Source organism: Ambystoma mexicanum, chromosome 4p, assembly GCF_040938575.1.
Source record: "Ambystoma mexicanum isolate Mex_15411 chromosome 4p, UKY_AmexF1_1, whole genome shotgun sequence".
Classification (NCBI taxonomy): Eukaryota; Metazoa; Chordata; class Amphibia; order Caudata; family Ambystomatidae; genus Ambystoma; species Ambystoma mexicanum.
Genome location: NC_090927.1, coordinates 135684538 through 135756626, shown reverse-complemented (window position 1 = coordinate 135756626; position 72089 = coordinate 135684538). Strand labels below are relative to the sequence as shown.

General features: G+C 46.5%; 1 non-coding gene across 1 annotated transcript; it reads left to right on the top strand.

Moving 5' to 3' along the window:
• Nucleotides 1-52751: 52751 nt before the first annotated feature.
• Nucleotides 52752-52913, top strand: LOC138459990 (U1 spliceosomal RNA). Its single transcript, XR_011262761.1, has one exon. It is a non-coding gene; the product is annotated as a U1 spliceosomal RNA (small nuclear RNA).
• Nucleotides 52914-72089: the final 19176 nt, after the last annotated feature.

Sequence of the window (72089 nt, the reverse complement as noted above, 5' to 3'; positions counted from 1 at the left end):
GCTGACGCTCTCCTCCCTTTCTCTGGGTGACCTCGATTTCCTAGGCATGAGCCGCTCTTTGTTGAGTCTCGATTCCGCTCCTTCTCTTGCCTTTGGCTGGGTTTCTAAACTTGGCCTGTCAGGGCTCTGGCCGCCTGTGTACATTTCTGCTTTTACAAAATGGAGTCGCACTTGTATAATGTGCCTTATTGAGGTAGATATATGGTTGGCGCTTGCCACTCTATCTTCTACTAATTATTGCAAGCAGTATCGATTTCTTAGCATCTTGCGTTTCAAGCCTATTTACACACGTTTAACAGGTCGGTTGCTTCCATCTTGTCACGTAGCACAGTTTCCTCACATTTTAACATTGTCTCTTATCTGTGTCCATTACATTTATTTCGTAGTTACTCGCACTAGCTTGCTTGTCTTCGATAGCTGCTTTTGTTAATTCACAAGTCTGTTCAGGCCCTTGTGTTATTTCCACTGGCCTTCCATTAAGGCTTTTGGGGTCTCTTCGTGGACCATGTGTAAGTGCTCCTCATTTCGTATCAGCGGCTGGTATGGCTGTCTGATAGGGTACCGTGCTGCCCAGGGTTGTCTGGTTACGGGTGCTTCAACCGGTATGGATCTTCTGATGTATACTGGGCAGAGTCCCAGTGCAGCTCTTTGTAAGTTCATTTGCTCTTCATACGTCACATACCTTGGCGAGTATGCTCCTGGTACCTCGAAATGAGGGGAAGGGGTGCAGGCCATGTCTGGGACCTCCTCTACACTCCCCCCTCTGGTCAGTTCATCGACCACTTCTGCAACCTCCTTTGCATTCATTTCTTTTGATTCTTCTGTGTCTTGCTCATCGTCCTCTGTGTTGGTACATGATGGTGTGAATGTGTGAGCCTTTGGAGTCCATATTTTTATCACTCCCTTCAAACTCCCTGCTGTTTTCACATGTTCGTCTTTGTTCCATATCATTAGCTGACATTGTCCATTTGGGCTGCAGTAGTTCTATGTTCCTTCATACCTTCTTCGTTTCTTATGGTATGTGAACTTTTTTCCCTCTGGCGCAAATTTGCTGGCTTTCACAAAGTCTCTTATTTCTTCATCAGTCAGGTCTCTAGGCTTCTACCCTGGCTCAACATCAACCGTTATTTTCATCCCTATGGCTTTCTTTGCAGTCTTCTGGCACTGTGTAATGATTATCTTGATAACACAGAATCCTAGCAATACCATTGCTAGTAGAGCTCCCAGAAACTTGAATATATCTGCCATCCATTGTGCGACCCACGAGAATAGGTCTCCAAACCAGCTGTCATCGTCCACTTCATCACTTTCATCGATCATCTGGTTTTTCAGGCTTGTCAACATGCTTATGGCCTCTGCTAGGGTTCTGTTTTCTTCATCGTCTGATGGTGCAAATGTGCATCATGATTCCCTGATTTTTGCACAAACACCTCCATCCATTGCAGTGATCATGTCAAGCACATATCTGTTCTGGAGGGTCATCAGTCTGATTGCTCTCAGCTCTTCTTTGATCGCGTTGACTCCTTTTATAGTGGTATTGATGGTCTGCAATAACTCCCACCTGGGTATCTGCAACCATTTAGCATTCACTCCAACTTGGATGTGGGGCAAGAGTAGTGTTGTGAATACTGTTGAGGTGAGGCTGAAAAGTCTGTGTTCGTACATGATTGCATGGAATCCTTCTTCTGATTTGGGAGAAAAGTAATTTTCCCTCTTCATCCTGGATACCAGTTCCACAGGTCTCCTTCTTCTTGGATGAGCATCTGCTTTCGGGAAACTGTCCAACTTCTGGTCATTCTTAGGGATCACTAGCACGGGAACGTGGACGTTCACTAGTGTGCATATGCCTCCCCAGTTTTTCGGCAGCCTTATGTATGCCTTGGATCCGCACGCCCAGTAATGGTCCATAATAACTGCGGTTCCTTGTATCATTCCTGGAGCTTCAAAGAGTCGTCCGCAGTTTTGATTCTCTCCCATCTTCCTTGTGCCATTGTTTCTGAAACATAGTTTCAGGTTCTCCAGTGGCACTATCTGCAGGGGCCCCCCTCTATCTTAGACCCATGTTAGTAGCTTTACTAGCTTTGGCCACAGGGGTTTGCATAACCTCTGCAAATTCTCTATTGCTTCCTTGCAGGCTCCAAGGGCCATCCATGCTCGGCAGATTACTACTCCGTCCTCCCATCCATCTGGGGAGACCACTGTCCCCCAGATCTGCATTTGGCCTCTGTTCTTCCAGATTTGAGCCTCTTCTGCAGTCTTCCTTGAACGGTCAGTCTCAGGTTAACTTCCCATCTTATTCCTGATCCTTTGATGCCAGGGTTCTCGTACCTGATCACATGATTTCAGGTGTGCGCTCAGTTTCTTGTTTTAATGTCCTGGACGTAGCCTTCTTCATCCAGGTAATCCTTTTTGTTGGCCCATATCAAGGAGTTGTCTTTTCCCATAAACTGTCCTCTGGTGTTACACATTGCTACATGTGACATACAGTGTGCTGTAGGGACATCAATTTCTACAGCCACGAAGATCTTAGATTTTCCCATGCTGTATGGTAGGAGAGCACAGAAGAAGCATTCTCCTTCCGACTGCCTTCGTCCTACTTCCTTCATGTGCTGGTACCATATGTTGTTTGCGTAATGGGCTGTGCTGTCCAGGTAATCATTAAGTTCATTGTTATCTTCGTGTGGGCTTCTCTTGATTCTCAGCGTTCTTCTGTAGTTGGCTATGACTATGTCTCTAAATGCGTCTGTGCTGCTTTTCCTCTCTGGGTGTCTTGGTGGAGCAGGCTGCCTCGACTGCATTGCTGTGGTAGGGGAAAGGTTTGTGTTTCTCTTCCTCTCCTCTTGTTGTTTTTCATTGTGGTTCTCTGGCCGCCATTGGCTCACCATCTCCTCAGCGTGAGGCTGAGTTATAGATCTGGTGCTTGTTTGCAGTGCTCGAGCTGACGTGTTTGTCGTTGTAGTCTCTGCAGTTCTATGTTCCAGCTCCTCATGCAGTTTCTTTGCTCTGACTATGAAAGGGAACAAATAGTCTATCAGTATTTGTGTTTTCTTTGTGAATTCCTTTGTGGTTACTTCTGTTCTTTTGAGGGATTTTGCTATGCCCTCTCTCTCTAGTGGTTCACTTGGCTCCTCTTGGGTACGTCCACTGTTTTCGGGACCTGATTGTTCGGCAGGCAGTCTCCTCTTCTCTGCTGCCTTCGTTGGAGGTCCTGTAGCCATTGACACTTGCCCTTGTCTGTGTGCATCCTGTGTGTGGGTGCGTGCAGTGGTCAGTGCAGTGTTTTCAGTCATTCCGTACTGACCCTGTCTCCAGCTTTTCTCTTCATTTATTACCTCAAATGTGTCTAAATCATTGCTTATTACATTTAAATTCAGTTCGTTAGTTTTAACATCAGGTTTTCTTGGGACTGGAATGACTATATAGGGCCTGGGTGCTTTCATAGGCCCCAGATGTTTATTATCTGGTGGGTGCACTGAGATTGGGGCACTTCGTGCACCAATAAAGAAAGCAGTTCTGATTGTTAATGACAGAAAAACAATAATAATAACTATACATATACACATAATCGTTCGGAACAACAATTTGCAGCATTTTCTTCCAGGGAAGTGGGGGCGCCCTTCTGTTGGGGGTAAAACCAAGTTACTGTTCTGGGCCCCCATTTCGAATGAGTTCATAGTCAATTATTTTTTCCGTCTTTTGCTCTGGTCTCGTATGTCGAGAGTTTGTTACTATTAGAGGGACAAGTGCTTCTCCAAATGTCCCCCCTCATGTGAGGGACGAAGGTAGTCTCTGGGTACTCAGTACAGTTCCTGTGCTAGACTATGGAAAAGGGTCAGGCTAGCAACTTTGGTACATCACATTAATTATACATATCTATGATAGGTGAGGTCCCAATGCACGCCTCGAATTTGCCTTGGTCCTGAGGTCATGCTGGAACTTGCTCAATGCGAAAGGATGAAAAGATGGAACTGCTAAAAATCACACAAAAATAAAATGTTGTAAAAACAAAAATAAAAATAAGAGTGAACATATGAAATAATAGGAAAAAATGAGAAAAATGAAGGAAAAGGAAAATAAGATGGTGAAGTTCTTGTGTCTTCTCCTTTCACTCTGTCTCTCGGCGACAAGTTGAAGAACAGTGTCTCTCCCCTCGATCTGCTCCACGGCGGAAGGTTTATTGGGATCTTCCTTCTCACAAGGCTCTCCTCAGCAGTTGATGAACATAATTACTTCTCAGTTGCGCTATGATGGCTCTCAGGAGCTTGTTTAATTGTCTGTTCTTTACTGGGTCTCTGAGGAATGTGGGTACATCAACATTGCTGGGTCTACCCACTAGTTCTGGAAAGTTCTCAATGAGGTGAAAGAAAACATGGTAAGCACATCTGCTGTCTTCTGGTGACAACGACATTCATTCTGACTTTCTGGTCTCTAGATCATAGGCCTTTCTTGTGACGTGAACAGTCTTTACTCTTTCTTGCTGCGTGGATTGCGACCACGTAGTTCAGTTTGTACCACACTCGGTTTAGGAATTTGTTGTTTCTTGGATCTCTGATAAAGGTTAAGGTATCTCCAAACGAGTCCTGGGCATTCCGCTATGATGCGGAAGAAGAGCGTGTATGTCAGTTCATCAATGATCACTTGTGGTGGAAGCATCTGTACCCTTATCACTGTACTCGGGCAGTGCAGTGAAGGCTTCCATGATGACAGTCAGTAGTTGCCAGATTATTTTCTTGTTGGCCGGATCTTGAATAATACTGGTAACTCTCCCTACAATTGATGGATATGTCTCTAATACTAGCCGGAAACAGGAAAGTACATCCTCCGTGATGTTTCTACTGGGGGATACCATAAGTTCTGTGAACAAAGTCTCAAGACTGATTGCTTCAGGATACTTTGTTACACTCTCAGGCAATGTCTTATTTGCTGTCTATCAGAGTCTTGATTCTTTGTACTAATTGAGTATGTCGTGCTTTCGAAAGTTCATTTTATCAATGTTGTTGTGTCTTTGGATGTGCTTCTCTTTACCCTGCAACTGGGATGTACAGAGTGTCCATTATGTCCTTATTTCCCCTTGCTTGGAGAACCTGTCCAGTTATATGCCACACCTTGCATCCGGGTTCTTTGTCTTGGTTTTCTGCTAATGCGTCCTTCTTCCTCGCCATGGATCTTGTCTGCACGTGCTGAGGTTCTTCCCCGTTGTCTGTGGTTTCTTTACAGTTGGATGCAGCAGGAGGGCTCTCTCCTATATAGGGTTTAATGTCATTCAGCTAGATCCATGCCCTTCTGCCCTGGAGCTTGACGGCGGAGGGGGTGCAGTCCTCTACGATGAAAGGGCCATTAAATCTTGGCTCGTCCCACCTTTTCCTGGTAAAGTTCTTCACAAGCATGCTGTCACCAGGGAAGACGAGGGGCGCATGTACACCTTGCTCGATGTCTGCTTCAGCACTTCCTGCAGTGTTTCGTGCTGTGCCGCCCCCTTTTCGCCATTGCTGCGGCTGGCCTGTAATGACAGAGGCGCTGGATGTCATACAGTTAAGCTACTTTTGCATCTCTGTTCCCAGGACGTCTCTAGTCGGCTGGGCATCACAACTAGCTCTATCTCGGGGGTAAGAGGGGTCCTCATCCTTTTGCCTGTAACTATCTCGTGTGGCGCAAGATGTAGGGATGTAACGGTATAACGGTATACCGTTATTGATACCGTGAACCGCTCAATTGAACAATAATAACCGTCACATTGTTCATACCGGTATACCATGTATACCGTTAAGTGTGCTTTTCAATCTGATTTGGAAAGCTGCAGTAAGCAAGTGCTGCGCAGTCTTGGTCTTGCACTGTTGGATGTGCCATCTGCCAAGTAGTTTCAGTTGGAACAGTTTTTAATGCCATTCCATAAACTACACATGCCTGACACAAAATCAATATGTTAGCAATAGGAGGAATAATTACAGTGCCAAGAAGGAAAAGGGTTTACTTTGGGTTGGCAGCTCAGGGGTTTATATATTTATAATGTATGTTTGCTAAACATATGGGGGATGTCCCTGGTTCTATCATTGAATTAACATATAATAAGTCACACTGTGAAATTCACTCATCTCCGTGGGTATTCCCTGCTGCCATACCAAAGGGTGACATGTCCTTGATTACTGAACACCTTTTGGCCCACAAGTAAACTAAAGGCTGGAACGTAAAGAGAGCGTGTGTGTGCGTGTGTGAGTATGCGCACAAGCTTATACTACCATCAGCCTCCATTGATCGGGGGCATGCATGTTATAAATATGGCAACATGTTCATCTTCACCAGTAGCCAGTGGGGGAGCTAAAAGCCTAAATGACCACTTAAGAAAAGCTATTCAGTTTGCTTTGCCAGTCGCAGCAGGGCTCTCCCCCTCCTCCACATGTTTGTGTTTGGTGGAAGCAAGGGGTGGCATTTCAGTGAAAAGTATGTTGAAAAGCCCAATTCTGACTCTGGGTGCCTGGTTTTGTTTGTGATGATAAATCTGACAATTTATGACCTTTTAGAAAATATTAGTTAAGATTGATTAACTCCACCTGCTATACCGTGATAACCATGATATACCGTCATTTTGCAAGAAGGTTATCGTACCGTCATAAAACTAATACCGTGACACCCCTAGTAAGATGATGGTCAGAGCCGGGTTGGTTCCGAAGTGCATACAATGCCAATGGTAGACAGTGCAGCCATCCCTTCTTTAATGTGAGCTTCAACTTGGCTATCCTCTCCTTAAGCAAGCCGTTGATCCGTTCACATATCCCGTTCCCCTCAGGATGATACGCCAACGAGAACTTGTGCTTTATACCAAGCAACAAGCTAATCTGAATTTACAAAGTGAGCCCCATTATCTGATCTCATTACTTCGCACACCCCCCACCTAGGGAACACCTCCCTCACTAGGAACTTGGCAGCACAGGTAGCATCTGGGTGTGTACAGGGACCTGCTTCTATCCATCTAGAGAATGGAAACACCACCACAATCAAATACCTGTACCCGTTGCACATTTGGATCATGTCGACGTAGTCGATATGCAAGTGCTGGAATGGTCCATTTGGTCTGGGAATGATTCCTCTCACTACTTTTAATGTGTGCCCAGCGAGTGAATTGCTGGCAGATAATGCAGTTCACCATGAAAAATGCAACATGCCCTCCTAAATTCGGTGTGAACCAGTCTTCTGCGAGCTCTGCAGCAAGACTTTCTTTTGTCATATGGATGGGGTAGTGTAGTTGTTCTAATGCTACTTTTAGAAGGGCAACAGGCATTACTGGTTTACCAGTGCTGTCTTGTCTCCACAACCCGTCAGAGGGGTTTAAAGAACACCCTCGACTCTTCCACACATTTTACTCCTCCTGAGGTACCTCCCCCTGGAGCTTCATTAGCTGAGTCTGCCCCATATTGCTATAGGCTTCTGGTGTGGCTCACACTACCCTCATCTTCTCATGGGTACGTGCCACCTCCACGTCCATGATTGTTTCAGTTTTGGATGCCATGCGCTTGGCTTCCGTGTCCGCTTCATGATTTCCACGTGACACGAAATCCGTCCCCTTGGTATGTGTGGCGCATTTCACGACCGCTATGCCCACTGGAAGCTGTAATGCTTTTATCAGCCTGTCCAATAAGGCTGCATGTTGCACTGGCGTGCCGTCTGCTCAGAGGTAGACCCTCCTTTTCCAGCGCGCTAGACCTGCATGTACTGTGGACGTCACATAGGCTGAGTCACTGTACATAGTTACTTCCTGGTCTGCATGATTCTCAGTGGCGAGTATCAGTGCCAGCAGTTCTGCAGCTTGCGCAGAATAGTGAGAGGGTATTCGCGCACTGATGAGCCCTCGAAACACTCCATTCGCTAGGTGTTTTACCACGGCCACGCTTGTATACCTTTGCCCGTCTTCTTGGTCGATTCTCGAAGAACCGTCAATAAAGACGATCTCTCCACTTGCCAGGGCGTTTTCCTTTACCCTGGGGATCTCATCATAGAATTCCTCATAGTTCGCACAGTCGTGTATAGGTTCTCCCTCTGTGACTGGCTCAGCTATGAAGGTAGCAGGGTTCACAGTTTTACATCAAACTATTTTGATCAATGGGTTAGAGATAATCACCTCATAGGTGGATGCTCTCTGAAACATCAGTGTGCCCTTTGGCTTCTCTAGTATGGCGAACAGCGAATGTTCAACATACAATGTCATGGAGCACCCCATCACGATGGATGATGCCTTTTCGATAGCAAATGCGGCAGCAGCTAGATTGTGTTCGCATGGGAAGTGGCCCTTCATAACCGGGTCCAGACTCCCGCTGTAATATGCTAGGGGCTTGTACCCCAGCGAGGTTCGCTGCGCGAGCACTGCTGTCATAAAATTACCATCGGAGTGTGAGAACAGGTAGAATTCCTGAGCATAATTAGGAATCCCGAGAACTGGGGCCTTACAAATTGCCCCCTTGAGTTCTTCAAACCCTTTCTCCATTGCCTCATTCCATTCAATTTCTCCTTTTGTTGCCTGGGCTTTCTTCAAAGCCTGAAGCAAGGGCTTGGTATACGAGCTGTAGTCGAAGACCCATGCTCTGACATAATTGCACAGGCCTAAGAAGCTCTGCATTTGTTTGATCGTGCACGGCTTGGCCATGTTCATGATGGCTTCAGCCCTTTCTGGGGTTACCTTTTTCCCCTCATGAGAGATTAGTTGCCCTATGTACAACACCTCCTGTTGACAGTACTGCAACTTTTCCTTATCAACTTTGTATCCCTTTTCAGCCAGTATAGTCAATAGCTGGACTGAGTCGCGCCTGCATTGCTCTTCAGTGGTGCTGCAAATCAGAATGTCATCTACATACTGCAAAACAATACTGTCCACCGCAATATTGCTTAGGTCCATTTGCAGGACTCAGTTGAAAATAGACGGGGACTTGCAATACCCCTGTGGCAACCTTTTCAGGCGCATTTGTCTGAAGGTGAATGATGTCAGGTCTTGAGTCATGGTGCAACGGGATTGAGAAAAACGCATTTTTAAAATCGATCACTGTGAAATATTTTACCTCAGTGGGTATATTACACAGTATTGTGGATGGATTAGGGACTAGAGGGAACTCGGCTTCAACTATATCGTTTAATGCTCATAAATCTTGGATTAAACGCCAAGACCCTCCCTTTGATTTTTTGACAGGGTAAATCACCGTGTTGCAAGGTGATTCTGACGTCACTAAGATGCCCTGCTCCATCATGGCGGAAATTGTCTTCGCGATCCCTTCATCCGCTTCTCTGGACATGGGATATTGTCGCGCTCGTGGTAAAATTGCTCCTGGTTTCAGTTTAATTTTCACTTCACCTGCCCCCTTCAGGAGACCTACGTCATAGGGCCCTGTAGTCCATACTACGGCAGGCACTTGGGCCATGTCGTCATCAAAGTATTCTGGACGTACCAGCGCCAGCATCATTCTCTGTGGAACCTTCTGTCTGATCATTTTGACCCAAAATGTGAGACTTACTTCCACTCTTGTCTCCTCTAGGTCAGGGTGCTCTTCAAACAGATCATCATCGGTGACGTCAGTCGCTCGATACCCTTCTTCGATGGCGATAATCGCACACCATTGTCTGCCTTCGTCATCATATCCTTCAACCAATACCACTTTCACTCGCACTGCGGCAGATTGTCTCATTAAGTGAAATACTTGTCCCACCTCTTCGTGCATGGGTATTCTTGGTCTGAACAGAAACTCATCAGGGGTTCTCATAGTTTTGTCTGCGAGGCCTGGCAGTCCCGCCATAAGCACCCGCACGCCATATGCAAAGACTTCTGGCTCTAACAGTACAGCTCTCATGGCTATACGTCCTGAGTATGATCTGATCATTTCGCACACATTTGAATAATGCGTTCCTGGAGTGGAGCACACTATACCATTCTCGGTTTAATTTAGGCATCAGGCCTCGGCCCAGAATATTTACTGGGGTCTGACGTGAATATAATAGGGGTACATTCATTTCGCGCTCTCCCACTGAGACTGGGAGTGCGTCTGTAAAGGGAACTCTACTATGAGCTCCAGTGAAACTCTGAGTATCTATAGCCTCGCCAGACAAGGAAAATTTACCCTCTCGTATGCGCGAGCGCATAGCACCCGTGCCATCTAAGAAGGAATATTCCTTACCCCCTATGGTGCCATTCACCCTTGGTTCCGTGTTAGGGTCTGGTGTCACTGATAGGATAAAGCACATCAGAGTCCTCCGTGAGCTGTCCTATTTCATATATAAGTTCGGCCCACTGTATACCTGTTGAATTCCCCCAGCCCCAGGGTTAACTCCCCCTCCGGAGCTAGAGCCATGTGACATTTGCGGTGGTGCCTGCTGGGATTGTCCCTGCGGCAAGTTCCCCATGTTCGGTGGTTGACCCACTTGCTGCGCACCTTGCTGCACGCCTGACGCCTGTGGCTGCACTGTGTAATTTTGTGCACCACCCTGTTGCGGGACGGCAGGCTGATTCACCATGCCTGACCCCATCCCTCGGCTGTTTTGCCAAATGCCTTGGCTTCTGCACATGCGCGCCACATGTCCTGTCATTCCACACAACCAACATACTGGCGGTGGTCGGGCCATCTGTCCATCTGGCATAGCTGGACCGCCCATCTGCGCGTTCTGAAAGCCATTTTGATTATTCTGAAAGCCTCCCTGGTTACCTCGAAACCCTCCTTGATTACTCTGCCATCCTCTTCCTCCAAAACCCCTTCCTCTTGGGTAAAATCCTGAGTTACCCTGATTATTCTGTGATGGGTTGGTCGCTTGTTGTGCGCTTGGTTCGGCTCTGCTGGTGAGCATGGCTCCCTCGAGAGCATACTTCGAGAACTTCTTTTGTACAACCTTCACCTCCTCACCCTAACGAGTTGCCTCCTTTTTCCGGTTCTTTTCTTGCAACAATCTACAGTAGTGTGCAATTGTCAACTGTATTTTTGCCCATGGTTTTGCTTCGACTCCTACCAATTTTTTGAGCTGCTTTTGCACCGGTTCAGGCAACCCCTGGCATAGTATGTGGTAGAATACAGGGATAGATTTCATCCAAGACTCATGCGTTTCGAGCACCCACGCGTCCTGAAAATTCTGGATATAAATCAATGGGTCCTCTGACTCTTTCATTTTCCGAGTCATTATAGACCCCATATCAGAAGTGTCTGGATATAGCGTTTGCAGTGCTTTCCACATTGCTGCCCTACAGTTATTAAATGGCGCTCCGTCATGGGAGGTGTTAGTTAGGGTTACCCTAGGATAGCCTGCCCGTTTCCATACATCATCTGCTCTTTCACCAAGTATTGCAATTAGGAGGTCCTCAATGTCCCCTATAGCTAAGGTGACACCCCCCGTCATTTTCTCTAACTCGTGTATCCACTTTCCGGCTCCCGATGTCAGCATTGGAAGCTTTTTCTCAAGGTTCTCTCGGTCCATGTGTGGCCATGGAATATACTGTGCTCTTGCTCCCCCCTTTTCTAGAAACGTGAATTGGAATGCACAGTCCTCCTTCTCTTTCCCCATAGCTCTCCGGTCTATCGCCGGGGTGGCATTCCCACCTTGCCGTCTACCTGACAATGCCCTTAATCTGTCTGCATAGGCAGGTGCTGACTCCCCCCTCTGACCGTGACGTGTTCCTTCATGTCGGCCGGACTGCGCGGCAGACTTCGGTGCCCTACTTGTGGACCCGCTAGCGTCTGACCATCATACCCCTCGGTCCCCTGGGAGCCGTTTTTCGCACTGCCTCCCTTCTTCATGTGCCACATCCTCCGTTTCCCCACCAGAGTCAGATCCTGAATACTCCCAGTTTACGCAACTCCTTGCATCTTCTTCATTCTGCCCAATCTCCAGCCTGTCTAGGGACAGTCCCCTGCTCCCACTACTTCGGGTGACATCCTCGGTGTCATATAGCTGAGTGCTTTCTAAGTGCTCATCTTCCCTTCCCCCATTGGATATCTGCTCTAGCCCCATCTCATCGTATATCTTATCAATCGTTTCCCCGATGCTTCTGGTGTCGAAGTCATCTTCAATATTTGTCCCGCTTGTACCTGGTACCGCATCGCTTGCAGGAAAGAATTCTTCTATGTCTTCCCATTCTAATGTAGGATTGGGTTTAATCACTTCCGCTCCAAATATTCAAGATCCCGTGCCCGCTGTCTGTGCTTACGTTCTATTTCCTTGTCTATTTCCTTTCGCTTCTTTGCTTCTTCTCTAGCCTTATCTATTTCCCTCATCCGTTCATTTCTACGTTCTTTTGCCCTTCTACATTCCTTTCGTGCACTCTCCTTTCTTCCTCTAACCTTAACATGTGCTGCCTGTACTTTTTATAGGTTGCGTACTGTGTGCGACTGAGCGGTATTCCTTGCTCTTCGCGATATAGTTATTCTCGCCTTAGCCTATCTTTCTTTCTTGTCCTTTCATCCCTTTCTTCCATCCCTTTCTCTCTCTCTCTCCTTTGCGTCTCATCAGACCTCTCCTTTGGCCTCAAATCATCACTTCCTTTTCCATCCAACTTCAGTAATATTTGACCTCCCATCCATTCGTCTTTCACGAATGCTATTTCATCACCTCTACCCTCATTTCCTTTATTTCCCTCTTTTTGCTTTTCTGGAGGTGCCCAACTCCGTGCCCAATCTTTCCCTTCATCTTCGCATCTCTCTTTGTCCCTTGAGACCACGGAGGCGATGTTGTTTTCCTGTTCCTTTCACTTATTATCGTCACTACTGTAGGTAGGCGATTGATATGCGGGGTTGCTATACCCCGTGGCTGCCTTAAGTTCTCTTAGTGGGTAAATACCCTCTGACTTGCTTCCTTCAATGACTGGCTCAGGCGGGGTTGGTGGCGTGGTAGGCGTCTCACCCCCCTCCGTACATACATTTAGTATCCAGTCTGTGGGTGGTTCTTCCACCTTCATTTCTTCAAACATTTTCCACAATTCTAGAACAGCATGACGTTTCTCTAGCTTCTTGCCTGTATATGTGGCATGTAGGAAGGTAGTCATATGCTGTAAAACAGCCTTAGAGAGTGACCCATTCTGGGGTCACAGCATAAACATCTTATTGGCGGTACCCTTGACCCACTCCGTGCTGTATTTCTTTAGTTTTGGTGCATGCTTGGGTGGCTGCTTGCACAAATGCGCAAGCGGGGTAACTTCCACCATTTTTAATTTCGTCACTAACAGTATTTATGCAATTCTTTAACCTTTCAATGGTATAAGCGAGCACCACATACGCAAGCTCCAATCCAATCTTTTCCCGCCAAAATTTATACCAACAATTTACTCAAAGCCCATCAATTCAGTGGCGATTCCCTCTTAGTTACAGAATCGCTTAAAGCCAAAATGCATTTCAACTAATCATTAATACAATTATTTTACATTTGACATACAACAAGACACATATGACAGACACTCAACGGACTAGATGAACACCAGCTGGACACCCGTATACCTGCCTTCTGATCAATACCCCGACATGGGGTGTAAACGAACCCCTTTGATGCTGTCTTTAATCGTCACCTTAGCCTAAATTGTCCCCTCACTGTGGGCTATGAGTTCACGTTTCTTCTGACCACTCTAAAGCGCAGGAATAGGGAGAATCCTTACGTTTTTATCTCAGGTGCCCCCCTGGTAATCCTTACATTTTATCTCGGGTGTCCCCCCGGTATCCACTCTTTGTTTCTTATGCTCGAGTCATTACCCCCTATATATGTATATACAGTCTTCTCTACTTCTAACTACTTTATTTTTTTTCCACCACCCTCCGTTACCTTTCCATTACTTACTGTAATGCCTACAAGACATTTGCCAAAGTAACAAGTTTGTTGTTTCACTCACTGATCGCATCTTTTCCTCTCTGGAACTTCGGGATCACCGCCCCTTCCTCTTCCCGCTTTTAAGGTTTTCGTACGATCCACTGCCCGTGGGAATGAGAAGGGTTATGCTTGGAAAGGCGGGTTCCTTCAGACCCAGTGCAGATTTTCAAAATGTTTACTCTATCATTGTCCACGGGGAGCGTCTCAGTCTACTCAGCCGGAATGGCGAAAGGACTCGTGATCTTACCGAAGGCCTAGAGTTACTTCGTGCCGTCGGTCTAAAGGTGTCTTAGTATTAATAATCAATAATTAATGGCCGAAACCATCCTCACGCTACCAAGTGTTCTAAGGGAGAGGAAATCGCTGACGGGCCCATAGGTCAGCGCTCACCCTGTAGAACATGTAAGACAGGATAGCTGCACCATGTGAGGACAGGGGGTGCAGGATCCACTTACTCCAACACGACTCAATAATGAGGACTCAGTCAGTTGGCAAAGGGAAGTCTGTTTAATGACAAGTACATCAAACAGAGCAACAAATGGAAATCAGCAGCATTGCGATCACCTGTCTCGCTCCGACTTCCTCGAACCTCAGTCGAACAGCAATTCTTATAGGCAAAAATCGTCATCACTGACATCTAATTTCTATAAAAAATCATCATGCTATATAATTGGTTAGGAAAGGTAACTTAAGTATAGGTGTTATATCTGTATATGATAATAGGGCATGCAGATTGGATACCTCTTATCGGGTGGGCGTCTACGCCCATCCCTCTACATCACGCGTGATAGACGTCACTACAACTACAACGTCCTATTGGTTACAATATCTATAGGACTCCAGATAACTTGGTTCATTGTGATTGGGCAGGTTATACCCCTAGACATAAATTTCAACTTTTAATTAGCAGCATGCAGAATGGACACCCCTGTGGCTGGTGTCCCAAGTTGCACCCTGCCTCCCTTCCATCAATCAGCGGTTTAGGGTGATGTGTTAGTTAGTTGGCTAAGGATGGCCCGAAACTGTAGTCTTTTATCTGGAAAAGTTATGGCATCCTCGGGTCCTGGATGACATCAGGCGATGGTACTTCTTCGTGCCTGGCCGGTCACGTGTTAGTTCACCGTGAATCTGCTTTAGTTTCCAGTTTTTAGTGCATTTAATTCTGTGTCAGCCTCGCAGCCTGCATAGGCCCGCCTTATCTTGACCTTCATGAGGCAGGCTGGTATGCTCTGAAGTTTGAGTCTTGTTAGCTGATGCTCTCCTCCCTTTCTCTGGGTGACCTCGATTTCCTAGGCATGAGCCGCTCTTTGTTGAGTTTCGATTCCGCTCCTTCTCTTGTTTTTGGCTGGGTTTTGAAACTTGGCCTGTCATGCCTCTGGCCACCTGGGTTCCTTTTCTGCTTTTACAAAATGGAGTCGCACTTGTATAATGTGCCTTATTGAGGTAGATATATGGTTGGCGCTTGCTGCTCTATCTTCTACTAAGCATTGCAAGCAGTATCGATTTCTTAGCATCTTGCGTTTCAAGCCTATTTACACACATTTAATAGGTCGGTTGCTTCCTTCTTGTCACGTAGCACAGTTTCCTCACATTTTAACATTGTCTCTTCTCTGTGTCCATTACATTTATTTCGTAGTTACTCGCACTAGCATGCTTGTCTTCGATAGCCGCTTTTGTTCATTCACGAGTCTGTTCAGGCCCTTGTGTTATTTCCACTGGCCTTCCATTAAGGTTTTTGGGGTCTCTTTGTGGACCGTGTGTAAGTACTCCTCATTTCGTATCAGCGGCTGGTATGGCTGTCTGATAGGGTACCGTGCTGCCCAGGGTTGTCTGGTTATGGGTGCTTCAACCGGTATGGATCTTCTGATGTATACTGGGCAGAGTCCCAGTGCAACTCTTTGTAAATTCATTTGCTCTTCATACCTCACATACCTTGGCGAGTATGCTCCTGGTACATCGAAATGAGGGGAAGGGGTGCAGGCTATGTCTGGGACCTCCTCTACAATCTTACATATATGTAAACATTGGCGCTTGCCGCAATCTATTCACTATAAAGCTAGCCTCATGATTACTTTGTCTGCCTGCGTTTCTTGCATCTTTACACGTGTAAAATGACTTGATATCTTCATCGTTTCTGTGGCATAAGCCTCTTCACCTTGATCCCAAGCTGTCACTTATCCTCAATACTTTCTTGATGCCTTATAGAATATCTTCATTCCCTTATATCTCTGCATCCTCTGTGTACGTCATCTCGACTCAGTGTGATGTCGCCATTCGTCTTTACCGTTTATTTGCTCTGCTTCTTCAGGAATCTCATTTAACCGACTATCATACTTCCTCGAATGCAGGTATGGTTTCCTCAATGGGAATCTTGCTTCTAGAATTCTCTTAGGTATTGGTATCCTTAAAGACACTGCACAGCTTTCATACTTTGGCCTTTGTCATTTTAACTGTTCCTTGTATGTCATATAGTCTGGTTCCCAACATATAGGCAATATAGGCGAAGTGGTTGAGGTGGGGTACTGGGCTCCTCCTCTACACTCCCCCCTCTGGGTGATTCATCGACCACTCTCACATTATCTTTCACATCTAGACATCCTCTTCTGAAAAAGAGCTTCTTAGGGATCCATATTTGTATGACTCCCTTCAGGCAACCTGCTGATTTGACATGCTTGTCTTTGTTCCATGTCATGAGTCTGCATTGACCACTTGGACTGCAATAGATCCATCTTCCCACATATTTCTTATGATTCCTCAGATACAGGAACTTCGTTCTCTCAGGTGCTTGGATACTGGCCTTCACAAAGTCTCTGATTTCTTCATCTGTCAGGTCTTTGGCCTTCCATCCCTGCTCAACATCGATCATGATCTTCATCCCTATTGCTTTCCTTGCTGTCTTCTTGCATTGCGAGATTATCAACTTGATCACACAGAATCCAAGCAATATCATCATTATCAGGGCTCCAAGGAACTTGAAAATGTCTGCCACCCATTGTGGAATCCAAGAGAAGAGTGATCCAAACCAGCTGTCATCAGCAATGTCTTGAACTTCGTCTATCATCTGACCATGTAGCGTAGTCAGCATTTCTACGGCCTCTGTCAAAGTTCCATTCTCGTCATCGTGAGAAGGTATGAACGTGCAACATGATTCTCAGATTTCTTGCACAAACACCTCCATCCATTGCTGTGATCATATCCAAGACATATCTATTCTGGAGAGTCATCAGTCTTATGGCTCTCATTTCCTCTTTGATTGCATTGAATCCTTTGATAGTCGTGTTGATCGTCTGTAGCAATTCCCATCTGGTAATCTGCAGCCATTTGGTATTTGCTCCAACCTGGATTCTCGGCATTAAGATCATTGTGAACACTGATGAGGTCTGGCTGAACAGCCTGTGTTCATATGGAATAGCATCAAAGGCTTCTATTGATTTTGCTGAGAAATAGTTCTCTCTCTTCTTTCTCTTCATCAGTTCCACAGATCTCTTTTTCCTCAGGTGAGTATCTGCTTTTGGAAAACTGTCAAGATTCAGATCACTTTTTGGAATCACCAAAGCTGGAACAAGAACATTTACTATTGAACAAAGTCCTCCCCAATTCTCTGGCAGCTATATAGAAGCTTTGGATCCGTAGGCCCACTAGTGATCCATTGTCACTGCTGTCCCAATCTTAATTCCTGGTACATCAAAGATTCATCCACAGTTCTGATTTTCTCCCATCTTTCTTGTGCCATTATTTCTGAAGCACAATTTTGCGTTCTCCAACGGGACAATCTGAATGGGTCCATGCTGTGCAGATAACTACTCCTTCTTCCCATCCGTCTGGAGACAACACAGATCCCAAGATCTACATATGTCCTCTGTATTTCCAATGTCGAATGTCTTCTTCAGATTTTCCTGGACTGCCAAGTTTTTTGTTCACTTCCCATCTGATTCCTGCTCCTTTCTCTCCAGGCTTTTCATATCTGATCACATGATTCCTTGTATGTTCTCTGTCTCTTGTCTTTGAATCTTGCACATAATCATCTTCATCTGGATCTGTCCATTCAGTTGCCCATTTGGCATCTCGGCCCATGAACTTGCCTCTTGTTCTGCACAATCCTATGTGCGACAGGCAATGTTCTGCCTGGACATCAATTTCAATGGCTGGGAAAATCTTGGACTTCCCCATACTGTAAGGCAGGAGTGCACACACAAAGCATCCCTTCTTTGAGTTACTTCTTCCTACTTCCTTCATATGCTGGTACCATATGTTGTTTCCCAAGTGAGCTGTACTGTCCAGGTAATCATTCAGCTCGAAATCATCCTCCTTGGTGTTTCTCTTAGGTCTCATTCTTCTCTCGTGACCTTCTATAAATATTTCATGAAGTATGTCAGCATAACTCTTGCTTACTGGATCAATCATAGGAACATTTATCAGTGGTCTGAGTACGTTCATATGTGCTACTTCAGTAGAAGAAAGTTCAACAGGCTTCATTCTCTCAGCATATCTTTTAGGCATGAACCATTTTTCTGTCTCTCTTGCAAAGCCTGTTTCTGATGTCCAAAAATAATTTCTACAACACTTCTTGCATGTGAATGACTGTTAGTGACATTTATCTCAGACTCAGGCAATTGTCATCTTTCTTTGGAACAGGAATAACTACATAGGGTCTCGGCTGCCTAGTAGTTGCCATGATTATACCTCCCTTCTGCTCCAGAAGATTCACAGTCTTGGCTCCATTTACGTCTATGTAGTACGACGTGCATACTGTGACTGAAAACAGTACAATTATGAAAAAAATGCAAAAGTAGATTATGCATAGGTATGAGATCTTACAGCATCTACTTTGTGGACAACGTGGGTGTCTCTCAGCATCCGGCATAATGATGCTACTACTAACAATTCCCATTTTTATTGCTTGAGGAAGGAAAAAACCAAACTTTAATGCTGCAACATTATGTACTGCTTCTGGAAACTGTTGGTTTGACTCTGCACCTTGTCCTCGATCAGCTGTCTGCTTACTGGGTGATAAGAACAAGACTCTCAATGATCTCCTTGTATCAGCCTTTAGCAGACGAAATACAAATGTGTCCTCAACATGAAGAAAAACGATTTCACCAAATGTACTCTAGACGTTTTCCCCAGAAAGTCTCCTTTTAGAATGTTCTCATCTGCTTCAACTGTCTAGATAAGTTCAACAACATATACCAGTTCCCAGTCTATGCCTCGAATCTGCTTCAGACCAGACGACATGATGAATTTCTTTCAGCATGAAACAAGAGTCTTTCTTTACCAGCAGCCTCTCGATCTGTCCCTCGAAGGAAAGTTTTACTTTGACCTCAGAGTTCGCTCGGAATAAGTATTCACTTGAATGATAATGTCCCTCAAGATTTCGTTCAAGGTGGAATTATTTCTAGGATCCCTTAAGAATGATGTAACATCTATATGTCCATTAACTAGATGTGGGCATTCTTCAATGAAGTAGTAGAAAACAAAACCAACTAGTCTGTGTTCATTATCAGCTGATAGGGGCATTTGCACTATCCCCACTATAATCTGGAAGCTGTAAAACCTGCTCAATGATTGCTGTGAGTAGTCTCTTTACAATGGGACCATTCTTAGTATCTTGCAAGAAAATATGAAAATTAGAAGTTCTCCCAACGATAGCCGGATAAGAGCACACAATAAAGATAAAAACTTCAAATATGATCCTTGAAATGTTGTCATTGGGTAACACCATGGACAAATCCAAACAGGAACTCAGTGCAAAATGAATCAGGGTACTGCACCCTCTTCCAATTATTGAAAATATAGTCAGAATTTGGCATATCTTTCTTATCAAGGCATAGGCATGCCTCAGTCCAAAGTCAATAAAACTCATGTGGCTTAAGAACAAAGATTTTTCCTTAACCCTGCAATGATTGCACAGAGTATTCAAAACAAGCCACAGTCCAATGAACTCTTTATCTTTTACTTGACAGCTTCTGCGTCCTTCTTCCTCGTCATAGATCTTGTTTGCACATGCTGAGATTCTTCCCCGATGCTTGCTTCTGGTGGGGCTGGGGGCAGAGGGGTTTCTCCAGTATAAACATTGACGTCACCTAGGAAAGTCGAAGCACGCCTGCCCAGCACTTTGACAACGGATGGCATGACGTCTTCCACAATGAAAGGACCATTGAAGCAGGGTTCGTGCTACTTCCTCGTGAAGTTGCCGATCAGGACTGCATCTCCGGGAATAGTTGGGGAACACGCAATTCTTGAGATTCACTTGTTGGAGCATCTCCTTCTGTGTTCTGTACTGCCCCACACCCTTTTCGAAGTAGCTGACCTGAAAAGACAGAGATACTTGAAGTCATACAATTCAGATAGTCACGTGGCTCTATTCCTAACAGTTTTGCTGTCGGCTGAGCATCACTTCTAACTCTGGATGAAGGTTTGAGCAGTGTCCTCATTCGTCTCCCTGTCACTATTTCATGGGGGGTGAGATGGTGGTCAGAACCTGGTTGGTTCCTCAATACATATAATACCAGTGGTAGGCAATGCAACCACCCTTTCTTCAAGGTAAGCTTCAACTTAGCTATTCTTTCTTTAAGCAAACCGTTCAGCTGTTTGCAAATTACATTTCCTTGTGGATGATATGCTGAAGAAAACTTATGCTTTATACCAAGCAACAAGCTTATCTGTTCATATGTCTGATTCATAAAATGAGGACCATTGTCTGACCTCATTACTTCACATATTCCCCATCTAGGAAATACTTCCCACACTAAGAATCTTGCTGCACAGGTAGAATCTGGGTGTGTACACAGACCTGCTCCAATCCATCTTGAAAAGGGTCTAACTACTACAATCATATATCTATATCCATTACATACTTGCAACATGTCCACATAGTCAACATGTAAATGCTGAAAAGGGCCATTGGGTCTTGGAATAACTCCCCTACCTGTACGCAGTGTATGCCCAGCTGTGACTTTTTGACACACAATGCAATTCACTACATAGAATGCAACATGCTCTAACAGATGTGGTACGAACCAATCGTCAGCAATGGTTGCAGCGAGATTCCCCCTAGTTGTGTGCGTGGTGTAGTGTAGCTGTTCCAGCGCCACCCTTAATAAGGCTACAGGCATCACTGGTTTATCAGTGCTGTCTTGTCACCACAATACTTCAGAGGGGTTTAAAGAACACCCTCTTCGCGTCCATTAATTCTTCTCATCTTGAGGTGCTTCCCCCTGAACCTCTTTTAGCTGTGTCTTTGACTGGTTATTGTAACTTTCAGATACACTCATCATAACAACCATTTTTTCATTTACATCAGGCATCTCAACATTCATCATTATTTTATCTGCAATTGCTACGTGCTTGGCTTCATCGTCTGCTGCTTGATTTTGACGTGAGATAAAATCTGCCCTTTTAGTATGAGCTGCGCATTTAACAACTGCAATGCCTACTGGGAACTGTAGTGCCTTAATGAGCCTGTCCAATAAGGCGGTGTGCTGCACTCCAGCGGAGTGCAGTTCGCTCAGAGGTAGCCCCTCCTTTTCCAACATGCTAATTCTGCCTGCACCGTTGACATTACATAGGCGGAGTCACTGTACACTGTTACATACTGGTCTGCGTGATTCTCGAGTGCGAGTATCACTGCCAATATTTCTGCAGGCTGTGCTTTATGATGAGATGGCAATCAAGTACTTACAAGCACCCAAAATTCCCCCTCAGTCGTGTACTTTACCACAGCGGCACCTGCATATCTCTGTCCATCATTTTGATCGATCCTTGAAGAACCGTCAATGAAAACAATCTCTCCCCTTGCTAAAGCATTCTCTTTTATCCTAGAAATGTCATCATAGAACTCATAGTTTGCACAATTGTGTACAGGCTCTCCTTCTGTCGTTGGCTCGGCTACGAACATGGCAGAATTCACTATCTTGCATCAGACTATTTTAATTGCTGGATTCAATATGACTACCTCATAGGCAGAAGCCCTTTGAGATGTCAACGTGCCTTTTGGTTTCTCTAGAATAGTAAACCGTGCATGCTGAACAAATAACGTCATGGAGCATCCCATCACTATGCTTGCAGCTTTCTCTATGGCGAATGCGGCGCCCGCCAAAGATTGTTCGCACAGAAAATGACCTCTCATTACTGGGTCTAAAATCCCACTGTAATATGCAAGGGGCTTGTACCCCAGCGTGGTTCTCTGCGTGAGAACTGCTGTCATAACAGTGCCATCTGTATGCGAAAATAAAAAGAATTCATTGGCATCATTAGGAATCCCTAAAACTGGAGCTGTGCAAATTGCTTTTTTTCAATTCATCATACCCTTCTTCCATTTCCTCAGTCCACATGATTTTTTCTTGTGTTGCCTGTGCTTTCGTTAAAGCCTGTAATAAAGGCCTACATATGAGCTATAGTCAAAGACCCATGTTCTGATGCAATTACATAATCTCAAAAACCTCTGCATGTGCTTCATCGTCTGTGGCTTTACTGTTTTTAAAATAGCCTCAGCTCTTTCAGGAGTAACCTTTTTTCCTTCATGTGAAATCAACTGGCCTACATACAACATTTCTTGTTGACAATACTGTAACTTCTCTTTGCCAACTTTATATCCTTTTTCAGCAAGTGTAACCATCAGCTGAACAGAATCGCGTCTGCACCCTTCCTCTGTGGTGCTGCAAACTAAAATGTCATCTACATATTGCAACACAACGCTTTCTAAATCAACATTGCATAAGTCCATCTGGAGGACTCTATTGAAAATCGATGGAGACTCACAATACCCTTGTGGTAAACAAGTGCTTTTCAGACGTGTTTGTCTGAACGTAAATGATGTCAGATTCTGTGAGTCTTTGTACAATGGGATTGAGAAAAACGCATTTTTCAAATAAATCACAGTGAAATATCGTGCCTCAACAGGTATATTACATAAGATTGTAGCCGGATTAGGAACTAGAGGGAACTCGGCCTCTACAATCTGGTTTATCGGGGCAGAGAACTTGAATTAAATGGCACAACCCCCTCTTAGATTTTTTGATAGGGTACACTGCGGTATTGCATGGTGACTCTGACATCACTAAGATACCCTGATCCATCATTGCGAAAATCGTCTTAAAAATACCTTCATCTGCCTCTCAAGACATAGGATACTGTCGTACTTGAGGTAAAATTGCTCCTGGTTTCAATTTAATCTTCACTTCTCCAACCCCCTTCCGCAGGCCTACGTCATATGGGCCTGTAGTCCATAATGAAACTGTCACCTTTGCCATATCCTCTTCAAAATACTTGGGATGCTTTTGTGCTATCATCATTTTCTGAGGAACTTCTCTTTTGATTACCCAATAAGTAATGCTCATTTCAAATATTACTTCGTCATCAGATGGATGATCTCTGAACAGATCCTCATCAGTGACGTCAGTCAATCTGTAACCTTCCCCTATGCCGATTACTGCACACCACCGTCTGCCTTCATTGTCATTTCCATCAAGCAAAGCCATTTCTCCTCTCACTATGGCTGCTTGTAGATCTAAGGAAAATACTTGTCCCTCTTCTTCAAGCATGAGTATTCTTGGTCTGAATAAAAATGCATCGGGTATTCTCATGTTTCTACCTACTGGGTCTAGTAGCCATGTCAATAGGATGCGTACTCCATAATGAAAAACCTGTGTTTCTAAAGGTCTCGCTCTCATGGCCAATTGTCCTGCAAATGCCATGATAAATTACCTCACATTTAAATAGTGCATTCCTGGCATTGAACACACTATGCCTTCATCAGTAAACAAAATTGTCATGTTCAACTGTGTCATTAAATCTCGACCCAATATATTGACAGGTGCCTGCCTCGAATATAGCAATGGCACTGACATGTCACACTCTCCCATAGAGACTGGTAATTGTTCAGTAATATGAACTCTGCTTGTAGCTCCTGTGAAGCCTTAAGTATTCATGGCATTGCCAGGCATTGAAAATGTCCCCTCTCGTACACTCAATCACATTGCACCCGTTTCCACTCAAAACGAAAAACCTTTGCCTCCTACAGTGACGTCTACCCTCAGTTCCTCATGAATATTTGGCGTCACGGATAGTATTGAACACATCAAGTCTCCCAGTGAGCTGTCCTATTACGGGTACAGCCTCATTCCATTAGCTGTAAAAGAATTCCCTCCATTGTCAGTGACACCCCCTATTCTAGGAGTCATCAACTGTCCTGTGCTTGTGCTCTGCTGAATTTGCATAGGTGACTGCTGTGACTGCCTTTGTGGTGGATTAACTGCTACCTGCTGTATTTGCAAGCCTTGCTGCACTCTCGGCGCTTCTTTTTGTTGCAGCGTTTGATTCTGAGCAAATCCGTCTCCACTTTGCTGGGAATACGCATGCAGGTATGACATCCCCTTCTTGAAAACTGGCCGTTCTGCATGACTCCTTGACTTCTACACATGCGAGCAAAGTGCACTGTCATTCCACACGTCCAACATATAGGCGGAGGTCTCCTAAACTGCCCATCCTGCATATTTTGGTTATCGTTCCACCTATTCTGAAACCCACCCTGGTTATTTTGGAAGCTTCCCTGATTATTCTGCCAGTTCCATGGTTATTTTGCCAACCTCTTCCTCGAAATCCCCTCTTCCCCGTGGAGTAAATCCATTATTACCTTTAATCGAACTGCCTTTGATTATTCATCTGCAGCATGTTCGTTGTCTGCTGTGAATTCGATCCGTCTACACTAGTCATCATTGCCCCTTCAACGGCATACTTGGACAATTTTTTCTGCACTAGCTTTGCCTCTTCGCCTTTCCTAACATCGTCTTTTTTGCGATTCTTTTCCTGCTGGAGTCTGCAATAATGTGCAATGGTCAGCTGAACCTCCGACCACAGTTTTGCTTCCATACCCACTAACATTTTGAGCAGCTTCTGCATGGGGTCTGGCAGCTGTTGGCATAATATGTGATAGAATACGGTATAGATTTTCCCCAAGCTTCAGGTGTCTCCAAGGCCCATGCCTCCTGAAAATTTGAATGTAAACAAGCGGATCATCCACTTCCTGCATCTTTTTTGTCATTGTAGCTCCCATATCGGATGTTTCCGGATAAGGCACTGTAAGCGCTTTCCATACTGCCGCTCTGCAGTTATTAAATGGTGCTCCATCATCAGCAGTGTTAACTGTAGTAACACCAGCATATCCTGCCCTTGATGAAACGTCATCAGCTCTCTCTCCAAGAATGGCGATTAGGAGACCTTTAATCTCCCGTCATCTTTTCTAATTCATGTGCACAATTTCCAGCTCCAGAAGTTAGACTCAGGAGTTTACACCTTAAATTATCTTTGTCCATCTGGGCCATGGTATATACTGAGGTCTGGCTCCCCCTTTCTCTAGTAAGGGAAACTGTGAAGCTCCAAACTCGCTCTCATTTCTCATCATTTGTCTATCCACTGCAGGGACGATATTCCCGCACCGCCTTCTACCTGGCAATGACCGCAATCTGCTCACATATGGTGGCGATTCCCCCCTCTCACCATGGAGTTGCTCTCTAGGTCGGTCTGACTGTGTCAGTGGTTCTGACGCCCTAGGTATCGGTGTGTTTAAAACTGACCATCTTACTTCCTTATCCATTGAAAAGCATCCCTCAGGACCACATACATCACCTCTCTCTTCCCCACGGAAGGTGTCTCTGTCTTCGTCTGACATTTCCTGTGCCCAGCTCGTGCAACCTCTCTACTCTTCATCTCTGTTCAGAGTCAGCCTATTTAAAGACAGCTCCTTAGGCCTCATGCTACGTGAGGCTCCCTATGTTTCGTACAACTGTATATTCTCAATTCGATCATTTTTTCCCTTCCCCCTTAATTCTTTCTGGGCTCTCATTTCATGATAAACCACATCGATTGCTTCCCCAATGCTTCTAGAGTCAAACTCGTCTTCTAGATTTGCTCTAGACAGGCCTGCTAATGACTCGTATTCTGGGAAGAATTCCTCTATGTCCTCCCATGCTACTTCTGGATTGGGATTTCTTACTTCCTTCTGCAGGCGATCAAGATTGCGTGCTCTCTGCCTTCGTTTGCATTCTATATCATCAGTAAATTCTCCTCTTTTCCTTGATCCCTCTCTCACCCTGTCTTCTTTTTTCTTTGTAGCCCTTCTTTCGTTTGCCCTTCATATCGCCTCATCTCTTCTTCTTTGTATTCTCTTATATCTTAGCTTTTGTTCCTCCTCTTCTATTTGTTTTCTTTCTAGCCTTTCCTGCTCATCAATTGCTCTCTGTCTGTTATCATATTTTCTTTGCTCCTTTGCTCTTTCTTGTTTTTTCAGTTGCTGAACTTGGAACAACTGCTCTCGTCTCTGTCTATCTTTCCTTTTCGTCCCTTCGTAATGTTATGTTATGTCACCACTTCTTATAAAGCGCACGGTCGCCCGAAGGCATCATGTCGCTGAGGCGAAAGAGAGACAAATGCCTCGAAGGATCAGAATAACTGGGTTTTAGCCCACCTTCAAAACTACAAGTTATTAGGGGTTTTCTTGATGAGAAGTGGGAGATTGTTCTACAAAGCTGCTGCAGCGATAGAGAAAGTCTGTCCGCCAATCCAGTCCCTATTGTGTCTTGGCACAACAAGTTGTTCGGCAGTGGCTAAGCGGAGGTTGCAGGCAGGGTGGTATCAAGTAAACTTGGCTTGGAGGTATTGCCCTCCCTGATTATGGAGGGCACAATGAACAATACACTGAGCCTTAAACTCCACCTGCTGACCCACCAGAAGCCAGTGGAGAGTCCGGAGCACGGGGGAGATGTGGGCTCCAAAAGGTGTGCCCGTGGCTACCCGAGCGGCCAGATTCTGCAGCCGCTGCAGCTGTTTAATCAAACCCTTGGGTTGGGCCAGATGAAAGGAGTTACACTAGTCTATCCGTGATAAAACCATGGCTGCTACCACCAGAGAGTGCAATGGGGTTGGGATCAGCGGTGGTACCTTCCTCAAAGTTGTTTGCTGGAAATGGCCAGCCTGACATACGGCAGTGACCTGTTGGTCCATGGACAGTGATGCAGATAACACCACGCCCAGGTTTTTCACTTTCTTAACCGGGATTGGCAGAGGTCCCATGGAGGAGGGCCAGAAGGAGGACACCCAGAGAGAACTATTAGGGGGATAGCCCACCACCATCACCTCAGTCTTGTCACCATTCAGTTTGAGCCAATTGTGGTTCATCCAGTCTCCAACGGCAGTCAGGTACCTCTGCAGGCTAGACGACACCTCAGACTGATCAAGATCTAGTCGGATCAGTATCTGGTTGTCGTCGGCGTATGAGTAGCAGCTGATGCCGAAGGAGCGGATGAGACACACAAGGGCCCAAATGTAGATGTTAAACAAGACAGGTGACAGGGAGGAGCCCTGCGGCACTGCACAACTGAGGTGACAAGGAGCAGAGAGAAAAGGAGGCATTGAGAGAGTCTGTGTGCGATCCACAAGATATGACCTGAACCAGGCTAGTACCTGCCCTGATACACCAAACTGGGCAAGAAGGGATAGCAGGATGGAGTGGTCGACCGTATCGCAGACCGCTGACAGATCTAATAGGATAAGGGCCCCCATTCCACTTGCATCGACCAGCCTGGTCATGTCGTCCAAAACGGCGACAAGAACGCTCTCCGTGCCTTGACCAGGACAGAACCCAGACTGAACCGGGTCCAGAAGATTGGTAGATTCCAAAAAAGTACAGAGTAAGGGAAGGGGAGAAGAGAAATAGGGTGAAAGTTTGATGGGGTCACAGGATCCAAGGTAGGTTTCTTCAAATGGGGAATCACCCTGGCTGACTTCAATTCCCGTGGGATGGATCCCGTTAGAAAAGAATGATTGATAGCATTAGTAATCTCTGATAGCAACTTCAGAGCAATATCTTTCATAACCTGTAGAAGGATAGCATCCGAGGGAGAGCAAGACTTAATCTTTTCAATAGCCATCAGGACAGTTTCCTCTGTGAAAGTCGGAAAGGTGGACCAGGTGTTAACTGTAGTGGGAACAGCAGTAGCGAGAGAAGAGGCAAAGTTATATATAGGTGCAGCCCGTCACTATAGAGGAGATGCTTTGTCTAATAGTATCAATTTTTCAAAATAAAAAAATGGGATTGAGCATCAAAGAGTTATTGCATAGGCGTGACAGTAGGGGTGAGTCTTCTAGCAGAATATGTAGCTCATCAGCATGAGCCTGGAGCGAACGAGTATTTAGCAGTAATACTGAGAATTGATTAGGTACTTTACTGGTTGGGGGTGTAGGGCCAGCAGTATCAGAGTCAGTGGAGTTACCTACCCATCCAGAAGGACAAATAGTGCCCACCGGAGCAAGACCAGTTAGATATGCTCTCGGTAGAGTGATGCGATTGTAAACCTACCCAGCCGCGACACGGACGGGCACAGATGAGCTTGCCTTCATCTTTCAATCGTTCCTCCCTTTCTTTGTCCTTTTCATTTTGCTCATCTCGATCTTCCCTTTGCCTTACGTCTTCGATGCCTTTACCATCGAGTTTGAGCAAAATCTGACCACCCATCCTTTCTTTCTGTAGAAGTGCTAAATCGTCAGTTTTATCTCTTTCTCCCTTCCATCTCTTTATTTCTCTTCCTATATCTAGAGATGTGCTTGCACGATCACTTCTCTCATTATCGCATCTCTCTTTGTCCCTCGGGACCTTAGAGATTACATCTTTCTCAGTATTTTTCTCTGGGCTCTCATCACTGCTTTGCGCAGGCGTCTCATACGCTGGGTTGCTATTCCCTGCCGCTGCTTTAAGCTGTATATCCCATTGTCTTTCTTATTCTCGCTTTCTATTTCAGACGGGGCGGGTGGAGCAGAGGGCTCTTCGCCCCCTCTTTCTATACATTAAGTATTCAATCTAAAGGAGGCAGCTCATCTCGTTCCTCCTGGTACATTTTCCAAAGCTCTAAGCTTGCTAGTCGCTTGCCTAGCTTCTTCCCAGTATACGCTGCATGCAAATATGTCGTCATAGGCTGTGGGACGGCCTTCGATAGTGACCCTCCTTGCGGCCATGGCATAAACATTTTGTCTGCGGTTCCTTTAACCCATTCCACGCTATACTGTCTAAGCTTAGGTGCATGTTTCGGCAACTGCTTTCAGAGATGCACAAGTGGAGTAACATCCTCCATTCTTAATTCATCACCTTTTAACTTCTAACACTTGTTTGCTTCTAACACAGATTAAAAATATGTTTCAGAAAAATAACATGATATGAGCGCGCACCACTCGTTGCAGGCTCCAATCCCTTTGATCACAGTTTTTACTTTAATCTTGCTAAAGAACAACCATCAAGTTCAATTAAAACCAATTCTTTTCTTTTTCAACTTAGCGCTTCTCTATTTGTCACCAATCTTATTCAATTATGATGTCATCATTAATACATGAATACATAAAACAAACAGACAAACAAACATACTCGACCGGTCACATATATTCTTCTCTACAGCCCTTCTCTGAGACCTGTCTTACCCCCTAAAATACTACTTCAGAGTTCAAATCAATTAGATTCGCCTTTAATGGAATCCGTCTCCTAGGTTATCCACTATGGTACTATAAATTAAGATTTCTTCTAACGTTCTTTAAAACGTAGGCACGGGGTGTATCCTTTTTATCATGGCATCTCTCATGATACTTCTTATTGCTCGGCCACACTCAAGTCAAGATCTATTCAATACTTAACACTCTTATTCTCACGTTATGTTTATCCTGCCTGCCTCCGTTACTCTTTTTTCTCTTATCTTACTTTTTCATTCACTGCCCATACATCGTTTTGCCACTCTCCTTAGTTTTTACTCACCATTCGATCGTACACCTCTTTTACCGCCTCCTCAAACATCTGTCCAATCAGCTTCTCCTAGATCTGGGAGGGGATTCTGTATGAAACCAGGGGACCCGTCACACCCAACCTGCAGGTTTTGGTAATTACACTAACCACTCTCTACGGGGAGCTTCACATCCTGTCAGCCGAATGGCAAAGGTTGTGCGATATTTCCGGGACTGCAACATTTACTTATGTCGATGGGTCTTTAATAAAACCATCATCTCTCTGCTACCATGTGAACTGGATATCCCATCAATAATTGAAACGCCTCAGGTAGTTTGGCAAAAGGATAACTTTTTTAATATCAAGTGTTTAAACAGGGAGTACAACGAACATCAACAAACTCACTCGATCCTCTCACTCAACGCATTTCATAAAAAACGGAGTTCTTATACAGAAAACTCGTCATTGATAACGTTAACCTACGTGTTACTAACATCACCCTATGTGGCAAACTACAAAAACCTAGTGGCAAATGTAATAGGTTCTCAGTGAATCATCTAAGTATATAATCCAGGCTAGTATGGGACAATGAATGAATGTAACTGGTTACTTAACATCAGATGGGGCAACTAAGCCCTTTCCGAAAAATGACCACTATGAACATTACTAAATGTACAACGTCCCATTGGTTACACAACCTATAGGATGCGTAATCACGCGGTCCTCTACAATTGGTTGGCTTCTAATCTCTGTCAGTACTTTTCCATCTACGTCTAGCAGCATGCAGGCTGGCCGTCCAGGTGCTGGTGAGCTCGCCTGTCATGATTCATGCCCCTGGTCATCATGGCCGAACCAGCCTTTTGGCTGGGGCCAGGTTACAGGTTTCCATGGTGACCTCAAGGACCACAAAACACCATCAGGGACTCTCTTGGAGCCAGGCTCATACTGTTATGTGAAGGACAACATTTGGATTTGGACTTCAGTTAACATGGAGGCCCTCACATAGCTCAGTTCTAAAGAACTGAGCTATGCGGTCAAGTGTTTCTGGTGTGGCCGGGCCTGGGAGTACTTTACCTGGAGCTACTTCACTTGGGCTATATAAGCCACACCCAAACAGCAGCACATGCTTCGCGTTATTCTGCAGTTATCAGCGTAATGCTCACCGAGTCCAGTTCTGATCTAACACTGTTGGTTTATTTTTTTAAAGATTTTTTTGTGTTTCTTGCATCCTGCCACGTGCTGAATCCTGTATCTGGAAGAAGAACAACACCATTATTCAGTGCTTACCTGTAAGTAGCAGCCTGGCTTTGGTCTTGAATCTTCCATCTTCAAACTACCACCAGCTGCTCACCTGAATACACGCGATCTGGGGATTCTTCATCAGGACGCCGCATCCATCTCCAGAACTCTGCAGCAACCTGAAAGAGATAACAGACATTATTAGTGAGCACTCGCTCACGGCCACGCAAGGACAACAAAAACCACTTACCAGGTGCAGTCTCTCCTTGATCTCGGAACATCACAGCGGCCCGGAACATCATAACGACCTGCAAAGGAAGCGGCGCAGGCACAGCTTAACAAAAAGAAAAGGCAAGAAGGCGCCGCTCAGTGCACATTTACTTACCTTGCTGGGAATCTCATCCTATACAGCATGGCAACGCCAAAACTCTCCAACTCATCTGAGGGAAAGAAACTAGAGACATTAATAACAACAAAAAACTGTACAACAGTACTACCTACCTCATCAAGCAAATCAGTCACAGCAGGCCTGGACCTGAACATGGGGCATCGCACCAGTGAAGCAACTAGGACGCAGAACGCCCACACCTCTAACGCGCCCCTGCTGAGAGACGCAGGATGGAGAGCACACCATACCTAATATTAAGGTGAGGAGAGAGACTAGACTTAAGGGAGGAATTTGAGGGAGGTGGGAATCAATCCAAGAGAGACGTTAAGCCATATATCCAGTTCTCCTGTATTGCTGGCGCTCTCCACGTTCAACACATTATCAAGGGAGAGGGTTTGAGAATGCTAATCTTCCAGCCAGGGCTGAGTGGCGTCCCCGTGTATATCAGGTGTGCGTAACATCACCTTACCCATAGCTTCCCACCAATTAGCATATAAATCGATCATCACCTCGGTGGTCTACTGTCAATTAGGGCTTTGAAGCTCGGCCTTGAGAGTGTTCTTAGCTCTGAGAAATTCAGGGAGTGAAGGCACGGTCTGCGTAGGTGTGACAATCACGTTCGTCCAGCTTCATCCTTCCACGTGACTAGAGACCATGAAATCGAGTCTTTCATGTATTTAAATACTATTTTCTAATAGACCTCTGACGTCTTTGTTGTTTTGTTCATGCCTTCCGAACAGGAGTTCTGTTCTTTCACACGATTTGTATCCAATGTCAGTTTGCTCCGGTTTGATAAGACCTTGGCTTCTTTGGCTCATCCAACTTTGCTTTCTGAGATTCATTTTGTAGCTCAAGCTGCCTTTTACCTGTGACAGACTGAACATGAGGCCTTCTTATTTTTTTAAAATTATTTATTTAATGTGATTATATGGTTATACATTTGGCAACCTCTAATCACACAGTACCACTTAAAAAACAAGAAAAGTTAAAAATGACTACATCATGAATAAAATACAGATACAAAAAAGTGATAGTTTCGTCTAATTTGCCACTGAGAGCTGTCCCTTGATGATAATTAACAATTTAATGAGAGCCAGAGTTACAGGTGTCCTTTCATTAGCTAATAGCATTTTCCCCCATAGGTCCTTTGATCTGTGGCCATGCTTTTTGATGACATCATGCATTATGACTGATCTCTGCCTCTCAAACACTGAACAATCCATCATCAAATGCTGTGTGTCTTCAGTAGAATTTTCTTCATGGCACAGGCGACGTCTGTGGGCCTGCTTTTATAGTTTTATACCAGCTAGTCTCTTTGGTCTTGATCAAGTTTGGTCTGAATCAAAGAAACTGGTCCCGAAGAGACCAATGTGGGAATATGTTCAGATAGTTAGAGATGGAGTACGGTCTTTGACTGAGTTCCAATAATTTGCCATATCACTTGTATTTGCGTCTTTCACCTTCATTGTTGAACTAGTCTAGAAAATAGAGTTTCCTTTTGATTTTATCAGGATTATTCATTAGGGTATCACAAGTTTCTTGCAGGCGATGTAGAATAATCAGACACTTATCTTCCAATTTAGTCAGTGTCATCTCTGACTGCTTCAATAGGGCTTCTTTCAAACATACAAAGCCTCCTTTCGGCTGTTCATCTCTGGATTTCCTGTAAAAGGCAAGCATCTTCCATTTGGCAATTGCTGCCAATGACGTCAGACCTAATTCCATCCTAATTGATTGAATAGGGGTTCCCTTCGTTAGTCTCAATGTTGTTTTCCAGAAACACCTTCCAGTAATGCCCAGTTCTTTAAATCAAAGTTGAGTGAGGTTTCTGCTCCATGTGTCAAAATGGGAACCACTTTAGCTTTATAGAATTTAATTAGTGGTATGAGACTAAAATTACAATATTTTTTTGTTAGGATTTTGGCTAGGTTTGCTAGATTTGTTGTTTACTTGATCAGAGCCTCTTTTCTTGGCGCATCTACCTTGCTCGAGTTCAGGCAGATTCCTAGGTAAACAGGCTTCATCCTTCTACGTGACTGGAGACCATGAAATCAAATCTTTCATGTATTTAAATACTATTTTCTAATAGACCTCTGACATCTTCATTGTTTTGATCATGCCTTCTGAACAGGAGTTCTGTTCTTTCACACGATTTGTATCCAATGTCAGTTTGCTTCGGTTTGATAAGACCTTGGCTTCTTTGGCTCATCCAACTTTGCTTTCTGGGATTCATTTTGTAACTCAAGCTGCTTTTTAGCTGCGACACACTGAACATGAGGCCTTCTTATTAAAGTCCAGCACTGCTATAATGCGTAGTGGAAACATCCATCCTTTACTTGATCATCTTACATATATGTATATATTGGCGCTTGCCACAATCTATTCAATATAAAGCTAGCCTCATAATTACTTTGTCTGCTTGTGTTTCTTGCATCTGTACATGCGTAAAATGACTTGATATCTTTTTTGATTCTGTGGCATAAGCTTCTTCACCTTGATCCCAAGATGTCACTTATCCTCAATACTTTCTTGATGCTTTATAGAATATCTTCATTACCTTGTATCTCTGCATCCTCTATGTACGTCAACTCGACTCAGTGTGATGTCACCATTCGTCTTTACCGTTTATTTGCTCTGGTTCTTCAGGAATCTCATTTAAACGACTATCATACTTCCTCGAATGCAGGTATGGGTTCCTCAATGGGAATCTTGCTTCTAGGATTCTCTTAGGTATTGGTATCCTTAAAGGCACTGCACAGTTTTCATACTCTGGCTTTTGTTGTTTTAACTGTTCCGTCTATGTCACATACTCTGGTTCCCAACATATAGGCAATATAGGCGAAGTGGTTAAGGTGGGGGTACTTGGCTCCTCCTCTACACCGGGTAAACTGGGAGTGCAGGGAGATCTGGAAGCACAGCTGGTATTGACTGACAGTGAGTGCAGTGTTGGCAGTGCAGGCAGTGCAGCAAGCCCTGCTGCCATTCCAGGCAGTGTTGGGAGAGTTGACACTGTGGGTGGGAACTCTCAGTGCCGGGTAAGCTGGGAGTGCAGGGAGAGCTAGAAGCACAGCTGGTACTGACTGGGAGTGAGTGCAGTGCTGGGAGTGCAGCTATGCCTGCCATTCAAGGCAGTGTTGGGACAGTTGGCACTGCAGGTGGTAACTCTCAGTGCTGGGTAAGCTGGTAGTGCAGGGAGATCTGGAAGCACTGCTGGTACTGACTGACAGTGAGTGCAGTGCTGGCAGTACTGAGTGTGCAGCAATGCCTGCCATTCCAGGCAGTTTTGGGAGAGTTGACACTATGGGTGAGAATTTTCAGTGCCGGGTAAGCTGGGAGTGCAGGGAGAGCTGGAAGCGATGGTGGCACTGACTGACAGTGAGTGCAGTGCTGGCAGTACAGGTAGTGCAGCAATGCCTGCCTTTCCAGGCAGTGATGGGAGAGTTGGCACTGCAGGTGGGAACTCTCAGTGACGGGTAAGCTGGGACTGCAGGGAGATCTGGAAGCACAGCTGTTACTGACTGACAGTGAGTGCAGTTCTGGCAGTACAGGGAGTGCAGCAATGCCTGCCATTCCAGACAGTGTTGGGATAGTTGACACTGCAGGTGGGAGCTATCAGCGCCCGGTAAGCTGGGAGTGCAGGGAGAGCTGGAAGCACAGCTGGTACTGATTGACAGTGAGTGCAGTGCTAAGAGCGCAGCAAGGCCTGCCTTTCCAGGCAGTGTTGGGAAAGTTGGCACTGCAGGAGGGAACTCTCAGTGCCAGGTAAGCTGGGAGTGCAGGGAGAGCTGGAGGCACAGCTGGTACTGACTGACAGTGAGTGCAGTGCTGGCAGTGCAGGGAGTGCAGCAATAACTGCCATTCCAGGTAGTGTTGGGAGAGTTGGAACTGCGGGTGGGAGCTCTCAGTGCCGGGTAAGCTGGGAGTGCAGGGAGAGCTGTAAGCACAGGTGGAACTGAAAGTGCTGGTAGTGCAGGCACTGCAGCAAGCCCTGCTGCCTTTCCACGCAGTGTTGAGAGAGTTTGCACTGCAGGTGGGAACTCCCAGTGCTGGGTAAGCTGGGAGTGCAGGGAGAGCTGGAAGCTTAGCTGGTACTGACTGACAGTGAGTGCAGTGCTGGAAGTGCAGCAATGCCTGCCATTCCAGGCAGTGTTGGGACAGTTGGCACTGCAGGTGGGAACTCTCAGTGCCAGGTAAATTGGGAGTGCAGGGAGATCTGGAAGCACAGCTGGTACTGACTGACAGTGAGTGCAGTGCTGGCAGTGCAGGGAGGGCAGCAATGCCTGCCATTCCAGGCAGTGTTGAGAGAGTTGACACTGCAGGTGGGAACTCTCAGGGCTGGGTAAGCGGGGAGTGCAGGGAGAGCTGGAAGCACAGCTGATACTGACTGACAGTGAGTGCAGTGCAGGGAGTTCAGCAAGCCCTGATGCCATTCCAGGCAGTGTTGGGAGAGTTGGCACTGTGGGTGGGAACTCTCAGTGCCGGGTAAGCTGGGAGTGCAGGGACAGCTGGAAGCACAGCTGGTACTGACTGACAGTGAGTGCAGTTCAGGGAGTGCAGCAAGCCCTGCTGCCATTCCAGACAGTGTTGGGAGAGTTGACACTGTGGGTGGGAACTCTCAGTGCCGGGTAAGTGCAGGGTAAACTGGGAGTGCAGGGAGTTCAGCAAGCCCTGATGCCATTCCAGGCAGTGTTGGGAGAGTTGGCACTGTGGGTGGGAACTCTCAGTGCCGGGTAAGCTGGGAGTGCAGGGACAGCTGGAAGCACAGCTGGTACTGACTGACAGTGAGTGCAGTTCAGGGAGTGCAGCAAGCCCTGATGCCATTCCAGGCAGTGTTGGGAGAGTTGGCACTGTGGGTGGGAACTCTCAGTGCCGGGTAAGCTGGGAGTGCAGGGACAGCTGGAAGCACAGCTGGTACTGACTGACAGTGAGTGCAGTTCAGGGAGTGCAGCAAGCCCTGCTGCCATTCCAGACAGTGTTGGGAGAGTTGGCACTGTGGGTGGGAACTCTCAGTGCCGGGTAAGCTGGGAGTGCAGGGAGAGCTAGAAGCACAGGAAGCACTGACTGACAGTGTGTGCAGTGCTGGCAGTGCAGAGAGTGCAGCAGTGCTGCCATTCCAGGCAGTGTTGGGAGAGTTGGCACTGCAGGTGGGAACTCTCAGTGCCAGGTAAGCTGGGAGTGCAGGGAGATCTGGAAGCACAGCTGGCACTGACTCACAGTGAGTGCAGTGATGGCAGTGCAGGGACTGCAGCAATGCCTGCCATTCCAGGCAGTGTTGGGAGAGTTGGCACTGCAGGTGGGAACTCTCAGTGCCAGGTAAGCTGGGAGTGCAGGGAGATCTGGAAACACATCTGGTACTGACTGACTGTGAGTGCAGTGCAGGGAGTGCAGCAAGCCCTGCTGCCATTCCAGACAGTGTTGGGAGAGTTGACACTGTGGGTGGGATCTCTCAGTGCCGGGTAAACTGGGAGTGCAGGGAGATCTAGAAGCACAGCTGGTACTGACTGGGAGTGAGTGCAGTGCTGGGAGTGCAGCCTTGTCTGCTGCCATTCCCGACAGTGTTGGGAGAGTTGACACTGTGGGTGGGATCTCTCAGTGCCAGGTAAGATGGGTGTGCAGGAAGATCTGGAAGCACAGCTGGTACTGACTGGCAGTGAGTGCAGTGCAGGGAGTGCAGAAATGCCTGCCATTCCAGGCAGTGTTGGGAGAGTTGACACTGCAGGTGGCAACTCTCAGTGCTAGGTAAGCTGGGAGTGCAGGGAGATCTGGAAGCACAGCTGGTACTGACTGACAGTGAGTGCAGGGCTGGCAGTGCAGGGAGTGCAGCAATGCCTGCCTTTCCAGGCAGTGTTGGGAGAGTTGACAGTGCAGGTGGGAACTCTCAGTGCCGGGTAAGCTGGGGGCACAGGGAGATCTGGAAGCGCAGGTGGCACTGACTGACAGTGAGTGCAGTGCAGGGAGTTCAGCAAGCCCTGCTGCCATTCCAGGCAGTGTTGGGAGAGTTGGCACTGTGGGTGGGAACTCTCAGTGCCGGGTAAGCTGGGAGTGCAGGGACAGCTGGAAGCACAGCTGGTACTGACTGACAGTGAGTGCAGTTCAGGGAGTGCAGCAAGCCCTGCTGCCATTCCAGACAGTGTTGGGAGAGTTGACACTGTGGGTGGGAACTCTCAGTGCCGGGTAAGTGCAGGGTAAACTGGGAGTGCAGGGAGTTCAGCAAGCCCTGATGCCATTCCAGGCAGTGTTGGGAGAGTTGGCACTGTGGGTGGGAACTCTGTGCCGGGTAAGCTGGGAGTGCAGGGACAGCTGGAAGCACAGCTGGTACTGACTGGGAGTGAGTGCAGTGCTGGGAGTGCAGCTATGTCTGCTGCCATTCCCGACAGTGTTGGGAGAGTTGACACTGTGGGTGGGATCTCTCAGTGCCAGGTAAGATGGGTGTGCAGGAAGATCTGGAAGCACAGCTGGTACTGACTGGCAGTGAGTGCAGTGCTGGCAGTGCAGGGAGTGCAGAAATGCCTGCCATTCCAGGCAGTGTTGGGAGAGTTGACACTGCAGGTGGCAACTCTCAGTGCTAGGTAAGCTGGGAGTGCAGGGAGATCTGGAAGCACAGCTGGTACTGACTGACAGTGAGTGCAGGGCTGGCAGTGCAGGGAGTGCAGCAATGCCTGCCTTTCCAGGCAGTGTTGGGAGAGTTGACAGTGCAGGCGGGAACTCTCAGTGCCGGGTAAGCTGGGGGCACAGGGAGATCTGGAAGCGCAGGTGGCACTGACTGACAGTGAGTGCAGTGCAGGGAGTGCAGCAAACCCTGCTGCCATTACAGGCAGTGTTGGGAGAGTTGACACTGCAGGCGGGGTAAGCTGGGAGCGCAGGGAGAGCTACAAGTGCTGGTGGCACTGACTGACAGTGAGTGCCGTGCAGGGAGTGCAGCAAACCCTGCTGCCATTCCAGGCAGTGTTGGGAGAGTTGACACTGCGGGTGGGAACTCTCACTGCCGGGTAAGCTGAGAGTGTAGGAAGAGCTGGAAGTGCAGGTGGCACTGACTGACAGTGAGTGTAGTGCAGGGAGTACATCAAGCCCTGCTGCCATTCCAGCCAGAGTTGGGAGAGTTGACAGTGCAGGTGGGAACTATCAGTGCCGGGTAAGCTGGGGGCACAGGGAGAGCTGAAAGCGCAGGTGGCACTGACTGACCGTGAGTGCAGTGCAGGGAGTGCAGCAAGCCCTGCTGACATTCCAGGCAGTGTTGGGAGAGTTGACACTGCAGGTGGGAACTCTCAGTGGCCCATAAGCTGGGAGCGCAGGGAGAGCTGGAAGCGCAGGTGGCACTGACTGTGAGTGCAGTGCAGGGAGTGCAGCAAACCCTGCTGCCATTCCAGGCAGCGTTGGGAGAGTTGACACTGCAGGTGGGAACTCTCAGTGGCGCGTAAACTGGGAGCGCAGGGAGAGCTGGAAGCGCAGGTGGCACTGACTGACAGTGAGTGCAGTGCAGGGACTGCGGCAAACCCTGCTGCCATTCCAGGCAGCGTTGGGAGAGTTGACAGTGCAGGTGGGAACTCTCAGTGCCGGGTAAGCTGGGGGCACAGGGAGATCTGTGAGCGCAGGTGGCACTGACTGACAGTGAGTGCAGTGCAGGGAGTTCAGCAAACCCTGCTGCCATTCCAGTCAGTGTTGGGAGAGTTGACACTGCAGGTGGGGTAAGCTGGGAGCGCAGGGGGAGCTAGAAGTGCAGGTGGCACTGACTGACAGTCAATGCAATGCAGCAAGCCCTGCTGCCATTCCAGGCAGTGTTGGGAGAGTTGACAGTGCAGGTGGGAACTATCAGTGCCGGGTAAGCTGGGGGCACAGGGAGAGCTGGAAGCGCAGGTGGCACTGACTGACAGTCAATGCAGTGCTGCAAGCCCTGCTGCCATTCCAGGCAGTGTTGGGAGTGTTGAGACTGCTGCTGGAAACTCTCAGTGCCAGGTAAGCTGGGAGCACAGGAAGCACAGGTGGCACTGACTGACAGTGAGTGCAGTGCAGGGAGTGCAGCAAACCCTGCTGCCATTCCAGGCAGCGTTGGGAGAGTTGACACTGCGGGTGGGAACTCTCAGTGCCGGGTAAGCTGGGGGCACAGGGAGATCTGTGAGCGCAGGTGGCACTGACTGACAGTGAGTGCAGTGCAGGGAGTTCAGCAAACCCTGCTGCCATTCCAGTCAGTGTTGGGAGAGTTGACACTGCAGGTGGGGTAAGCTGGGAGCGCAGGGGGAGCTAGAAGTGCAGGTGGCACTGACTGACAGTCAATGCAGTGCAGCAAGCCCTGCTGCCATTCCAGGCAGTGTTGGGAGAGTTGACAGTGCAGGTGGGAACTATCAGTGCCGGATAAGCTGGGGGCACAGGGAGAGCTGGAAGCGCAGGTGGCACTGACTGACAGTCAATGCAGTGCAGCAAGCCCTGCTGCCATTCCAGGCAGTGTTGGGAGTGTTGAGACTGCTGGTGGAAACTCTCAGTGCCAGGTAAGCTGGGAGCACAGGAAGCACAGGTGGCACTGACTGACAGTAAGTGCAGTGCAGGGAGTGCATCAAGCCCTGCTGCCATTCCAGGCAGTGTTGGGAGCGTTGACAGTGCAGGTGGGAACTTTCAGTGGCGCGTAAGCTGGGAGCGCAGGGAGAGCTGGAAGCGCAGGTGGCACTGACTGACAGTGAGTGCAGTGCAGGGAGTGCGGCAAACCCTGCTGCCATTCCAGGCAGTGTTGGGAGCGTTGACAGTGCAGGTGGGAACTTTCAGTGGCGCGTAAGCTGGGAGCGCAGGGAGAGCTGGAAGCGCAGGTGGCACTGACTGACAGTGAGTGCAGTGCAGGGAGTGCGGCAAACCCTGCTGCCATTCCAGGCAGTGTTGGGAGAGTTGACACTGTGGGTGGGAACTCAGTGTCGGGTAAGCTGGGAGTGCAGGAAGAGCTGGAAGTGAAGGTGGCACTGACTAACAGTGAGTGCAGTGCAGGGAGTGCATCAAGCCCTGCTGCCATTCCAGGCAGTGTTGGGAGCGTTGACAGTGCAGGTGGGAACTTTCAGTGGCGCGTAAGCTGGGAGCGCAGGGAGAGCTGGAAGCGCAGGTGGCACTGACTGACAGTGAGTGCAGTGCATGGAGTGCAGCAAACCCGGCTGCCACTCCAGGCAGTGTTGGGAATGCTGACACTGCGGGTGGTAACTCTCAGTGTTGGGTAAGCTGGGAGTGCAGGGAGAGCTGGAAGCTCAGGTGGCACTGACTGACAGTGAGTGCAGTGTAGGGAGTGCAGCAAGTCCTGCTGCCATTCCAGGCAGTGTTGGGAGTGTTGAGACTGCTGGTGGGAACTCTCAGTGCCAAAAGCTGGGAGCGCAGGAAGCACAGGTGGCACTGACTGACAGTGAGTGCAGTGCAGGCAGTGCAGCAAGCCCTGCTGACATTCCAGGCAGTGTTGGGAGAGTTGACACTGCTGGTGGGAACCTCAGTGCCGGGTAAGCTGGGAGTGCAGGAAGAGCTGGAAGCGCAGGTGGCACTGACTGACAGTGATTGCAGTGTACGGAGTGCAGCAAGCCCTGCTGCCATTCCAGGCAGTGTTGGGAGTGTTGAGACTGCTGGTGGGAACTCTCAGTGCCAGGTAAGATAGGAGCGCAGGAAGCACAGGTGGCACTGACTGACAGTGAGTGCAGTGCAGGCAGAGCAGCAAGCCCTGCTGACATTCCAGGCAGTGTTGGGAGAGTTGACACTGCTGGTGGGAACCTCAGTGCCGGGTAAGCTGGGAGTGCAGGAAGAGCTGGACACACAGGTGGCACTGACTGACAGTGAGTGCAGTGCAGGGAGTGCAGCAAGCCCTGCTGCCATTCTAGGCAGTGTTGGGAGAGTCAACACTGCACTCTCAGTGTCGATTAAGCTGGGAGTGCAGGGAGAGCTGGAAGCTGAGAGGAGCATGTGGAAAATGCTGGCAAGAATATGCAGGAGCTGTGGTAGTGCAGGGAAGCTGTGGAAGTGCAGGGAATAGCTGACAAAACAGGTGGAGTTGTCAGTGCAGATGGTATAGGGAGCACTGTTAGTGCAGGCCAGAGTAAGCAGTGTAGGGAGGGCTGTTAGTGCAGGCAGAGTAAGCAGAGCAGGCAGTGTAGGGAGAGCTGGTAGTGCAGGTCAGAGTCAGCAGTGTATGGATATCTGGTAGTACAGGCCAGAGTAAGCAGAGCAGGCAGGGTAGGGAGAGCTGGGAGTGCAGGCCCAGTTAAGCAGTCTAAGGAGAGCTGGTAGTACAGGCCTGCGTACGCATAGCAGGCAGTGTAGGGAGAGCTGGTAGTACAGGCCAGAGTAAGCATTCTAGGGAGAGATGGTAGTGCAGGCCAGAGTAAGCAGAGCAGGCAGTGTAGGGAAAGCTGGTATTTGAGATCAGAGTCAGCAGTGTAGGGAGAGCTGGTAGTGCAGGCCAGAGTAAGCAGTCTAGGGAGAGCTGGTAGTACAGGCCAGAGTAAGCAGAGCAGGCAGTCTAGGGAGAGCTAGCAGTGCAGGTCAGAGTCAGCAGTGTAGGGAGAGCTGGTAGTGCAGGCCAAAGTAAGCAGTCTAGGGAGAGCTGGTAGTGCAGGTCAGAGTCAGCAGAGCAGGCAGTGTAAGGAGAGCTGGTAGTGCAGGCCAGAGTACGCAGAGAGGGCAGTGTAGGGAGAGCTGGTAGTGCAGGTCAGAGTCAGCAGAGCAGGCAGTGTAGGGAGAGCTGGTAGTGCAGGTTAGAGTCAGCAGTGTAGGGAGAGCTGGTAGTGCAGGTCAGAGTCAGCAGAGCAGGCAGTGTAGGGAGAGCTGGTAGTGCAGGTCAGAGTCAGCAGTCTAGGGAGAGCTGGTAGTACAGGCCAGAATACGCAGAGCAGGCAGTGTAGGAAGAGCTGGTAGTGCAGGTCAGAGTAAGCAGAGCAGGCAGTGTAGGGAGAGCTGGTAGTGCAGGTCAGAGTCAGCAGAGCAGGCAGTGTAGGGAGAGCTGGTAGTGCAGGTCAGAGTCAGCAGAGCAGGCAGTGTAGGGAGAGCTGGTAGTGCAGGTCAGAGTCAGCAGTCTAGGGAGAGCTGGTAGTACAGGCCAGAATACGCAGAGCAGGCAGTGTAGGAAGAGTAAGTGCAGGTCAGAGTCAGCAGTCTAGGGAGAGCTGGTAGTGCAGGCAGTGTAGTTCTGCCTTGCAGTCTATACAGAGCTGGTGAAGCTGCCGGTGCTTGGGGGAGCTGGCCATGGGTGCCGAGTTTTGGTTTTCTGTACGGGAGCGACTATTTTTAGTTTGCATTTACCGAATCCTCGTCTCTAACGCTGCAAAAGTGCACCATTTGTAAACACCCTAAAATCGTTGGTTTAAAACATGGAATTCTGTTGTAAGGTGTGTAAACGAGTGAAACATAATGCACTGCGTTTCAATCAGGAGACGAGTACAAACAAAGCAGTCTGAGTGAAAAACACAGTTTATCGAAATGGCCGCTGTTGCACGCAATCTTTCCATGCAAATAAGCTTTCACGTCCATTTGCTGTCTGACAAATTCATCCAAAATGGTGTCCATGTCCAAAAGGTGCAGGATATCAGAATGACCATTTTTTATGACGGAATGTTGAAGACCCAAAATCTGCTCAAAAGAGGGGAGTGAGGTAGGTCATCATGCATGCCCATTCAAGCCACGGCCTCACAGCTGAGAGAGCAATGAGGTGCTAGTCAGCACTAATGTGCTGTGATTTGATATAAAGCACAGGCCCGCCCGCTGAGAATGGAAACTTGTGTCACACATGGAACCATTCATTAGTTTGGATGGATACCTGCATGGATCGTGTAAAAGCAAAAGGAAATATCGAGGCTGAGTACCCCAAAAGGAAATACACCAAACACAGGCTTAAAAAGATTCACAGATCTTTATTCTAAGACTGTACAGTTTACAAAGAAACAAAGTATCAGATAGCTATCTGGCCCTCAGTACATCACAGCGAATACCAGCCCTTTCGGTGTGAGAAGTGAGAGGTACTGGACGTCTAAACAGTTGTGCATTTTATACATTTCCAATCATAATGTCCAGCCCCTCTACAGGTTAATGATACTCGGTCTAGGGTTCGTGCCGAGTTCACATCTGGTTTGTCCAACTATATGCATGTGGATCATCTTCAGTTTACATGTCAACAAGTCACAATGGCAACAGTGTATTCTCGGATTTAACAATAAGCCTTAACACATGTCCTATACAATGTAGTTCAGCCAGTGTCCATGTTCAGTATTGGCACTACATTGTGGTTGATGTATGTCCATGGATCAGACTTGTTGGCGCAGGTAATCCTCTGTCTACAAGTCAGGCATGGGACAAGGTCTCTTTACTCAACCCAAACATTCGGCCAACGGACAGTTTACACATTAACTAACAAACAAAGTGCAGGACGGCTCAGTTACAAGCGGGAAACACTGTCCACCATTTTAGAAAACAGAACTACTTTAGAATAGAAATCAAAATGGCGGATGGACCTAAAATGGCGGCTAAGTCGATCTAAGATCGAAGCTTTGAAACGCGGTTTTCTTCGCAGAGCGACTGGGTTTAGGCCAATATATACAATAAAGGAGGCATGATATGATATCCCATTTAACAAACCCTCCTTTTGGCCTAAGCCAAGCGCTAAACTACTTCTAGTCACTTTACGAATGACTCCATGTCTCAATGTCCATACATCCTGAATCACTATCGGAGATATCAATTGCCATGAGGTTGGATACTGAGATTTCCTTCAGCACAAATTCATTAGATATTTTCTCTGGGGGGTATACCTTGTGCCCTAATGTACCTATCGCTTGTGCACAACATCTTCCTAACATCGAACACATACCAGGAAGACATTGTATACAACAACAAGGAAACAACAGAATACCTAAAATAATCAGTAAGACCGAAAGTAGCTTCCATCCCCAAGATTGCAAAAAGTCCCAGAACCAGGCGCTAAGATCCCAGTTTCCCTCGGGAACATGCACTTCTGAACTAAGGACGTGCAGATTTTGTATTGCTCTGAAAATCGTTGGGGAGGAATCTGGCGCGAAAACACAGCAAGCGGACCCCACTAATTTACATACCCCACCACGCTCAGCCAGGATGACATCTAATGCCATCCGGTTCTGAAGTGCCACTAACCTTATTGCTTTTTGTTCTAAAGTCGTGTTATAGAGTATGTCAGTGGTCCGGTTGATGGTCCTCTCCAGTACTCTCGCTAGTCTTCTGATATCTTCAGAGTTCAGTGTGTGCCCCCAAAATGGCACAACGGATTTAGCTACATCACCCAGAACTTGTGCTGCAGTATCGCCATTCTCATCCCGCCGTGGACAAGCCTTTGAAACTTCTACAGTACTAGCAAGGAATACCCCGGGTAACAGAATCCCTAAATAACAAGTTCCCTGCCAATCCTTGGGCAACTATGGAAATGCTACATTACCGCAAACAAAGTAGACAGGTTCGCCTACATACAAAGGTCTGTCCTCACTAGTTAAATTCGTAACGTTGGCGCAACCCTCAAAATCACCCATTGACTGAGTACCATTCCTCTGTATGCAGAAAGAAACTGAATTGGGGCTGTGGTTAACAGTGTAAGAAGGTGGCGTGGCATCCCTATTGCCTATAGGAGCCATCTTGAAAGAGATCAAAGATTGAAAAGGACGGGACAGTCTATCAGAAGGCCTAATAGAAGCAATATTAGGCTTGCTCCTATTCGCAAAGAGTGAGCATCCCAGGGGCGTTAGAACACGTTTCTCAAAATCGTTCAAGTTAGTTCCATCAAAGTTCCCTGAGATGCTATTGTTACCTCGGCCAAAGAATAGTGCCCTCAAAGAAGCATAGCATGCAGTTGTCAAAGGTAGAGGATGAATATACCAACCCAGCCCCTTATCCCCATGTTGTGGTAAATGCGAACAGACCCAGCAATTGGACTTATTAAAAATGGCATGTGTAGCATTCATAATGAGTAATAGAGTATTGTTATGGTAACTCTGTCTGTGCTGAGAGTCTCTAAGGCGTAGAAACAGTGGGTACATTTTCAGTAGGTAACACATTTTCAAGCAGATGTACTTCTTCCAGATACCAAAAACCTAAGGCAATGACTATTGTAAAACCAGTTAACATTATCACAAGACAACAATACGTGTTCGGGGCCCACACATTCGATTGTTCATTTTCACGGCCGGTCACACAGTCTCTTATCTGTTCCGTACGAGTGGGAGCAGTTGCAGGCATTGTTTCTTCAAACGATTGCACCAAAGTTATTTGCTGGCGATCTCCAGATCGAGCGTCTTCTTAGTCCTTTCACAAACCCTAGCCAAATGAATCCCCTTATGTACAAAAGATCGAGCCAAAGAGACAAGCCCTTCCATGATTTTCCTTGATGGCACAGCTAAACCGTGAAGTAAGTCTACTTCCTCGGATGCAGATCGTACCTTGTGATCCCTGGTACTGAATGATCTGTGAACGTGTCGTTACTTCCTGATGGAAGCAGCAAGCTCAAAGCAGGATCTGACACAAGATTCGAAACAACTCTTGAAAATTGAACTGTTGGAGAGTGTGGAGATGAAGTGGTTGTTTCCCCAGGCCCCACGGGCTCAGGGAGAGTCTCCGACGCACTCTCGATGCAGTTTGATGACAAAAGATCAATGGTTACGGTATTGGTGAGGGGTTCTGTGTCTTCTGTAGCGTGTGGCAAAGGGAAAGGAATCCTCTTGATATGAGATGCGTGGATCCAATGCTTCCTGCCCGCCACTCACACTGCTGTCTGTGTGACCAGAGGAACTTGATGCGGGCTCCGCCAACGAGGTGCGAGGCAAGAAGATCGTTCAAACGACTTGGTCAGGACCCAGTCTCCCGGCCGTATGCTGTGGCCCGGGCCCTCGTATTTTACAGGTAAAGCCTTTCACACCTGGTGATAAATCAAATACAGATTTTCAGTTAACTGTCCACAGTAGTAAGAAAGAAGTACATTTCAACTTCGCATAGAGAACGGGGCTTCGGTAAGTTCCAGATGTTGGCTGGCCTACCCATGACCACCTCAAATGGAGAGAGCCCAGTCTTTGTTTGAGGGGTTGTTCTCATAGACAATAACACGATCGGTAAGGCGTCCGGCCATTTCAGTTTGGTGCCGGCACACGTCTTAGCGAGCTTGTTCTTGATGATGCCGTTGTGTCTTTCTACTAATCCAGCACTCTGTGCGTGTCGAGCTGAATGGAACCGTTTATCGATCTGTAATCCCGCGCATATCTGCAGAATTACAGCAGCGATAAAATGTGGACCATTGTCCGACAAGATGACTCTTGGCAAACCAAACCTAGGAAAATATTCCTTCAGCATGGTCTTTGCAGTTGTCATAGCTGTGACATCTTTGACAGGAGAGGCTTCAACCCATTTACTAAAAGCACAGATAACCACTAGTACGTATTTGTAGTTACTACAACGCTCCTTTTCAATGAAATCGAAGTGTATTACCTCAAAGGGGACAGAAGGTGGGCCAAAACTACGCCTAGGAGTCGATGGGCCCTTCCCCACATTATGCTGCAGACAAATCATACACCCTTGAACAAAGCGCTCAGCTACCTTAGAGAACTTGTCATTTACCCACACATTTTGCAACATTTTGGTGACCTTTTGTGCACAAATATGGGTGGGAGCATGAGCCATAACAACCATCATAATAACGTATGCATCAGGCAGTAACCATTTCCCTTCCATGTTGTCCACCCAACACCCATCATCATCCAATTTTGCCAAACCCTCAGCCCATTTCTTAGATTCCTCTAACGTGGCATCAGCTTGAATATTTTTCACAGATTCAATACCCTTATTCAAAGTACAGGCATTTGTGGCTTCCCTTGAAGTATACATTTCTGAAGAGAGATCAGTGGCAGTCTGTTTGGCTATCTGGTCAGCGAAAGCATTCCCTTTTCCTACATTATCTATAATCTTCTGATGTGCTGTGCATTTCATAATTGCTAGCTGAATAGGGAGTGCAAGCGCTGAAAGTAACCGTACTATCAAGGAGCCATACTGGATTTTAGTGCCATGTGAGGTCAAGAAACCTCGTTCTTCCCAAAGTCTGCCGAAGTTGTGAACCACCCCAAAGGCATACTGACTGTCGGTATATATATTTACGGTAAGCCCTTCGGAAAGTTCGCAAGCTCGGGTCAATGCTATAATCTCTGCGGCCTGCACGGAGTTATGCGTGATTCTTTTGGTCTCCACGACCGTGCTCAATGTGGTGATTGCATAAGCAGCTGTGGATGTACCATCCAGGAGTTTGAAGCAGGAGCCATTGCAAAACAGCTCCCCTTGCGGATTGTTCAAAGGAGTATCTTTTAGATTGATTCTGCCTTTCGTCTCTTGCTCTGTAGTGTAAAGGCAGTCATGCGACTCTTCGTCACTGCAAGCAGTACCTTGCGGGAAAGGTAAAAGTTCAGCCGGATTGAGAACACAACATCTCTGAATTTTAATATGTGGTGCAAACAAGATCAAGATCGTATCTCGTTAATCGTGCGGAGGTGAGATGTTGCGTTTGTGTTCTGTTTAATAGAACATCTACAGAGTGAGGTACCATCAGGGTTAAAGCATGGCCTAGGACCATTCCCTCACTCTGTTTTACGGATGCAGCAGCGACAGCTCTCAAACATCTTGGCAAAGCGCATGCAACAGGATCAAGGGCAGAAGAAAAGTAGCCACACGGCCTATTCTTCTCTCCATGTTCCTGCGTTAATACAGCCAAAGCACATCCATCACGTTCATGCACATACAACACAAAGGCCTTTTCATAGTTTGGTGTGCCCAAAACTGGTGCCGAGCACAATGCAATCTTGAGCAAATCAAATGCTTGCTGGTGTTCCAAGTTCCACGGCAATGGCGAAGAAATGCCCTTCTTCGTCAAAGCCAACATTGGTTTAATCACTAAGGAGAAGTTCGGGATCCACTGCCTACAGTACACAGCCATTCCTATCAAGGCTCTGACTTCCTTCTGTGTATTTGGGACAGACATGCTAGAAATGATTTTTATCCGTTCAGGCGTCAACCTTCTTCCCTCCTTTGACAGGAGATAGCCTAAATACGTGACCTCCTGTCGACAATATTGAAACTTTTTAAGGGAAGCTTTGTGTCCATGTCGTGCTAAGTGGATAAGCAACAACACGGTGCCCACCCTACAGGCACTCTCTGAGTCAGCAGCTAAGAGTAGATCGTCGACATACTAAAGCAGTATACAAGTGGTGGGCAACTCGAGTGTGTCGAGCTGCTCTTTCAAAGCCCTACTGTAAATGCTAGGACTCTCTGTGTAACCTTGCAGTGCACGGGTAAAGGTAAACAAGTGTCCCCCTAAGGTGAACGCGAACAAGTATCTGCTGTCTTTGTGTATTGGAATACTAAAGAAGGCGTTATTTAGATCCACAACACTAAAGTGAGTAGCTGAAGCCGGAATCATAGTTAGTATAGTGGTCACATCGGGTACAATAGGAAATTGTGGAGCAACGATCTTATTGATGGCACGTAAATCAATAATGAAACGGAAAGGAATTGCATTATCACCTTTCTTGTACACGGGCAAAATTGGACTGTTGCACAAACTACCTGCAATTTCCTCAATCACCCCTCTATGCACAAAATCGGAGACTATGCATTTCAAAGCTTGCTCACCATCGACCGAGATCTTATACTGGGGAATACGTGGCCACTTTACTCCATGTTTCAAAATAATATTAACGGGCTCATTTTGCAAAACACCGACATCATTATCATCAATTGCCCACAAACACTACGGAACATCGCTGAATTCCGGCAGCAAAGGTCGGGTCAAGAATTGAGAGACAGAAAGTTGCTGTGGTGAAATCATCAAACGCACTCCATCAGAAGAACAATGAATTACCGCATTTAATTACTTCAACAGATTCAACCCCAACTAGTTCTCTACGCAATTCATATTCAAAAGGAATGGACAGTGGTCCGTAAATGGACCCAAAGTAATCGGTACCGGCGAAGAAAATCCTGCAGAAACATTGGTTTGGCCTGACAGTGGAATGTTTGGAACCCGTGAATGGTCAATGGAACACTTCTGTGCCCCTGTATCTATCAAGAATAGATGTTTCCTATTTCCCACTATCATCTCAACGTAGGGACCTTTCTGATTAACGGGAATAGGCGTTGGTTCCAAACCCTGCTTCGGGCAATCCTAGCGAAACAGAATGTCGTCGAACGGAAGTTCTTCAGAGAGGTAAGCAACAGAAGGATGATCAAAAATGTTTCTATTATCCACACTTGATGCCTGATTATCCTGTGAAAAAGGTTGCTGTGAATCCTGTGAAAACTGACTTCTACCAGGACCCCCTGCCCCAGGGCGGCCTCTGGATCGTCTACCCATATTACTAAATGCGTTATTCGACCTCTGCTGGAGGATCGGGCATTGTGCACGCCAATGACCCTCTTGTCTACAATAAGCACACTGGTTTATGTTTACAGGACCCAATGACGCATTTCCCTGTGGAACATATTGGGCCTCATTACACGGATGGCGGTAAGGATTTACCGGTACCGGTAAAATACCGGTACCGGTAAATCCTTACCGCCTTACTACGAGGTCCCTTTGCGGGTTGGGGGATTTAACGCCTGCTTTAAAAACCAACCCGCAAAGGGACCCAAGGAGCTAATTACGGTACCGCAATTTGCGGTACCGTAATTAGCGCCTTCCCCATTCCCATTATACCCTATGGGGCAAAAATGGGAATGGGGAAGGGCAATGGTGGAAGGGGGAATTACCGCCCAGCCAACCTTGGAATGGGGCGGTAATTCCCCTTTCCGCCAAGGAGGTGCTGGTATTTTACCGGCATGAACCATGGCGCTAATAGCGCCATGGTTCTCCGCCATCCGTGTAATGAGGACCATTGTCCCCTGAATTGCGAGTTACCCCCTCTAGGGCCCCTAACAATTTGCTGCAATAGAACTTTTGTTTTTAAGTCTCCTTTTCTCTTTTCAACTCTTTCTTTTTCGTTATTGACACGATTCTCATAGTACCGAGCCATATGCAATACTTCTGATTGAGACTTGGCTTGCCAAGCGCTCTCGGAGGACATCATTTGCGAAAGGATGTCAGGCAGCAATCCACGCACAAATTTGTCCACGAATAGTCGTTTCCCAGACTCTGTGCTCAAATCTTGTCCACTGAAACCTGAAAATACTTGTTCGAACCGATTGAAGAACTTGGTAGCACCCTCAGACTTTCCTTGGATACAGGCAGTAAGCTTGCCCAAATAATCCTTCTTTCAGGAATTATAGCTTTCAGTTTCATAACTATTCTATCAGGCAAAGTTAGTATTACCTGTGGTGGTCTCTCGCCAGCTGGCCTTCCTCTGTCTAGACCAGGGTTGTCCAACATACGGCCCGCGGGCCACAATGCGGCCCTGCAAGCCATTTTATGTGGCCCGCGACGCCGTATGTTGAACAACTGTTGAGTAAAAAAAAAAAATTAAAAAAAAAAATGTGCCTGTGTGTAAAACTGTAACCCCCATGGGGTCAACAGAGGTAGATACAGTCCTCAGCCACGACGTGTTAATTTGTTTATTTATGCAATGTTTGTCGGATATCCGACAAACATTGCAGAAATAAACACATTTGTCAACCCGGCTGGCACATCAAAACGCTGGGCGCTTCTGCCAGCTGCGACCAGGGATGCTGCAAAAGGAGCACCAGCATACTGGCGCCTGCAGAAAAGGGAAATGGAATCTCATAAGGCCAGAGGGGGTGAGGAAACCATGGCAGCCTGGAGGGCCCGCGTAGATGACTGACTTTACCCAACCCCTCTGACACCTCTCTGTACCACTGCTGAAACGCTCCAGAGCCTTCCTAAAATCAACGTGGGCTTCATTTGGAAGCAGGAACACATGGGGCCACAACACATTGGGAGATAAGCAGCCACAGGCAGAAACTGCAAAGAATTGATGCCACCAGGAGCATTGTGTGTTGGAACAGCAGAGGGAAAGCAGGCGTGACCCCTCGACACGGCAGGTCGTAAATTATACGACAACCACATTTTAAAGCGCATAGCCATCTGAAAAGAAGAAAAGGGAATACCGTGTGTACACAGCAAGCTGAAACCTCACTGGAACACCAGTTGCACGGCGGGCATACCCCATCGAGTTCTCTGGTGCCTGAGCCAGCACAAAGGGTGACTGAAAGACCCTACCCTTTTGGACATACTACGGTTGAGCAGCAAACTACACTTAACTATGGCAGATGGGGGAAAAATGTATAAACACACGCATGCGGAACAAATGCCATTTTCTGTATCAGCTCAGGCACAATTGGAAGCAGGACGACACAGAGCTGAAAACATTAGGCACAGTTCATAACAGAGATCTGAATAAGAATAACAATGTGACCAACACATTTTTTGACCAAAACGCAGAGGAAGAATGCTGCCCCGACTCAAAGCACGAGCGGCGGGGAAAAGGAACACCAAGGGCTAGCGCACAATATGTTACCCTAGTAACACACTGCAACCTGCAAATGCGCCTCAGTGGACCACCTGCCAATGTTTCTGTAAGTTGCTTATGAAGGCTGCACGTATTTTATTCAGATCCACTTGGGGGGTGGGGTGGGAGCTTGACATGTCCCTTTGCCAATTCAGTCCTACACCTTGCTGTGATGTATGATATGATAGGTTATTTATAATGTGCTTAAAACCCATGCAGCAGTGATCCCAATCATAAAAGTAAAACAGGCAAGCACAACAGGTATAACTTATTTTCACTCTTTTGGTAGCGCAGTCTGAGGGCAGCCTATACCCTTCAGGAGAGGTGTGAGCTGATACGGTTGCAACACAAAAACAATAGTACTATGTTCCCAAAATACCTTAGTTCTTGTCTTTTGGATCTCAGCAGAGCCAGGCTTTTCAGCATCAGACCAGGAGCATGGGTGCCTTTGCGCTGGGCTGGGGTCAAGTCGGAGAGCAGCAGCCATGGGCCCCAATGATGCAGTTCTGTTTGGCAGCGTTGCTGATTTGCGGGTAGAAAACGCTGGGAACAGTAGGCCATGCCAAGTGGATGGCACTGGAAGACTCGGTGACCTCTGGGCCCGGACAAGCAATACGTGCCTTTGGCGCGGTGCAGGCTCGGCTGACACAACACGGCATATGGTTACGGCAAAGATGTCAAAGCTTCAGCATTGTCATTGAGCAGAACTCTGAGATTCAGTGGTGGTGGAGCGTCGAGGGCCAGGATGATTATGATGGTGTCAATGGGCCCAGCGCTGAGCAGCTCTGCTCAGGAGCGCCATGGGCCCGTGTGGGGCCGACAGGCCAGTGGGCAGACTGCAACAGGCCTGCTCGAACCATCCTGCGATTTATACAAATCTCGGGCCGAGCAGGGCCTGATAAGAGAAAGGAACTGCTACAATCTGCTCTTCTGCTGGGCTCTGCCTGCCGGAGCTTCCCCCTGCACACGGGACAGGCAGCTCTGCAGACGCTCAGAGCTTCCGGGGGGGGGGGCAGGGCTGGGTCAGGGCCTGCCTTCTCACCCTCGCTTAGCGGGGCTTCCAGAACTGGCCCAACCCCTGCCCTCTTGCATGCAACTCATACTTAGCTGGCAGGGGAGAATCTGATCTCAAGGGCAGATCTCCCAGGGTGAGGCTTACCCATTGCACATCGGATTTGCTGACCCCTGCTATGTCCCCAAATGCGGGATACGCGACTGCATTATTTCTGGTAGTGGGGGACTGCGTTTGCGCTCTCCCCCCGATTTATTGGGGAAAGAAAGAAAAGGTAAAGTGTGCACTAGGCCTGCTAGGTTTCATACTTTAAGATTGTGCTCACATTGCATTTCTTCAATTAGGTTCACCTTTGGGTGATCGCTTTTCCACATTTTATCTGTTGAATTGAATTATGCTTCTTTTATCACCACAGGAGTAATGTGTATTAAGGAGATAAGCTGCCATATGTATTGGGCACACTGTACATGCTCAGGCAGCATCAATCATGCTTTGTACAGGACAATGCTGGCCTAAATTGGGAACAGCCAGCATAGACAAGTTGCTACAGAGGCATATTTTGGGTACAACACCAGCATGACAATGTGTTACATCAGTGACAGTGCTGTCTTACACTGTGGACACATTGATCATTAAAATGTGTTGTGTTGTAAAATATTCTTTTCTGCTGTTGGTGATATGGAATTTTCATGTTCCCCTTTAGAACTGATTGTAAAGTTATGGCTTTTTGGTCACCTTTTCTGCTGTAAAATGCACCATTTTAACCCCATATTTGAAAAAGAAATTCTTGGGGGGGAAGCCCCCGCAAACCCTCCCTAGATCCTTGTAGCTCCCTCGCTACGCTCGGTCGCCCCCACCATTTCAGAAAAATATGAACACATAGACACTGAAAGAAATCACAAGCAACTAACCTTTGATCACTGCCCATGACACCAAAAGCTATCTTTGGGACTGCATAGCTATCACTGCCTGTGATGCTATTGTGTCAAAGGTCACACAATATCGCTTTTTAATATACTGCTTTAGGTGAGGTTGTTGACTTTTGGCTCGCCGGCCCACTGGGTGACAAAAAGTTAATACTTCGGCCCCACATTCAAAAAGGTTGGACAAGCCTGGTCTAGACCAACCATGTTATCCCATGTATCTCCGAACCCTGGTACATCATCTACAGTCCTAATCTGTTTCCACATGTCAATAGGCAGGAGTACAGGAAATAACAAGTCAATATTGCTGAAGGTAAATACTGATGATTGCAAAACAGACTCTATTTCTTTATTCTTCTTAATATCGGGAATAGATTGTTTAATGGTGTTCACTTCCTGTCTTGAAAACGGGACGTGAACAAACTGCGACACATAGTGTGCAGGAATATCTTGAGCAGCTGCACCTGTTGCAGGATCAGCTGGAATCTCAACTTTTGGGACAAATGTCGGAGGAACCTCTCTCATAGGCAACTGAGACTTAGGCAATTCCAAACGCTTACTAAACAACAGAGCTAGATCGAGCGCTAAAGCATCTGAAGAAGTGTCAAACGAAAAAGCCCTCTTATAAATATTCAATAATTCTGTGGGACAACAAATCTTTTTCTTTATACATTCATCCTGCAGGTACTCTACTATTACCTGTATCACTTTCCTCTGCATTTCTGGCGTATACTGACTATATGTGTAATATACTTCAACTGGAGTTATCAACATGTCTGAAATCCACCTAACCGCATCTTTCGTACAAATTCGTGTTTCTTCATTTATCAATTTACGACAAGGAAAGAACCGTTTCTGTACTAACATAGCGTCCAAACTATCACCATCTACATCTTCATTCCATAACCTTTCCAACTCCCTTCCATACTCAAAAACCCTCTCGACGTGCTCATGTACTTTCTCCGCAGTATCTCTAGAAAATGCTAAAGTATTCAGATCCCTTAACCCTTGTGGGAGATCTATATCATTTAGCCTGTTCCACATTATACATAAATGAATTCCCAATCCTTCAATAAAAACGTTTTTCTCAGGAAAATTGTCTAAGTTATAGAGTGTGGCAAAAACATCAGCTTGTTCACCCCTCTCCATGCAATGTCTGGCCCATGCAGTCAATTCATGCTTTCTCTCTGAAGACACAGTATTACGAGTTACAATTCTTGATCTCGCTCCCCGATCAACTACAAGCGGCGCAGAACCACTTGGAAGAGGGAGAGTAGGCAAACCTTGTACATTTGGAAATAGAGGTGCTATCACTGGTGCAGCAGGCAAACCCACCGGACGCCCGTAACAGCAGGCAAAGGTGGAGGAGCAGGCGGGGGAGCAACAACAAGAGGAGGAACAACAGCTGGATAATGAGGAACATTAAGAGGAGCAATAGGAGGAGCAGGAGGAGCGACGGGAGGAGGAATAACAGCAGGAAGAGGAACATACAGAGGTGGCGCAGTGGCACTAGGCCTTCGCTCATTTAAAAGTTTGTCGATCAGCTCATCAGACACATGAAAGTCTTTTGAAGGATACATTTTCTGGATACCAAGTGAAAATGCCCTATCCATATTCTTAACTGACTCAGACTGTTTATTCTGGTCACATAACAACGCTTTTTCGGCGTTCGTCATATGACGGCATGCATGTTTTTCCCTACTCTTAAGTTGCTGCATAGCTTCTTTCTTCGAATTCTGTAATTCATCAAATGCTGCAGGTCTAGACTTTTTCTTTAATAATATGGATTCTAAATATTCAATACGAGGAATTTCAAAACTACCATTGATTGGCCACTGAAGTTTGGAAGCATGTCTAGTTTGTCTGTGCCAAATATCATTAAACACTATACTACCAATGCCGTGCTTACAGTACATACTACACGCCGGCGACCCCTCCGTTGGCGCAAGGTTGGCAAAATTGGAAAGATTGTCTGTCACTGCGGAATAACGCCCTGAAGCAGGCAGACAATTTCCCAGGCATATCAGAATACTGGTGTTACCTGGTCAATAATTGTACTCACGAGTGCAATACGCCAAAACTAATTATCAGGATACTTAAGAATCGGGTCACGACTCATCTGATCAAATCCTAAGGAGGTCCAATTAGATTTCAAAGTACTAACAAAGGTCCCACGTGGTTGGTGATTTTGGCAAATCTGCCCGCCTTGATATATGGACCCTCGTCAAGATGCCGTCTCGGACCGCGGGCTCACCGTCCAGGGATCGGGTCGTGCAGCGCTGCTGAGGTGTCGCGTCTCATCCAAGAAAGGGGCCCCCTTTGTCACTGTCCAATCCCGGTCAACCTTCAACGAGATGGCATCAATCTTGAGGGTCCCTATTCGAGCGCCATCTGTAAAAGCAAAAGGAAATATCGAGGCTGAGTACACCAAAAGGAAATACACCAAACACGGGCTTATAAAGATTCACAGATCTTTATTCTAAGACTGTACAGTTTACAAAGTATCAGATAGCTATCTGGCCCTCAGTACATCACAGCGAATACCAGCCCTTTCGTTGCGAGAAGTGAGAGGTACTGGACGTCTAAACAGTTGTGTATTTTATACATTTCCAATCAAACTGACCAGCCCCTCTACAGGTTAATGATACTCGGTCTAGGGTTCATGCCGAGTTCACATCTGGTTTGTCCAACTATATGCATGTGGATCATCTTCAGTTTACATGTCAACAAGTCACAATGGCAACAGTGTATTCTCGGATTTAACAATAAGCCTTAACACATGTCCTATACAATGTAGTTCAGCCAGTGTCCATGTTCAGTATTGGCACTACATTGTGGTTGATGTATGTCCATGGATCGGACTTGTTGGCGCAGGTAATCCTCTGTCTACAAGTCAGGCATGGGACAAGGTCTCTTTATTCAACCCAAACATTCGGCCAACTGACAGTTTACACATTAACTAACAAACAAAGTGCAGGACGGCTCAGTTACAAGCGGGAAACACTGTCCACCATTTTAGAACACAGAACTACTTTAGAATAGAAATCAAAATGGCGGCCGGACCTAAAATGGCGGCTAAGTCGATCTAAGATCGGAGCTTTGAAACGCGGTTTTCTTCGCAGAGCAACTGGGCTTAGGCCAATATATACAATAAAGGAGGCATGATATGATATCCTGTTTAACAATCAGAGTAAAACCAGCGACCTTGGGGTTTAGGGGCCGGAGGCCTAGGAGAAGTGAATACAAAGCAGTGGGAAACTGCAGGGCTGTCAGAAAATGTATTAGGACTGGTGGGGGCCCATTTCAAAAAGATCTTTTTAAGCACCCTTACCTACAGCTTGAAAAACAGTCAAAAGCACCCGTGGAGAATGTACTCAGGGGTTAAAATCTGCATATTATCATGGACAGGCAGTCAGTGGGGTAACTGAAACACTAACTGTCTTCTGCAAAGCTTTCAATTGCGCTTGGACAGCAGGGTGCTATTGTGCTCTAGCGCCTTGAAGCGTCTTTGAGCTAGATGGAATTACCAATAAAATGTCTCAGACTGTTATAATCAGTGGTAACACCAGGGTTCATGCAAGCAATCTCACTAACCTGGATCAGAGGATGCAGTGTGATGAAAGGAGAATTCTCCTGGTCACCCTACTCTCTCTTAGTGAAATAGGGCCAGGAGAGAATTGGGCTTCCAGGGAAACCCTCTGGGGAAGAAAACCCTTGAATCTTCTCGTCAGTATTCGATCTCCCCGTTGATGGATGGTAAGGAGGAGAATTGGTACAGGAGCATGAAGACTGTTAGTGCTGTAATGTACAAAAAAAACAATAAGGAACAGGTTTCTGACAAAGGAGAAGTGAAATTAGAATAAGTAGAGAGGAGAGCGTGTTTACCCTTATGAGTCTGCCACTATGCGTAGAAATGGAGCCTAACAAGTAAGCTGTCTGATTCTATACAAGGCTAGCGAGTCCAAATTAACTGCAATGTAAAGGAGGGAGTTAAGAAATGGCTTTGTGTTTTGACAAGAGCCGGGCTCAGACTTAAACCTACCCATAGAAGCGGTGAGGAGCACGGAGCGCGGAGGGTGCAATGGTTGGGGAAGTGGTCTGAAGGTATCCGACAACAATCTTTGCGTCCTGGAAAGCAGGGACGGTGAGTAACGGTTCTGAAGACACCGCGGCTTGAGCGAATGCTGCAGATTGTTGTTTAGAAGCTGGGGCAAGTGAGAGACGGTTAGAGCAAGGAATGTCAGGAAAGATAGAATGTGGGATATGTGAAACGTTGTGTTCATACCGGAGGTGGCGTGACCACCGGCAGCAGAATGCTGAGGGAGTGGTCCTAAGTAAAGGAAGAAAGAGGGATAGAGTGAAACAGACTGATACTGCTATGCACAGGGAGACAGGGAATTACACAATATCTTACTCATGGAACGTTTGCCATATAGAGTAGCAACGCAATGCTGCTCTGTTCTCAGTCCTTGAAATCCTCTGGGAGATTGGAGGGGTGGAGCTAGTCCTGAGAGGGAGCTGGCAATGCCTAGAACGCTGCAGATACTTCGGGCCACCTTCTTGGGAGAATGTGGGCATACAGGACCAACCCGCTTCCATCAGAGCTATAGAGACCATCGCAGCTTGTTACCCATGACACAGACCAAAAAAAACAGACAGACTCAAAGAAGATGGTAAAATACTGCTTTTATCTCAATGAAGGAAAGCAGAGTTAATCGTCATTCATCAAATCGATTCATGCAGGGTCACTTCTTGATTATACTTAGTTTATATAATGCTAGATGTGTCATCTATGACATCATCCTACACTGCATATTACAAAATCCTATCGAGGGGTGGGATTGGATTAGGGGCACAAGTCTACATATAGAATGCAAGAGTGTTAAGTTCTCATTAACGTGCCCTTGTCTGTCTGACACGCCCCAAGCTACTTCTACATACGTAGTCATACTGATTAGAACAGAGAATATGGCAGGAGAATAATACTTTGCAACATTGTATGTAAAAGTGCATGGCAGGATTTTCTGATTGCTTGGTAACCCAAATCCAACATTGGACATTCAGCTTGCAAGCAGCACGTACATAGACGAAACCCAGGTGCTTGGAGATACGTCAGCTCTCCCCTTGTTTTCCCAATTAGTCTACCCTCTCTCATCGGTAGGCCTCATGCCAGTGTCCTTTGTTAGAAGATTGAACTTGCCAGTCTGCACTGTCTCAGAACTTTCAAAGGAGTGTATGTACACCATTATTTTAATTTCAAGCCTAATGAATAGCCCTTTTTTGCAAGCTCTTTGTCACATGTTAAGAGTCCACGAATTTGTCAATTTCGACAGTGTGTTTAGCACTATTTGATGCAATTATACTGGGTGCAGTTGCCCCTCTTGCCCTTTAGAGACTTGCTCACGTCATCCCAAATAAACTTTATACACTTTTAATTGTCCAATACTTGGCATCTGTAAATGCTCTTGTTCCTCCTAATCTTGAGAAATATGTTCTTCGCACATGATCTGCTCATTGGACTCCCTTCGTACTTTGCCTTCATCTCTCGAAGTAGCATCCTTGGTCCCAGGCCAATGTACTCCTTTATTTTGCAAGGGAAAAACAACCTCTTCATCGTCTTTTCACTTCATGATCCTGGGCTCCTATTTTGAGGTAGCTGGGTTGATTGACATAAGCCGTCGTCCATCTTCTTCTAATGGTCTTCCTAAACGTTCAATATATACCTCTCATAAGCAAGCTTCTATATGTTCTTTCTACCTTGCGTTACTGCATATTTACAGTTATTGACCAGTGAGTCACTTAATTCTTCTTTGTGTTCATGATTACTGCATCATTGGGTACATGTTTGTCTTGGTGCTCCAGTTACATTGTCATACTTAATTATTTTCATATTCTTTCAGCATAGGTTCTTATATCTTCTTTATGACATTCTGTTGCTGTTGTCAGACTTGGTTTTAACATACATTAATTCTGTTCATGGCTGCATCTCGACAGCTCGGCGAAAGGCAACCTTCTTGGTAGCATGCCTCCACTATGTCAGCTTGTGGGTGCACTCTAAATGTTTGCCTGAGTCCATATCGTCTCTCATATACTCGACATGGTACAGGAATATGGCAAGGATTCATGCATGGATTCCCAATTGTGGATCTTCGTCTGTCATTCCAATTGGATGGTGCTAAGGGGGAGGAGACCAGGGCTAAACTGTCCACCTGCTCCTCTACGTTCCCCTCTCTGGTCGAATTCTTAACCAAACTCTTTGCCTCCTCTTCTGCAATTCCTGCTTTGTCTTCTATCATTTCATCATATTTTCTTTTCTTTGGGACCCATACCTTTGTCACCCCCCTCAGGTGACCAGAACTTTTTATATGTTCATCCACACTCCAGGTCATCAGACGACAATCTCCTGCTGGTGCACAGAATATCTATCATCCCACATATTTCTTCCGATCTTTAGGATAGTAGAACTTAGTTCCTGGGGGTACAAGGGTACTTTTCTTTATGTTCCCACAAATACTGTCTTCACTTTGCCCTTGGTCACCAGTTATAGTATCCATGTCAATGATTATCTTCATTCCAATAGCTTTCTTTGCCGTTTTTTACATTGTCCCATGATGAGCCTTATGGGACAGAATTCTAGCAATACGAACATTGCTCTTCAAAACATTTGCTAGCCAGGTTGTAATCCATGAGAACAAAGATGTAAACCAATCATCATCTTCAATTTCGGCTTCTTCCTCCACCATCTTTATGTGCAAAGTTGACAGCATGGTTATTGCTTCTGTCCGAGTTCCATTTTCTCTATCATGAGATGGTATAAACGTACAGCAAGAAGGCCCAACCTTGGTGCACACTCCTCCTTCCATTGCTGTTATTAAGTTCAGGACATTCTGATTCTGGAGCGTCATCAGTCTGAATGCTCTTAATTCTTCTCTGATTGCATTGAATCCTTTTATCATTGCATTGATTCTATGCAGCAGCTCCCATCTTGTAATCTGCAGCCACTTGGTGTTTACTGGAGCTTGGGGTCCCGGCAAGAATATAGCTTTCATTATCATTGCCATCTTGCTGAACAATTTATGCTCATCTGGGATATTGTCATAAGACTTCATTGATTTTGCTGACAAATAATTGCTTCTCATCAGTCGGCGGAGTTCGGGTGATCTCTTCTTCCTTAAATGTTTGTACATTTTTGGAAATTCATCAAAATGGAGGTCACTTTGGGGAATCGCCAACGCTGGTACATGTAGCATTACCATAGAGCATATTCATCCCCAATTCTTAGGCAACTGCATGTAGGCTCTGGATCCACAGTCCCATGGAGTTTGAAAGTCACAATGCTATGGATGCCGTAATGGCTGATTCATATATATATAGCTCGTTCAATCGAGCGGCGCTGCAGTGTACGGGGAGATCGCAGCAATGGAGCAGCCATTACGGCATCCATAGCATTGTGACTTTCAAACTACATGACGATTTTGGTGTTTCTGCTGTGTTAGTGTACATGGCCATCCATTAGGATTCCATGGATTATTCTTTGACTACAATTCTCCGTGCCTTGAAGACGACCTGCGTGTCGAAACACGTGTCGGCTGTTCACGATTCAATTAAATCTACAAATACTTTATCTTGCATTCATTATCATTACTCTAATGGTGCAAAGCGCATTACCATCCCATCCTCCACTAGTATATTCTATTTTACTAACCAGGGTGGATTGATTGGCGGGATCAGAGTGATTGCTGCTTGCACCCATCTTATTCTTACTATATTTCAGTTTGTGCAACTATAATTTAATTAGTGATCACCAGCGCACGGATACCTAGGCTCGAATCCACCTCTCAATCAATGTAATGATGGGTTTCATAAACGAAGATCAGACATTTCTTCTTCTTTTTCTTTTTCTTTCAAAGCTCAAACTCTTCTCTCATTTTCTCTTGAGGCTTATCTAGGGAAAGTGTTCCATGATCACTGTAAATGGATCCATTCATAAGACAACCCTAATCTTCATTCCACTTCCTTTATCTGTGTTCTTGGTCATAGATTGTGTTGTCATTCCTTGCCACTCTTCTCTTGCTTCACTGGGGACACTTGCTTCACTGGGGGTAGGTGCAGGAGAGGTCAATGCTTCACCCATATAGGGATTGATATCATGCAGATAGATCCAAGCCCGTCGGCCTTTGAGTTTCGCTGCTGTAGGGCTTACATCCTCCACTTCATAAGGTCCATCGAATCGAGGGGTATTCCAGGTACTCACACAATTTCTCACGAACACCTGGTCCCCTGGGTAAAGTACTGGAGGTTTTAATGAGTCTTCCAAATTAATAGGCAAATTGTCTGTTTTGTTCACTTTTGAACCCTCTTGTTGATTCTTGATCTGTTGAGAAATAAAATTAATACTTTGAGTCATCGTTTTCAAATAATCATGCATCTCGTCACCTAATGCCTTTGCTACACTGTGGGCATCTGCATTTGCCCTTGTTGGGGGGTGAGAGGAGTTCTCATATGGCATTAAGTCACCAACTCATGGGTCGTTAAATGGTGATCTGAATCAGGTTGATTGTGTAATGCATACAATGCAAGAGGAAGGCAGTGCAACAATCCCTTTTTTCTTGTTAAATTAAGTTTGATTAATTTCTGACTTGTACAAACAATACAAGATAACAACAGTAGGCAGCTCTTACAATGTGAAACTGCAGACATTGAAAACTATTTTGCAAAGAACAGGATAAAACCATGCAAGTCTGCATCAATTAGTAGGGGATCTCGGTAGAAAAACAGAAAGGATAATGCCCTCCTAAGGTGGCTCCAAAGGCCACGCCTGCTGGGTTACAACAGGCCAACCCCGAGTCCGTCCGGGGCCCATGGCACTGTGTGTTAAGATTGTGGAAATGGGCCACAATATGGGAACAGATAAACAGCAAGTAACAACAATTAACAGAAAAAGGACGTATCGATCTCAACCTCAACCCCACTGTGTCTTGGGATGGGAAGAGGGAAGCAGTTCACCCACACTTCGGGACCCCGGAAGCAATAGTCATGTCCCGGGGACAGACTTCCATGTATCTTGCCAGCCGTAAGTGTCGTCTACAACCTCTCCAGACCCTTCCCCGCAACCGGGGGAAGAGTGCCGCTGTAGGCACACTACCAATGAGTAGGGATCTGAGGGTACGTGAATCTTTGCTTTTCAATGATTTCGTGTATGTATGCCCGTTTCTGTGTCAGCCTGTGTTTCCCTGTATACCTGTCAGTGCTCGTGTGCGTGAGAGAGGGACAGTCTACAACTGGTTTCGTACCTGTCAGGGCGTACGTGGAAGTGTGTGCAAGTCGTCCACAGCTGTTGGTATCCTTGTGTGTGACCGTGTACCTGTCGGTGTGTCTGCGCGTGCAGGTCTACATGTGTGCGTCTGCCTGTTCACTTTGTGCTTGTTACTTGCCCCTGGCCTGTTTTATAACTGTATGCCTGTCTGTGAAATTAGCAGCGTATGCTCCTAAGGAATTAAAAGCGCAGAACAATGCGCTTTCTTGCACCATTCTTAAACGATTTATTTATTTATAAAGCACCTAATACCCTACTTGAGTTTGGTTTATAAGAGCAGGTCTGGGATTCGAACCGCTGTTGCTCTGCGTGGTCTTATTGCCCCTGTGCTATCCTTCTTTCACTTTCACATTACTGCAACATTGTGGCAAGTATATGCATCGCAGACGCATTGTGGCTAGCAGGCAAAATAGGTGCGTCATTGCATCACTCTAGAGACTTTATAACACGTGCATTATTGCGGTATTGTGGACGCAAGTAAAAAATGTTCATTCGCTGTGGCATTGTTACGCTCACCTGGTATCCACGGGGATGCCACCCAGCCCTGGTTGGATGATTTGCACTCTCAAACCCTCTCCCGGTCCCTTGGTAAGGCCTCTGGTTAAAGATGGGTCTGCAATATAGGAGAGCTGTATTCAATACCAGATTGTCTTTATGTTTTCCCACCTCCCTTGGCTTCAATTCCTTCCTCCCCCTTGGGCCCTCTCCTCACCATAATATTGAAAAAAGTGGATTCTCCATCCTGCTCCTCATGGCAGGGGTGCGTAGATGTGGGGGGCGAGCAGCGACCAAGTTACTTCACTGGTGCAAGCCCCCCCCACCCCTGTGGGAATCCAGGCCTGCTGCGACTCCGTAGGTTGGCTGCTTTACAGTCTTTATATGCAGTTCTTCTGTTCCTCTTAGTTCAAATAATAATGTCTTGCGTCTTTCCTTTTAGGTGTGGAAAGGTATTTTGGTGTTGTCATGCAGTTTGAAGATGAGCATGGGCCGGCAAGCGAAAGTGTGGTGTGCGCGATGCTGTCCGGTGAGTAAAGCGCGATGTGCGGCGCTGTTTCGCCTTTTATATTGCTAACCTGTGTCTTTTCTCTCCTAGCAGGTTGCGATGTTCCTCGCTGAGCGCCGTAATGTTCCAGCAATGATGCTGACCAGGAGATGACTACCCACGTAAGAATTGTGTGGCTTTCTTCATTCAGGAGGAAACATGAGTAAACGCTTACTAATTCTGTCTTTCTTTCTCCTCTTTCCAGGTTATGGTATTCCAGGATGCATGCGGTGCCGGATGATGGAGTTCGTACCTTCAGGTGAGTGGAACTGAAGTCGGCGATGGATTGAAGACAGGATACTGTTCCAGGTAAGTTTCGTAGTGTTCTTTCTCTCTCTGCAGGTCCTTGATTTCAGGTAAGCTGACGTAGAAGAACTGGACACGGTGAGCGTTACGCTGCCCACAGCAGAATAATGCAAAGCATGTTCTGCTGTTTGGGTGCGGTTTAAATAGTGTCAGGTAAAGTAGTCCAGGTAAAATAGTCCCAGGCCTGCCACACCCAAAGTAGTCCAGGTAAAGTAGTCCCATGCCTGCCACACCCAAAAACTAAACCGCATAGCTCAGTTCCTTGTAACTGAGCTATGTGTGTGCCTCCATGATGGCTGAACCCCCCCAAGTTAAATAGTCCCAAGTAAATAGTCCCATTCTAATGTTGGTCTTCATGATGGTTCTGAGCCTGGCGCCAAAGGCCCAAAGGCCAAAGGTGCCAGGACTGACTCCAAGAGAGTCTTGATGAGGTTTTAAGGCCTTTGACCTGGCCCTAACTGGAAGACTGACTTGCCAGTGAGGGCCAGGGGCAAGGGTCATGACAGACCCCCCCCCCCCCCAAGGCCCCTCTCACGGTGCCACTTCTGCCTTGTCCTGGTTTGGCTGGGTAATTCTGATGGAACTTTTTAATTAAGCGAGGTGCATGGATGTATTCACTAGGTTCCCATGATCTGTCTTGAGGGCCGTATCCCTTCCAATCAACTAAGTAGTATAGTTTGGATCTGGTGTATTTGGAATCTAGGATATCCTTTACTTCAAACTCTGGTTCTCTGTCAACTAATACTGGTTTTGGTGGTGTTGTAACCCGAGTACCGGGTTGTACCGGTTTCAGGAGTGATACGTGAAACACAGGATGAATTTGCATAGTGGGTGGTAGGGCTAATTTAACTGCCACTGGATTTATTATGGATTCAATAGAATAAGGTCCCAGATATCGGGGACGAAAGGTCTGAGTCCCTTTTATGGGCATATATTTTGATGCTAACCAGACCTTGTCTCCAATTTGATAGTCGGGGGCTTTACTACGATGTTGCTCAGCAAATTTCTTTTGTCTGTTCTTGGCTTGGAGTAAATGTTCTGCTGCTTCTTTGAAGGCCTGGGAAATAGTCGCATGTAGGGTTTTAACCGCTGGCATTTCCAAAGGGGTTGGGAGATCCAATTCTGAAGTACATGGATGTCTACCATGTATAGTGTAGAAAGGGATTTTTCCAGTGCTGGTGTGTAATGAATTATTATAGGCATATTCAGCTATCCACAACAAGTCCTTCCAATTTCTTTCCACTTGATGTAACATGCAACGTGAGTATTGCTCGAGGGTTTGGTTTGTTCTTTCTGTTTGGCCATCTGTTTGAGGATGGTGACTTGTGGATAGTCGAATGTCAATTTGGGCCATTGAACAGCATTTCCTCCAGAAGTTGGATACGAACTGACTACCTCGATCTGAGATCAAGACCGATGGAAAGCCATGTAGCCGTACGATTTCCTCCAGGAATACTTTTGCTAAATTGGATGCATTTTGAAGACCCCTAAAAGGAATAAAGTGTGTCATTTTAGAGAACATGTCTACAACTACTAAGATGGTGTTGAATTCTTGACTGGGAGGTAGATCTGTAATGAAATCAAGGGACAGTGTGTGCCATGGTGCGGGAGGAATTTCCAATGGTTGGAGAAGACCAGCTGGTTTCTGCTTTTGGGACTTGTTTTGTGCACACACGCCGCAAGATTGGATAAATTGTATGATGTCTTTACACCATATGGGCCACCAATAGTTTCGTTTTACTTTAGCTAGAGTTTTGGCAATTCCAGGATGACCTTCAATCAGGGAGTGATGATAGCCCGAAATAACCTGCTCTTGTAAATCTTTAGTTGGCAAGTATAGACAGTTCCTAAAATATGGTAACTGGTCTGTAATGGTGTAATGTTCTCCTTGAGTACACCACTCTTGTGAGAAAGTGGGATCCATTAAGAGCTGGATCTTGTTTTGGAGTTCACCCTGTGTCAATGTTGTCATAAGACCCAGGAGTATGTCTTCTGGAATGATGGCTACTGGATCTGGAGTTATTTATACCTTTTCATCAACACCCATGCGGGACAAGGCGTCAGCCTTTCCGTTTTGGACTCCTGGCTGGTAGGTGATTACATCATATTCAGCGAAGCAAAGAGCCCACCGCAGTTGATGGGATGATTGAGCCTTTGCTGTTTTTAGGTATTGCAGGTTTCGATGATAAGTTATGACCGTGACAGTATGTCTAGCACCAAGGAGATAGTGTTGCCATGCCTTGAAAGCTGATTTTATAGCAAAGAGTTCTTTGTCTATGATAGCATAGTTGAGTTTGCGAGGTGAGAATTTTGTGACCAGAAGGCCACAGGGTGTAACTGGCCAGTCCCTGGTTCCCTTTGTGAGAGAACAGCTCCCATAGCCATGCTAGAGGCATCTGTTTCAACTATATAAGGGAGGTCTGGGCGAGGATGCCGTAGAACTGGAGCAGAAGTGAATTTTTTCTTAAGTTCTTGAAAGGCTTTCTCTGCTTCTTCAGTCCAATGGAACTTTTTATTGTTTTTTCTCAATAGTGATGTAATTGGATGCACTATTTGGGAAAAATCTGCGATGAATCGGCGGTAAAAGTTTGCAAAGCCCAACATACTCTGGATTCCATTAAATGAAGTTGGTGACGGACAGTTAGGAATGGCATCTACCTTGTGCCTATCCATTCTGATACCTTTTGGTGTGAGGATAAAACCGAGGAACTCCACTTCGGTGACATAAAAACAGCATTTTTCAAGTTTAGCATACAGTTTATGTTGGCGGACTTTAGTAAGGATGGAGCGGACATGCCTGACATGGTCTTCTTTTGCAGCAGAATACACTAAGATGTCATCAATGTAAACCAGGGCACAAACGTTGATTAACTCCCGCAAAGCATCATTCATAAAGTACTGGAATGTAGCAGGAGTGTTGCAAAGTCCAAAAGGCATTACCTGGTATTCATACAAACCGTATTTGGTACGAAAGGCGGTTTTCCATTCGTCTCCTTTCTTCATTCGAACAAGATGGTATGCCCCCCTAAGGTCCAGTTTGGTATAGATTTGGGCGTCTTTGACTTGATCCAATAATTCGGGAATAAGGGGCAGTGGATAACGTTTTTTTACTGTGATCTGGTTTAATGCGCGATAGTTGATGCAAGTCCTCAAATCTCCTTTCTTCTTTGGTACGAAGAATAAGGGACTGGCTGCCAGTGATTTAGATTGGCGGATGAATCCATTTGCCAGGTACTGATCAAGATAAGACTTAAAATGGAGGTTTTCTGGTTCAGTAAGTGCATAGATTCGACCACAAGGAATTTGCGCACCAGGTATGAGGTTGATCTGACAAACGTATGGCCTGTGCGGTGGTAGAGTATTGGCTTGTTCTTTCTGGAACACAGGTTGAAAATCTTGGTATTCATTTGGTAGAGTACTAGTCACACCTAGTACAATCGCCGCCGTACTGGGAGCAGCAGATGTACATAAGTCTGTTTTCCCCTTTTCTTGGTAATAACAGGTGCGAGCACAATCATTGGAAAAGGCCAACTTCTTGGCACGCCAATCTATTAGAGGGTTGTGAGCTACCAACCATGGCATCCCTAAGATTAGTCGAAACTGAGGAGCTTTGATGAGATCGAATGCAATAGATTCTCGGTGTCCATCCTGGCACAGTAGGGTTAGTGCTGCTGTGCATTGGGTTACTGGCCCGGAAGCTATTTCTGTCCCATCTACAGTAGTAACTTTTTCAGTAGTCGACTTAGAGCATAAGGGAAGCCCCATCTCTGCTGCCAGATCTTGGTCTACATAATTCCCAACTGTTCCGCTGTCTATGTATGCTTCGACTGCATGCATCCGAGACGGTTGTTGGTGATTGATCAAAATTACTGGTAATGCAAAGTGTGAGGTCTGTGCTCATCCTTCTCGCTCGACAAGCGGACCTCTACGCTTGCCGGGCTTGGTAGTTTTCCGACTCCTTGTTATTATCTTCCTTCTCTGTGGCTCAAACAGTTCTCCTTGGTGGTTTCACTGGACATTCTTTGAGGAAGTGGCCTGATTTTCCGCAATATAAGCATAATTGCTGTTGCCTTCTCTTGTCTCTTTCAGTTTTAGTTAAAAGGGTCCGTACACCTCCCATTTGCATGGGTTCTACCATGTTTTCCAATGTACGTGAAACATTATCCTTTGACCGGACATACATAGCTTGAGTGTCCAACCTTATCCAGTCCGCTTTTCGGTCTTGTAATCTGTGATCTAATTGCACCACAAGGTTGATGAATTCTCCACAGTCTTTAGGTAGGTTAACCACTAGCGCAAGGAGCTTCTTTAGTTCCCCTTGTAGACCCCGATGAAATAGTGTGGTCCTTTTTTCCTCAGGCCACCCAACTTCAACGACTAGTCTGTTAAATGTTGCTATATATGTAGGCAAGTCTTGACTTCCTTGACGGAGTGACAAAAGTTTGTTGTCTAATGCTTGGCCTTGGGTATGACGAGCAAAGAGTTTTTCCATTTCCATCTGGAAACCCCCAAAGTCATGTAACAACGGGTTATCCTGACTTATCAATGGTACCGACCAATCCGTAGCACTGCCACTCAGATATGACAAGACAAAAGCAACCCGCGCTTGGTCGTTAGGAAAAGCCCCAGGTCTGCAAAGGAAATGAAGAAGACACTGGTTCATGAACGTTACATACTTCGTGGGGTCCCCTGTAAATCGTTCTGGTGGATTTAAAGGAACTGCCCCAGGAAGGGTTATTTGTACTGGATTGGTGGAAGAGGTTGGTACAGGTGCTGGCGGAATGTTACCAGGCAATGTGGTCTGTCCTGCCTGTGATTGGAGCTATTGTCTACTTTTTTCGTCGGTATGATCCTTAGTAACAATCAAATCCCTCCTAAGAGCGTTGGTTTCTTGCCTGGCTGAATGTACTTCAGCGCGTAATTGTCCCAACAACTGAACTAACTGGTCAGTCTTTGAAGTCTCCATGACGCCTAGGTGGATAATATTATTGAGGCTTTGCGTTCTGTTACGCTCACTTGGTATCCCCGGGACGCCACCCAGCCCTGGTTGGATGATTTGCACTCTCAAACCCTCTCCCGGTCCCTTGTTACGGCCTCTGGTTAAAGATGGGTCTGCAATATAGGAGAGCTGGATTCAATACCAGATTGTCTTTATGTTTTCCCACCTCCCTTGGCCTCAACTCCTTCCTCCCCCTTGGGCTCTCTCCTCGCCTTAATATTGTAAAAGGTGGATTCTCCGTCCTGCTCGTCGTGGCAGGGGCGCGTAGATGTGGGGGGCGAGCAGCGACCAAGTTACTTCACTGATGCAAGCCCCCCGCCCCTGTGGGAATCCAGGCCTGCTGCGACTCCGTAGGTTTGCTGCTTTACAGTCTTTATATGCAGTTCTTATGTTGCTCTTAGTTCGAATAATAATGTGTTGCTTCTTTCTTTTTAGGTATGGAAAGGTATTTTGGTGTTGTCATGCAGTTTGAAGATGAGCATGGGCCGGTAGGCGAAAGCGCGGTGTGCGCGATGCTGTCCGATGAGTAAGGTGTGATGCGCTGCGCTGTTTCGCCTTTTATATTGCTAACCTGTGTCTTTTCCCTCCTTGCAGGTTGCGATGTTCCTCACCGAGCGCCGTAATGTTCCAGCAATGATACTGACCAGGAGATGACTACCCAGGTAAGAATTGTGTGGCTTTCTTCATTCGGGAGGAAACGTGAGTAAACGCTTACTAATGCTGTCTTTCTCTCTCCTCTTTCCAGGTTATGGTATTCCAGGATACATGCAGTGCCGGATGATGGAGTTCGTACCTTCAGGTGAGTGTAACTGAAGTTGGTGATGGATTGAAGACAGGATACTGTTCCAGGTAAGTTTCATAGTGTTCTTTCTCTCTCTTCAGGTCCTTGATTTCAGGTAAGCTGGCATCAAAGAACTGGACACGGTGAGTGTTACGCTGCCCACAGCAGATTAATGCAAAGCATGTTCTGCTGTTTGGGTGCGGTTTAAATACTCTCAGGTAAAGAAGTCTAGGTAAAATAGTCCCAGGCCTGCCACACCCAAAAGACTAGACTGAATAGCTCAGTTCCTTGTAACTGAGCTAAGTGTGTGCCTCCATGTTGGCTGAAACCCCCCCCCCCCAAGTTCAATAGTCCCAAGTAAATTATCCCATTCTAATGTTGGTCTTCATGATGGTTATGAGCCTCTCGTCAAAGGCTCCAGGACTGACTCCAAGAGAGTCTTGGATGAGGTTTTAAGGCCTTTGACCTGGCCCTCACTGAAAGGCTGACTTGCTAGTGAGGGCCAGGGGCAAGGGTCATGACAGGCATTGCAGAAATGAGAAAATGTGTGCATCACTGCAGCACCATGAACATTGATAGGGCAACACGGTGCATGACGGTGGCATTCTGCACACTGGGGGAATCTGATGATTGTTGAGGCATTGTGGAGACTGGCCCCTGATATATGCTTCCCAAAACTGAGGAAGGACTGAGCTGCAATGTCTTGATATAGCAGTGTAGTGCTTTGGTGCTGTGGCTGGTGTTTTGTGCTGGTCGTGGTAAAGGGATTTGAAGACAAGACAGAGAAAGTTAAACTTAAGACGAGAGTGAAAGGGAAGCCAACCAAGAGAAGATAAAAAGTGAGAAATAGAATCTCAGGGAGAAAGAAGGTATAGGAGACGTATAGAAATTGTAATTGGTTATTTATAACATGCTTAATACCCAGGAGTTTCTAAGTGCGGACCCAGGGATCGAACCTGTGTTGCACCGTGTTGTCTTGCTTCCAAGGCGAGCGTGTTGCCCCTGAGCTATCCTCCCGAGACTGAAGCATTAAAGACAGACCAAAGAGATGCAAGGCGAGAGACAGGAACACCAAAAAGAGTGGTAGAACCCCACCCGAAAATAGGCAGGAGAAAACAAGGGAAGAGATCAGAAGTTTACTGGCATCACATGTAAGAAAGCAGCAAGATTTCCGGATATTATAAAGATGATAGCGACAGGTGCGCCTAATGACAGAAATATGATGAGAGAAAAGATAAACACTGACAGCTCGAGGGAAATTACTCGTTCAGATTCAGATTTTTACATTTTTAATGATAATGGCCAATTGTGTGCTAACACAGGCGCTATGATGGGCCTGGGAACAGATAGTGATTGGGCGCTATCGTCTTTTAACAAGAGACATTTCCACCAGGGAGGAATATTGGCACTGATTCTGGGTGGGGAGTGATTGGGCGGCATAAGAACGCCAGGGCACCACTCCGGTGGTGGTAGTGCGCGGTATAAATACCCTTTAACATTAACATAAGGTTCTGCCCGTCATACTGGCGGTCACCAGCAGTGTTTATCGGGGCACCGGGAGAAGTGCACTCTGATGTGCAGCAGTTCCAAACACCTGGCAATTGAGTTTCAGCCCATTTCATATCAACATATCATTGGTGATTTAGACAAAAGGCATTTCTGAATGGTCTGTTTGCCAGTACAGGTTGATGTGGCAGGGCGCTATCCCCTGCAAGCACACCTGACCAGTGTGATTGCTCCCGTGTGCTTTAAATGCATAATTTGCCATCATCTTCTAAAATATTAATTGGCCGAGAAATTCTGAAAACCTTGTAAAACTCTTAAAATCCAATATTGTTTTTTACCAACATCACTGGTCCAATACATTAAAATGGGTCATTGAACAGATGTTTTCCTAAGAATCCCCCAATCCCATGTTTACGTTTTTTTTTTAACCCTTTTCAGTTTTAACCGCTATAACAGCCCTCTCAATCTAGATATTGAGAATTCACCCTGGGCCGCACTTTCCCTAAAAGGCTGGGATAAAAATCCCACACCAGAAAAATTACCATCAAATCC